The 72,089-nt window shown below is 44.2% G+C and overlaps 2 long non-coding RNA genes across 2 annotated transcripts; both read left to right on the plus strand.

The window, feature by feature from the left end:
* Positions 1-5,124: 5,124 nt before the first annotated feature.
* LOC110122225 (uncharacterized) lies at positions 5,125-7,402 on the plus strand. Its single transcript, XR_002309155.2, has 3 exons — positions 5,125-5,162; positions 6,311-6,456; positions 7,272-7,402. It is a non-coding gene; the product is annotated as an uncharacterized lncRNA (long non-coding RNA).
* Positions 7,403-45,794: 38,392 nt separating this feature from the next.
* On the plus strand, positions 45,795-50,958 carry LOC110124735 (uncharacterized). The gene is made up of 3 exons (XR_002309873.2): positions 45,795-46,131; positions 50,537-50,639; positions 50,739-50,958. It is a non-coding gene; the product is annotated as an uncharacterized lncRNA (long non-coding RNA).
* The last annotated feature ends 21,131 nt before the right edge of the window (positions 50,959-72,089 follow it).

A 72,089-nucleotide genomic window follows, 5' to 3' on the forward strand; every position in this document is an offset into this window, starting at 1 on the left:
GGGGTGAGGGGTCTCTGAAGCTCTGTTGAGCAAAAGGGGGACAGTGTCAGAGCTCTTTGCTCAGGATGCTGGTGGCAGTGTTAGCTGGGCTGGAGAAAATATGGTTTAAGCCATTTTGTAATCAGATTGATAATATTCTTTGCAGCCAAAGATGGACAAACTCTATACAGTCAGCAAAAACAAGACCGGGAGCTGACTGTGACTCAGATCATGAACACTTATTGCCAAATTCAGACTTAAATTGAAGAAAGTAGGGAAGACCACTAGACCATTCAGGTATGACCTAAATCAAATCCCTTACGATTATACAGTGGAAGTGAGAAATAGATTCAAGGGATTAGATCTGATAGACCGAGTGCCTGAAGAACTATGGACAGAGGTTTGTGACACTGCACAGGAGGCAGTGATCAAGACCACCCCCAAGAAAAAGAAATGCAGAAAGGCAAAATGGTTGTCTGAGGAGGCTTTACAAATAGCTGAGAAGCCAAAGGCAGAGGTGAAAAGGAGAGATATGCCCATTTGAATGCAGAGTTCCAAAGAATAGCGAGGAGAGATAAGAAAGCCTTCCTCAGTGATCAGTGCAAAGAAATAGAGGAAAACAATAGAATGGGAAATACTAGATATCTCTTCAGGAAAATTAAAGATACCACGGGAACATTTCATGCAAAGATGGGCACAATAAAGGACAGAAATGGTATGGACCTAATAGAAGCAGAAGATATTAAGAAGAGGTGGCAAGAATACATAGAAGAATTACACAAAAAAGATCTTTGTGACCCAAATAACTACGATGGTGTGATCACTCACCTAGAGCCAGACATCCTGGAATGTGAAGTCAAGTGGGCTTTAGGAAGCATCACTACGAGCAAAGTTCGTGGAGGTAATGGAATTCCAGCTGAGCTGTTTAAAATCCTAAAAGATGATGCTGTGAAAGTGCTGCACTCAATATGCCAGCAAATTTGGAAAACTCAGCAGTGGCCACAGGACTGGAAAAGGTCAGTTTTCATTCCAATCTCAAAGAAAGGCAATCCCAAAGAATGTTCAAACTATTGCACAATTGCACTCATCTCACACGCTAGTAAAGTAATGCTCAAAATTCTCCAAGCCAGGCTTCAACAGTACATGAACTGTGAATTTCCAGATGTTCAAGCTGGATTTAGAAAAGGCAGAGGAACCAAATATCAAATTGCCAACGTATGTTGAATCATCAAAAAAGCAAGAGAGTTCCAGAAAAACATCTATTTCCACTTTATTGACTATGCCAAAGCCTTCTAACTGTGTGGATCACAGCAAACTGTGGAATATTCTTCAAGAGATGGGAATACCAGCCCACCTGATCTGCCTCCTGAGAAATCTGTATGCTGGTCAAGAAGCAACAGTTGGAACTGAACATGGAACAACAGACTGGTTCCAAATAGGGAAAGGAGTATGTCAAGGCTGTACACTGTCACCCTGCTTATTTAACTTACATGCAGAGTACATCATGAGAAATGCTGGTCTGGATAAAGCACAAGCTGGAATCAGGATTGCCAGGAGAAATATCAATAACCTCAGATATGCTGATGACACTACACTTATGGCAGAAAACAAAGAAGAACTAAAGGGCCTCTTGATGAAAGTGAAAGAGAAGAGTCAAAAAGTTGGCTTAAAATTCAACATTCAGAAAACTAAGATCATGGCATCTGGTCCCATCACTTCATGACAAAAAGATGGGGAAACAGTGGAAACAGTGTCAGACTTAATTTTTGGGGGCTCTAAAATCACTGCAGATGGTGATTGCAGTCATGAAATTAAGACTCTTGCTCCTTGGAAGAAAAGTTATGACCAAACTAGACATCATATTAAAAAACAGAGACATTACTTTGCCAACAAAGGTCTGTCTAGTCAAAACTGTGGTTTTTCCAGTAGTCATGTATGGATGTGAGAGTTGGACTATAAAGAAAACTGAGCACCGAGGAATTGATGCTTTTGAAGTGTGGTGTTGGAGGAGACTCTTAAGAGTCTGTTGGACAGCAAGGAGTTCCAAGCAGTCCATCCTAAAGGAAATCAGTCATGAATATTCATTGGAAGAACTGATGCTGAAGTTGAAACTCCAATGCTTTGGCCACCTGATAGGAAGAACTGACTCATTGGAAAAGACCCTGATGATGGGAAAGATTGTAGGTGGGAGGAGAAGGGGACGAAAGAGGATGAGATGGTTGGATGGCATCACTGACACAGTGGATGTGGGTTTGGGTGGACTCCAGGAGTTGGTGATGGACAGGAAGGTCTGGCGTGCTGCAGTCCATGGGGTCACAAAGAGTCAGACAGAACTGAGCCACTGACTGAAATGTACTGAAGCCATTTTGTCCTTGCTGAAGAAATGTGCTAATTTGTGTCTAAAGAAAAGTTTGTGATATGACTTTTTCTAGATGTCTATAGGATACAGTGAGCCCAGGGCAGCTGAGAACAAGGTTGCATTTACAGAATGCTCTATCAAATGACTGTGCTGAGCATATTACAGACATTAGCTCAATGAATAATCATAACAACCTGAAGCTTGATTGACTTCGTTCTCAGAAAGGAAAACTAAGCATTAGAGAAATGCATTCGCCTGTTCAAGTTCAGAGTTCGTTTTCAATCTTCAAATTCAGGGTGTGTGCATACTCAGTTTCTAAGTCATGTATGATCCTTTGGGACCCCATGGAATGTAGCCCTCCAGGCTCCTGTGTCCATGGAATTCTCCAGCGAGAATACTGGAGTGGGTTGCCATTTCCTTCTCCAGGGGATCTTCCCAACCCAGGGACTGAACCCACAGCTCTTGTGTCTCCTGCACTTTCAGGCAGATTCTTTACCACTGTGCCACCTGGGAAGCCCTCTTTAATCCAGGGTACAGCCTTCAAATTTAGGGTTATCTGTTCCCATTAGTTTGCACTGTTGTCTCTTCTTCTCTTTGCCTAAAAAGTCAAGCAGTTTTAATTTTAAAAATGTGTGTGTGCTCAGTCATGTCTGACTCTTTGCAACACCATGGACTATAGACCACCAGTCTCCTCTGTCCAAGGAATTTTCCAGGCAAGAATACTGGAGCAGGTTGCCATTTCATCCCTTCTGGGTAGGGGATCTGCCCGACCTAGGGATTGAACCCTGATCTCCGGCATCTCCTGCATTGGCAGGTGGATTCTTTAGAACTGAGACACCTGGGAAGCCATTTAAAAAGTAGCTACCTTCCTATCTGCCACCTGAGAAGGTGGCTTCCTCCTGGATCACAGTGGTGGTCCCCTCCTCCTACTAATCCTTGCCTGTAACCAGGCCTCCCTCCTCCTCTTTGTCTTAGTTCACTCCTAAGTGTTTCTCGTGTCATCTTTACACTCATCCTAATGCACACAAATCACTTTTACAGACAGTGTCACAAGGATGACGAGAGCAATCCATCAGTGGTGACATTTCCTTGATGAAGCGTGGTTTGTCTCTCTGGGGCCTGAGAGGGGAGGGAGGGATTATGGTTGGTGAGAGGCTTTCAAGCCTAACCAACATATTATTGGGGGGGGGGGAGGGCTGCCAATTTGAAAATCTTATTTATGTCAGTGTTTTTGAGATATAAGGGATAAAGAGCATGCTGGTCAAAAATATAATAAATGGTTTGATGGCTTTGTCATCTCCTTCTGTTTTTTACTCCTTGATAATTGTCCTAATATCTGGTTTGTACTACCATCTCAAAGTGTATAATCAGTTTGATGTTTGTACAGAGTGATTACTATGTATGAAGTGTTGCCTTGGTGTCCTAACTAGTGCAAAGAGCCATTATCTTGAAGATTTAAAGACAGTGATGACTATGTGAGTGAATGAGATTTGGATTATCTTGCTTCCTGTTGGTTTTTTTTTTTTTTTAATATTTATTTGGCTGCACTGGGTCTTAGTTGTGGCATGTAGGATCTAGTTTCCTGACCCGGGAGTGAACCCAGGTCCCTGGCATTGGGAGTACAGAGTCTTAGCCCCTGGACCGCCAGGAAGTCCCGTCTCCTGTGTTCCTCACATACGTGCTGGCTCCTTGAGATGACATGCACTGCAGTCCTCGTGTTAAGCTGGAGAAGAGCCAAATGGTAAAGAAGAGTGAGAGTGAAAGTGTTAGTCATGTCCAGCTGTTTGGGACCCCGTGGATTATAGCCCTTCAGGTTCTTCTGTCCATGGGATTCTCCAGGCAAGAATACTGGAGTGGGTTGCCATTCCCTTCTCCCGGGGATCATCCCGACCCAGGGATCGAACTCGCGTCACCTGCATTGGCAGGCAGATTCTTTACCATCTGAGCTCCCAGGGAGGCCCACAACTATGGTAGGTCCTTGGCAATTCATAGCACTGCTTACTGCTGATACTAGTGGTGCAATGGGTTCATCATGAACACCTAGAATCCCGTTTTATTATGGTCCAATTAAAGTGTATGCCGTAGAGCTTGGATATCAGACAGTTGTTAAGGGCCCATGGATGGGCCAGCACTGGATAGCATGCCTTATGGTGACTGATATCCAGACATTTCTAGAAATAACCCTTCTTTTGGCTGATCTTGGAAAGAGTATGGGGAGAAAAATTATATTGTTATTAAAGGAGCCATCTTTCCTCACTCTTGCCAAGTTCCTTTTTTGGCTGGCTCTAGTGATTAGGGAGAAGTTGAAAACAGTGATTTCCTAATCCATTCTTTAGGGTTGAAACAGCATAACTATTATTATAAATTTACATTAGGAAAATTAAACAAAATACGTACTGTACAGAAAATTAAGCTTAATGAAATTTCTTCATCTGAAAGGAATGGACTGAGGGTTTTCTTTATTTGGCTTTGGTGACTGGAGCTGGTATACAGTTCTTTTTCCCATCCTAGGGCTATGTCAGTTTGTGGGGCCTTGAATTTTTATGTTTCTCTTGAAGGCCATGGTTTTAGGACTTCCCTGGTGGTGCAGTGGATAAGAATCTGCCTGCCAGTGCAGAGGACACAGGTTTGATCCCTGGTTCAAGAAGATTCCCTCAAACTTATTTTGAACTACAGGAAGAAATACTGTTACAACACAAGCTAGCTCCCATGTATCCAGGGAAACAGAATTGTACAAAACAGTGCTTTCTCTTCCCAGAGTGAGATGCAATCTGTTCCATTCTGTTCTATAACATCGCATTCCACTCCAACAAAATCCTGTTTGGTGAGCTACTAAATTGATCTCATGACCCATTAATGGTGGTGCCGCCCACAATTCTAGATCTCAGATGATCGTGGTCTAGACTTGAATGGTGATCACTAGCTTGTCTTGGATTTGTCAGGCTGGCTGAAATGAATTGGCTTTGAAGGAATGGATGGGGAAGTTAAGGGTGTGATCAGAATACTACTTTACTTGATGACACTGAACTGTATTAAATGCAAGTTATCAATATTTACTGACATCTTTCCATACACCTAGCGTTGTGTCAGATATGAGAACCACAAAAATGAATTATTCAAGCCCACACCAGGCATTTCCTAAATTTTCTTCTATGTTGCACCATACAAATTGTATTAAATATACGTTCTTAATCACCAATTTCTTTGCCAAGGCAAATAGCTGTTTATAAGTGGACATTTAGGCCCACTTATTTACTTTTCTTATGTACTCTTAAGTATTGAAAATATGGTGTCCCACTGAAGCACCTAAACTCATGCCTTATAACTTGTTTTCAGAGGATTTCCAGGTAATTAGAGGGAAGCTGTTTTGAGATGATGCTAATCTAAATTTCTCATAATTGTGTGGACATTTTAAGCACTTTGCTGAAGAGACTACAAGTGTAGAAGCAGTGACAAAAAAAATCTGGCTTCCATTTCAAGGGAGTGACGTAAGAGAACTAAAACCCATGATTAAGAAAAATGAAATTGTATAAATTATAGCAGAAATGCCTGTCATCACCCGTATTAGCTGCTAAAATGCCTCCAGGGGGTTAGATTAGAAAAAGAAAATTACTTATCTGTAATTCTTATTCTCTTTAGGTAGCAATTATAATAGATATACACTCTTGGGTGTAAGTCATTGGTGTGAGAACCAGGAGTAGACTAGAAGTCAGCTAAAGAATTATAACCCTCAAGGAAGATGCACCCTGGGACGTCAAGGGCAGGATGTATATAGAATGTCATTGCCCCCAAATGTCATTCCTATCTGACCATCGGAAAGAACTGGCGAATTTAGTCCCTTGGAAGAAAAGAACGACTGAGCAGATCTATTATTATTATGATCATATATTAAATGTATAAAGGTCTAGCCCGAGGCAGAATTTGTGAATTGGGTCTACTCATTTTCTCTCTGTGACTCTCTGCCTATTTCAGGAATCCAATACCTTCTTGCCATCTCTCTCACTCCGCTCTTAGGAAATACCTCATTCAACGTATTTATACTGAAGTTGAAACGTTCATTTGGGAGGGAATGAGGAACCATGGGTTTGGTGCTGGCTTGGTTACCAGATTATTCTCTGGTAGGTATCAGGGGAACCCTGTCACCTCTTTGGGCTCCAACATCCTCCTTAATACAATAAACGGGTTGAACTAGGATGTGTAATTTCTAGGAACACTTTCATTTTCATGATTCTTGGTGAAATAGACAGGCTAAATGTTAGGCTAATTTTAGGCTAAAGTGTTAGGCAAAAAAAGTTGCTGGTGAATGTGGCATTGAAACATGAGTAGAACAGGACTTCCCGGGTGGTCCAGTGGTTAAGAATCCGCTTTGAAATATAGGAGACGCAGGTTTGGTCCCTGGTTGGGGACCAAAGATCCCACATGCCGAGCAACTAAGTCTTCCTGCTTCCGATGAAATGTGTCCACAAATACTTGGGGACATCATTCTGCCATACTTCAGATTCCACTCTGAACTCCTTTACTCAGTTCTTCCTTGAAAAGAAAGAGCTTTTTTTCTGGGAAGGTTTCTGGTAAAAGTCTAGTACAGGATGGCAGGAGCTGTATCGTGTCCATTTCCACTTCTCTAGTCCTGTTCATGGCACTCAAGTAGTGCTTGCTTATTGAAGAGCTCAGAGCTCATAGCTTCCTGGTAATAAGGACTTCGATGAGGTGCTCAAACTTGATCCCAATTCGAGAAAGCTCGCAAGAAACAACTATTAGCAGTGATGGTCTATCCTTCTTTAGTTAAAAAATAAAAGTCTGACAGTGGTAGTCATCTTTGGCCGAGGTTTGTGATTCCACAGGAGTTTTAAAAACATAGAAGTCTCCTGGACCCCACCCATGCGGATTCTGTTTCCCTGGGTTGACATCAAGATTTTTTTTCAAATTTCTTTAGATGCTACTAATGGGCAGCCAAAGCTGAGAGTCACCAGAGAAAGAAATAGAACTGACTGTTACTATCGAGGTTGTCTGGATAAAATCCAGGACTCAGGTAAAGCTGATAGCCGATGAATAATTTTAGTAAAATTCTGTATACCAAATATTGCTTGGAGCATGCACAAGCTAAATAATTACAAGTTTTTCAGAAATTCAAATTTCACTGTGTGTCCTGTGTGTTTATTTGCTGTATCTGGCAAACCTCGTGGCTATAAAATTGTTCCTCACAGGCTAACCTTGTTAGAATCTCCATCTGCAGTGACGTCTGTGCTGCGCAGTGTCAGCCTAGCTGTGCTCGGGTCCCTCCAGCTGCTTGTGCAGGTGTGACTGTTCCCAGAAAACAACTTTCTCAGAACTGAAACACCTGATACAGGAACACGCACTGAACATCACAGGGTGTCAGCCGTAAGCAGGCAGGCCTAGGAACAAGCAACTGAAACGGACCTTGGAGAACTGCACGGAGAATGAAAGGTGGAGAGGCTGATCCACTGTATCAACAGTTTATCTACAGCTCAACCAAAGGTGAGAAGGACGAGCACCTTGTTTTACATGTTCCCCAACCAGGCCGAGTGAAGTAACTTAATTGGGTAATTCCCAGTCAGAATGTGTCACAGGTGACCAGTGTGTGCGCAGAGAAAGAACCTCTGCCCTTTGTCCCACGTCTGCAGTGCATAGACGGCGGCACTGTCCACCACGGCGGAGTTGGCCCTTCACTCCTCAGCTGGGCAGGTGGTGCTCTTGAGGCCTTGGGAAGGTTCCAGAAGGGCAAGGCCTCTCACTGGTCTGCTTCTTCTGTCCCCTTTCTGTGTTAATGAGATTTACAACCCCGCTTATTGGTCTTTGGGCTCTTGGGTTGACACTCACCCTACTGGGAAACCATGATGTTTGCAAGTTTTGGGGTGGGATTCTTGGCTGTATTGCTAGGCACTGAAGTGCTTATTTATTCTCAGCTTGGAGAGATTATACTCTCTTGGAACCAGAAGAAGTTGTATTTCTTTTCTTTCTTTTGGGTTGAACTGCGTAGCTGTTAGGATCTCAATTCCTGGACCAGGGATGTGGACTACCAGTGAAGCCCTCAAAGGTACGTTTCTGAATAAGCTGGATGATTAGAATTGAGACAGAATTCACCATAAGAATGACACTTTTCCAGCACGTTACCACTTTCTTATAGCTTTGCTTCTGATCCTAACAGTGACCCTGCCGGTTGGTCTTTTTAAAAACATACGGATTCCTAAGTCATTCTCTTGTCAACTCTAAGGCAGTGAGGTTGGGGCGGGACCCAGACTCTGTAGTTTAAAGACCAGCCTTTTAGAAAATTAGTAGAGACTATTGTATCTGAAAATTATCTTTGACATTTTAAAAAATTGAAGTATAATTGACATTATATTAGTTTCATATGTACAACATAGTGATTCAATACTTTTTATGTATTAAAAAATAATCAGCATGATAAATCATGTTACCATCTGTCGTACAAAGTTATTACAAAGTTATTGACTGTATTTCTTGTGCTGAACATGACATGCTGTGACTTATTCATTTTATAACTGGAAGTTTGTACCTTTTAATCTTCCTCACTCATTTCATCCATCTCCCCACCCTGGGATTCTTGATTAAAGTTCTAGAAACCCCAGATGCTTTGGGGAGCAGCAAGAATAAATTTAAGTGAAAAAATTTACTATCTCTTTTGAAAAGTTGTTGATATTTGCAGTTTAAAAATTATGTTGGAAACCTTTAGTAAGTATAACACAAGTTGTAAGGTGGAAATGTGAAAGTGGGTTAATTATTGGTTTCTTTACCCCTATTACTTTTGGTGTCAGTGGGGACCAATTGAGGAAGATTCTCTCTTTTAGAATTTGTTAAATTTAATCTATTTACACACTGAACTTTGGCTGAGTATCTATAACTTATCAGGCACTGTGTTAAACTCTAGAGGCATAAACTCTGAACGAGTCTTGCTCCTTGCCTCTCAGAGGCTCATAGTGTATTGGGCAGACAGAGATGTATGTGTACAGATTCTAATAAACATGATTTATGATGTAATAGGGGCTTCCCTGATGGCTCAGGAGTAAAGAATCTGCCTGCCAATCAAGGAGATTCGGGTTTGATTCCTGGGTTGGGAAGATCCCTGGAGAAGGAAATGGCATCCCGCTCCAGTATTCTTGCCTGGGAAATCCCATGGAAAGAGGAGCCTGGTGGGCTACAGTCCATGGGGTCGCAAAGAGTCAGACTTAGCGGCTTAGTGACTAAACCACCACCATGATATAATGGGGGTATGAATTACAGGGTATGGGGACACAGAAGGGGGAAGATCTGGCTCTGCTGGGTCCAGTCAGACTTCAAAAGGTGACACAGGGTCTTGGTCAGGGTTCCTGGAGGCTCGTGAGTCTCCGGCTGCGCTCGGAGTTGAGTCGACAGCTTCAGGTCCCTTTCCCGGCAGGGTGCACTTGCTCAGAATCCAAGTGAGATGGCTTGCTGCCTCCGTCTGCCAGGACCGCTATGTGTATCAGGTCCTTGAGAGAGTTTGCAAATAAAGTCAGCCTCAGCTGAACCAGAGGGGCTCTGTCTGAGCTTGCGTCTGCGCCCCCTTCCAGGAGAGGGTGGGAGGAAGGCAGTCTCAGGGTGGAAGCTGATGGATCTCACACCACACTTCTTCGGTCTTTAAAGAAGTGTGCCCGCGTCTTTGCAGCTCTTCTCCCAGGTGTGCAAATGTCAGAGCGACTGACGCCAGCGTTCAGTGACCTGTGATCACGGCTCCTTCCAGCCCTCCGTCTTTCTGCCTTGCTGAGCTCATTCCATGGACAATAACCCCACACGGAGAGTTTGGAAAGGGCACCAGGTGAACCTCACCTGCTCAGATTAACTTCGAGCTTCTCTCTGAAGCCTTCATGGCCCTCAGTCCTGTGGTTTCCTGGTGGAGTTCCCCCCTCTCTGGTTTTTATGCAATTTTAACTCTCTCCATTGATTCTACCTCTCCTCTCTCTCCCTCCTGCTTTCCTGTCCCCTCTGCGCCTCCCAAACTGCCTAAAACCGCTTGTCATCCTTTGCTTTGATGGCAGCCACGGTAAGTAAAGCCAGGGAGAAGGCAGGACCTGCAGGAGAGGGGCGAGGTCGCAGAAGCTGCCGTTTGAGCCCGGGGCTCTTCTCTGCAAGCCACAGGAATGGCCTCTTTCCTGCCCCCATGGCTGTTTGCTCTGATCCTCACCTCGGGCAAAAAAAGCAGAATGCTGAGCAGCTCTTTGAGCTCCCTGGAATGCAGAGCAGCTCTTTCAGAGGCTTGTGTCTGTCCAGCTGTGTCTGGGTCGCCTTTGTCCCAGCGTGTGGAGAGAGGAGTAGGGGAGGAAGGATGGGGGGACACCAAGGCCGGAGAGAAGTGGGTTTCTAAGGCTACAGCTCTGAGATGGGTTTCCTCTCTGAGCTCCGTGACCCCGCATCTTTGTGGTGATGGATTTGCCTGAGAATGTAACTTCCTATTTTGGAGTCGTCAATGATCAAAAACATCAAAGCTTTTAAACTCTGGGCTCCTCTAGAGGAAAAACTATCACTAATTTGTGTGACTGAATGCTGACAGTGATGCAGAACCTACCCAGCCAGGGCTGCTGGATTCTGATCTCGGATGCCCAAATAAAATGAGAAAATCAACGTGGAGAAAAAAATGAGCTGCCCTTTATGTGCCAGAATTTTACCTACTTGTCTCATTTAAATATACGCTCATGGCTCTCGGGGAGCTTTCCTGGTGGCTTAGTGGTAAAGAACCCGCCTGCCAGTGCAGGGGATGCAGGTTCAATCCCTAGATCAGGAAGATCCCGTGGAGGAGGAAATGGGCAACCCACTCCATTGTTCTTGGCTGGAGGATCCTGGACAGAGGAGCCTGGCGAGCTACGGTCCATAGGGTCGCAGAGAGTCAGCCACGACTGACCGACTGAACAACACATGGTCCTCTGAGGAGGTGTCCTTGTTCCGTGACAGAGGCCGAGGGAGGCTTCAGGGAGTTTCGGGCAGAGCACAGGGCAGAGTCGGGTTTCAATCGAGGTGTGGCCGCCCGGCCGCTGAGCTCAGAAGGGTGGCTGTCTTCCTGACCTGGGGAAGCAGGCGCACTCGGTTCTGATCGGGCAGTTTATGCGCGCTGGAATCTGACTGCAGACTTACTGGGTGTGTCTGACAGAAATGGCACCCGAAAGAGAGAGGGTTTATGCAGGAAACACAGCTGATAGAAAGACTTCCGTCTTCCCTCCCTCCCTGACCTACTGGAAAGCACAGGGAACCAAGCTCATATTTTGTAATAACCTAAAATGGAAACGGGGCTTCCCAGGGGGCTCAGTGGTGAAGAACTCACCTGCTGATGCAGGGGATGGAAGATCCCTGGAGGAAACAGTGGCAACCCACTCCAGTATTCTTGCCCGGGGAATTCCGTGGACAGAGGAGCCTGGCGGGCTGCAGCCCATGTGGTCGCGCAGAGTCGGATATGACTGAGTTCACTCACACATACACATAGAATGGAAAAGAGGATAGGCAGATAACTGAATCACTTTGCTGTAAACTTGAAACGAACACAAATTGTAAATTAACTGTATTTCAATAAGAAAAAAAAGAACATCTGCCAAATTGTAGTCATCTCTCGATATTGGTTGTGGGAGTCTAATGAGAATCTCCTTATAATTTTCTAGCACATTGTTAATTCAAAAGAATTTATATCATTAAGATCATTAAACTCTGTTTATTTGCTATTGGCTATAAAGGAGAATGCTAATAATTTAAATTTACTCTCTGATCCTGCAAAAAAAAAAAGGTTGATGTGTCCCAGTTCATTTTATTTTCATTCTTGCCTTTTTGAAAACTGGATAATTTTTTCAAGTTTTCAGTGGTTGAACTTTTCTGTGTAAAGAGATAACCATTTAATTGGGCAAAAAGGCTTTCAGGTTAAGTGAAAAAGTTTTTCAGAGCATTCATAATACTGTTTTAGTTCGGGCTGTAATTATTTAAAAGGCGATATTTATACTCCCATCCCCCTGGTCCTCTTCCCTGTGTCAGTAAGCGAAGGCAACCTTGTGAACACGGTTCACAGAAGCAAATATGTTTGGCTGTGTCAGATTCCATTGCCTTCCAGAGAGCTTCAGATGAGGAACATAAAAAAAGGTGACAGTTTCAGAAGCCACTAAAATTTTACACTTGGCTTTGTGAGTAGGATTAATGCATTTTAGCAAAACTCCATAAGAAACCCTGGCCATTCTGCTGTGTGTCTGTCACAGCTGTGAAAACTCCCAATATGTCCGCCTCCCTCATAAAGAGTAAGTATATTGTAAAACCGTTTATAGCCTTTATAAAAATATTTTGACTATTTTACCCAACTACCTGAATAGGACACCTGATACTAGTCAAGGGGGGAGAAAAAAAGATTTGCCTTTCCAGTCAAGTCTTCTAGACTCCAGAGGAGGGTTGAGAAGAGACAAGTCTCTTTTTTATTAAAGAGACACGAGGGTCACGCCTGTCTCATCAGGGCCGAGTCTCTGCGGTGGTGAGCATTCCATAGTCCAGGCAAATGTTACACTCAAATGCTGCACACCTGAACTTTATATAAAAAGTAATCTTTGGAATGTAATTTATTTTTTATTTTTTTGGCCATGCGGTGCAGTATGTGGGATCTTAGTTCCCTGACCGGGGATTGAACCTGTGCCCCCTGCATTGGAAGCTCAGAGTCTTAACCACTGGCTTGCCAGGGAAGTCCCTAAAAAATAAAACTTTAAGTCTCTGCTTCTCATGCTTTATTTCCAATAGCTTCAATAAGGGGTTCTGCTCCTGGCTCCCACTTGAGAGAAGCCAAGCATTTTGTTGAGATGGTGTCCGCATGACTCTCTATCAAAGATTGAGGTGATGTCTACACGACTGTCTCTCAAAGGAATGTAGAGGCCAACACGCTGTATAGGACACGTCCAGGGATGTCATATCCACACCCTGAACCTTGAAAAGGTGTCCTTTTCTCCAGAGGATTCAGTCCCTCGGGGTAGCAGCCTGGACCTCTGCCTGCCTCCAGCCCCGATAGCCAAACCCCCACCCATGTGAGCACCTGGCCGACCTTGACCTTGCACATGTCCGCCCTCATGCAACTCCTCCTGCACCTTTTCATCCCCAAAGCTTGTGTGTTTACCAAACAGACCTTACTCTTAGTGTCAGCCAGGAGTCCAGAAGCCAGTTCTTATTTCACGTATATGGACAGAGAGCTAATAAATACAAGTGGATGATGTCCACAGCATATAGGAAAACAGCCGCAGCAACCAGCCCATGAAACCCATCCATCATCTGCAGTAGTCAGCCCTGGCTGCCAGCCTACTCTCTCTAAGACAGGTTTATGTCAGACTACTATCTCCAATAATAATCCAGGAAGCCGAACAATAACCCCTGTGACGATCATCCTCAAATGGTCAGGACTGAATAACTGGTAGCTTCCCTAATTCTTGTCCCCACCTCCAGCTTAGAACCAAGCCGAAACAAATCAAATATGCACTCCTACCCAATCACAGGGGAGGAGGGAATGGCAGTCTACTCCAGTGTTCTTGCCTGGAGAATCCCAGGGACAGAGGAGCCTGGCGGCTACAGTCCATGGGGCTGCAAAGAGTCGGACAGGACTGAACGACTAACACACACACTTGTCCTAACTGCCACTTCATACGGTAGCTTCTTGACCAGTGGTTCTCAGGGAGCGATACGTCTTGTGTGGGAATTTGGGTTAGTAGAGTGGAGGGCTGGACAGGGAGAGAAAGGGGAGAATGATGGATGATGAGGGGAAGAAGAGAGGAGGAGGGTAAGTAAGCCTGGAACCCCAGTTCCAGTTGGTCTCTCTCTGGATCCTGCAATCGTAGGGATGGTAGGAGTCTTTAGTTTAGTTCTGGAAATGACCTGAGTCACTTCTGGTGCATACTCAATGGGAAGGTCCAGAGGAAGCTGTAAGACGTAAGGGATGGTCTGGTAGATGGAGGAGAAACATAGTTATTAGAGCAAAGAGCTACTTCTTTGGGGGGAAATCTCTGAGAAGACTTACACTGATGCCTTGTTTATTGGGATCATTTTCCCCCTCAAAAACACACAGTCAAATACCACTTGGCTACAAAAAAGAATGGAATAATGCCATTTTCGACAACATGGATGGACCTAGAGATTATTGTACTAAGTGAAATAAGTCAGAAAGACAACTACTATATGATGTCACTTACATGTGAAATCTAAAATATGACACAAGTGACCCCATCTATAAGGCAGAAACAGACTCACACACATGGAGAATAGACCTGTGGTTGCCAAAGGGGTGAGGAGTGGGGGAGGGATGGACTGGGGGTCTGCGGTTGGCGGCTGCAAACCATTACATATAGAAAGGATGGATAAGCATGTCCTACTGTTTATAGCACATGGAATTATAGTCAACATCCTGGGACAAACCATAATGGAAAGACTATAAAATAGAGTTTATATGTATATATAAAACTGAGTCACTTTGCTGTACAGCAGAGATTAATACAAAACTGTGAATAAATTATACTTCAGTTTTAAAAAAAGAACATAAAAAACCACACACATGTGTCCTTTCTCCGCATCATCTGGATGGTCATGCATCCAGACGATGCCTCATGGAATGGCCACTGATGTCTGTGAAGGTAGATGCTGCCAATAGATCCCCTTCAAGATTTGTGAGAAGGTGCTCAGATGGAAGGCTTATGGTTGGTATTTCCTTCTGCTTTTAGTTTTTCAAGATAAAATTCCCTGAAGGCTCAGATGGTAAAGAATCTTCCTGCTGTGTAAGAGACCTGGGTTCGATCCTTGGGTCAGGAAGATCCCCTGGTGAAGGAAATGGCAGCCTACTCCAGTATTCTTGCCTGGAGAATTCCATAGACAGAGGAGCCTGGCGGGCTACAGTCCATGGGGTTGCAAAGACTCGGACACATCTCAGCAACTAAAACTTAACGCTAGTTTTTCAAGATAAAATTAGAAGATAAAATTCTGACAGCCTAAAAAATCAATTTTTAGTAACTTTATGTTTAAGACCATTTGTAGATTTCCCTTCTGTGTATTTTCTTTCCTTGAGCCCATTTTTATGATCCTCTGAAGCTTGAAAAATAAAGCTTGGAATGACCAACCCCATCTTTCACTTGGCATTCTGGTGATCTTTTTGTTAGCATGGCCTCAGGCTCCAGCAATGTGGCTGTGATAGAGCAGTTTGAAAGAGAGTGAGGTTTTATTTAAATACAAGGCAGGGGACGGCTTCAAGTGTGATGGCTATTTTTCCTGACCAGTAAAGTCTGTTGGAAGGACTGATGTTGAAGCTGAAACTCTAATCCTTTGGCCAGCTGGTGCAAAGAGCTGACATTTGAAAAGACCCTGATGCTGGGAAAGATTGAAGGCTGGCGGAGAGGGGGTTGACAGTGGATGAGATGGCTGGATGGCATCACCGACTAGACGGACATGAGTGAGTAAACTCCGGGAGTTAGTGATGGACAGGGAGGCCTGACGTGCTGCAATCCATGGGGTCGCAAAGAGTCGGACGCGACTGAGCGACTGGACTGAACTGAAAGTCTGTTGGGTTTTGGTGGAAACAAGTGGTGACTGTCCTTTCCTACATGGGTTCTGAATCAGTTGAGATGAAGGGATAAAGATAAAGATAAAGATAAAAATAAAGGGATAAAGATCACCCAGTAGAAAGCCAGAAGGAAAATTTTCTGTTTTTCCTGTGTGAATTGCATGAGCTTAACTCGCCAGTTGTGTGCTAGACAGCTGGGGACCTATGGGCCTCCTGGAAGCTGCAGGCTGCTTTCTACCTGGGGAAGAAAGTGCGTGGGCTGTAGGCAAGTTAAGACTGAGAAAGTGAGCTCAGACGGAGCTGAAACGCTCAGGACCCCTCCCTAAGCTCCGCGTTTAGATGTCACTCCTTTCATGGGACTAGTGAAAGGGAACTCAGGTTCCCCTCAAATTCCAGAAGGCTAGAAGCCCCAACTTTTGGGGGCTCATCAGGAACATTTCCAAGGGAAACCCCTAACTCGAGCCTGCAGCTTGGCCCCGGTGGAGAGCTGGAAACGCGTGACAGCTGTGGTTGGTCTACCTGAGCAGGCACAAATTCAGAGCGATTGTCAATTATTCTAAATTCTGATCCTTGTGGCGAGTGAATCAAACAGGCATAGTATGGATATCATTTCAAGGTATTTTTTGGCAGTGCTTAGAACAACTTAGGGAAATGAGATTTACCAGATAAAAAGGACCAGTATTTTCTCTTGCAGTTCTATCTTGATTCCATCAGTGACATTAGCATTCACACCCAAATATACCTTGTTTTCTTTTTAAAAAGTTTTATTGAGATAAGACTCACCTATCAGACAACTCACCCATTTAAAATACATAATTTCAGGATTTTATTACGCTTAAGAAATTGTAAATTCATTGCCACATTCGGTTTTAGATCATTAAAAAAGTATGTAGCAATCTGAAATTTATTTTAATTTTTTTATGGGAGTATAATTGCTTCAAAATGTTGTGTTAGTTTCTGTTACAGAGCAAAGTGGGTCAGTAACATGTATACCTATGTCCGCTCCTCTGTCCCCCACGTCCAGGGCAGGAAGAGAGACACAGGCATAGGGAACGGACAAGTGGGCACAGAGGAGGAAGGGGGGTGGGATGCGCTGGGAGGTGAAATTGACATATAGACACCGTGCTGGGCTCACTTGCTGTCACGTTCAACTCTCTGCGACCCTGCAGACTGAAGCCCGCCAGGCTCCTCTGTCCATGGGATTTCCCCGGCAAGAATAGTGGAGTGGATTGCCATTTCAAGGGGATTTCCCCAACCCAGGGTCGAACCCAGGTCTCCCACATTGCAGGCGGATTCTTTATTGTCTTAGCCACCAGGGAAGCCCAAGAATACTGGAAAATGCAAGTCGCTCAGTGTCTGACTCTTGGCGACCCCATGGACTATGCGGCCAGGCCAGAACACTGGAGTGGGCAGCCTTTCCCTTCTCTGATTCTTTACCAGCTAAGCCACGAGGGAAGCCCAAGAGTACTGGAGTGGGTCGCCTATGCCTTCTCTTGGGGACTTTCCTGAATTGAACCAAGGTCTCCTACATTGCAGGCAGATTCTTTACCCCCTGAGCTTACCAAGAAAAAGTGAGAGTGAAAGTGAAACTTGCCCAGTCGTGTCCGACTCTTTGCCCATGAACTGTATAGTCCACAGAATTCTCCAGGCCAGAATACTGGAGTGGGTAGCCTTTCCCTTCTCCAGGGCATCTTCCCAACCCAGGGATTGAACCCAGGTCTCCCACATTCCAGGTGGATTCTTTACCAGCTGAGCCACAAGGGAAGTCCGAGCTTACTGAAGAAGCCTATAAATACAGTACCACGTGTAAAATAGATAGCTCCTGGGAACTAGCTCAACTTGGTGCTCTGTGATGACATAGAGTTTTTTGATCAGCCCAAGAAAGTGCTCCCCTCCTCTGAGTGACCTCCTCCCCAATTCCTTCCCTCTTCCTGAGTCTCAAGTTACTACCAATCTACTTTCTGTCCCTATGGCGTGCCCTCTTCTGGACATCTCATATAAGTAGAGTGATAACAGCGTTTGTCCTTTTGTGTCTGACTTCTTTCACTTTACAAAATGTTTTCAAGATTCATCCATGTTGTATCATTTATCAGAATTTAACTCCTAAAGGAAATCAACTCTGACTATACATTGGAAGGACTGATGCTGAAGCTGAAACTCCCAATACTTTGGCCACCTGATGCAAAGAACTGACTCACTAGAAAAGACACTGATGCTGGGAAAGATTGAAGGCAGAAGGAGAGGGGATAACAGAGGATGAGATGGTTGGATGGCATCACCAACTCAATGGACATGAGTTTGAGCAAGCTCTGGGAAGGACAGGGAAGGACAGGGAATACCTGGTATGTTGCAGTCCATGGGGTCACAAAGAGTTGGACTTGGTTGAGTGACTGAACTGAACTGAACTGAGCTCCTTTTCAGTGCTGAATAATATTCCGTCGTGCGTGCACATCAGGTTGTGTTTATCCATTTGTTCACGAATAGACACGAGCTATTTCTACCTTGTGACTACTGTGAATAACGCTGCTGTGAGCATGGTGTACCAGGGTCTGTTTGAGTCTTGGCTTTTGATTCTCTTGGGTAGAACCCCGGAAGTGGTATGTGTTGCTGAACCACTTGGCAACTCCATTTGGAACCATATGAGGTACTGCCGTGCTTACTTTCAAACGATGTATTTTTACCTATGATTTTCATTGTGAAAAAAAATAAGTGAACAACCTTTCAAATCTCCATTCATCCCTCTTGCTTTTCCAACTGTGCAATATTCACACGACGTTGTGAAAAGCAGACTTACTATCTGCCCTGCTACTGCTAATAGAAAGGAGGAGAAAATGTTGAATTTCTGTAGAATAAAAAGCAAAACAGGAAGGGAACTTCCTGGCCAAATTCCATTACAAATGGATGGTGTCTTTTTGAGGAATACTGAAAATCCTTCAAGTCCAGGGATATTTATGAAGCCTTGGAGCCTGGCTTGCTCCACGATGCCAATGCACAGCACAGAGGTTTACAATTTTGAAACAAAACCCCCAAGAAGCCATCATGGAACCTCCCCAGGAAGCCGGTCTTTCCTTATCTTGCTCCTTGAATCATTTATTTAAGCGGCAATAATAAAAGGTGTCAGCAATTCAGCTGTGAGCTCTGGAAGATTTCTGTGCTCATTGACCTTTAAGCATTTGCGTCTTGACAGGTGAGCTGTTGGTAACGTTTCCTGTGAGATATGGGGCGGCCAGGGGTCAGGCATGCTAATGATAAAATTACCATTTACCTTTTACCTCGGCAGGCCCGGTGCCTGACATTATAAATGTAGGTAACCTTTCACCTGAAGCTCTCTTTTTTTTTTGCTCTATGAGAGACTGCGGGGACAAACATACTTCTGGTGGCAGATGACTTATGGGGGGAAAAAGACTGAACTTAGTGCCTTTTTTCCCCTCTTGGGCTTCTTTTTGGGAATGCCTTGTCCTCCCTCAACCTGGTTAGAACATTGTCTGTCCTTGGGGGGTGGGCTTGGGGAGCAGGGAGGAGGCGTCCTTTGTCATCCTGTTCTCTTGACATTTTTGAAGCATGGCGGTGGCCCGTGTTCTTTCTCTGAAGCTGCAGGTATTAATGAGGTTTTATTGGTGGCCTGCTTTCATCTGGAACATCAACCCCTTCCTGCTGATTCCAGTAGAGTGGCATTTCACTGCTGCTGGAGACTGGACACGGTTTAGTAATTAGGGACTTGGTGGCAATTTACAGAGACCCGTGCTCCTAGCTGGTGCAAAAGAAAAGTAAAACACGGAGGAATGCTGGTAACACAAGGAACCGATGGCAGCTCAGCTGAATCATAGAAAGTTAAAGGAAAATGATGTTAATGCCGATTTCCCAGGCTGGCAATGTGATGCGGGAGAAGCTGTATTTTCACATATTTATTAGTCTTTAAGGAGTCTTGGGATGATCTAATTCTCCATAAGTAAGTCTTAGCTACATCTTTCAAGACTTCCGGACTGGGCTGAAATTGAAATCGAAATCCTTTATTATCAGATAGTAAGATTCATTTTTTTGGGTATCATTTTAAAATTAACCTTCATTGGAGTATATTGGATTTACAATGTTGTGTTAGTTTCTGCTGTATAGCAAAGTGAATCAGTCACACATAGAAGTGTATCCACTGGTTTTTAGATTTTGTCCCCATCTAAGTCATTACAGAGTATGGAGGGAAGTTCCCTGTACTGCACGGTGGGTCCTTATTAGTTACCTGTTTTATATGTGATAGTGTGTGGATGTCTGTCCCAATCTCCCAATTTATCCTTTCCTTCCCATTCCACTTTGGTAGCCATAAGATTGTTTTCTACATCTGTGATTCTGTTTTATAAATAAGTTGATTTGTATATATATTTTTAGATCCCACATATAAGTGGTATTATATGACATTTGTCTTTGTCTGACTTACTTCACTTAATATGATTATCTTTAGGTCCATCCATGTTGATGTTCGACACTATTTCGTTCTTTTTTGTGACTAATATTCCATTATACATACATTTATATATATATATATATACATGTACAAGATTCATTGTTGAATGTTTACTCTCCAGTGTGTTGAGAGTTGGAGGGCAGAAGAGGGAGAGAAATAGTGAAAGAAAGGAAAAAAAAAGGAAGAGAGAGGAATTGAAAAGAAGAAGGGAGATATGAAAGGAGGGAAGAGGAAGGAAAGGAAGGAAAGATCTTATTGGTTAGATTTCATCTGAAGCCTGTTCATAGCAGGAAACTCAGGTCATTGCATCATAATGAGAGAAAGTGCTTCCTGGCCCTGTGAGGGGCCTGGGAGGATGCCTGGGGCTCCCCTAGTTCTCACCTTGGGAGAGAAGGATGGTCAATGAAGAGCCAGAATTCCTGGCCTCTGCAAATGTGTCCACCTCTTAGATAGTCTCTCTAACACTGCCCACATGACTTCAGTGACATTACCCTGGGGTTTATCGGAAGACTTTGTAAATAAATAATGACAGATACAAACCTGAGTATGCCTGGTTGCTTAATGTGTTCATCTAGCTCAAAATTGGGTGCCTTGGAATTGTCCTATGGAATAAACCCTCAGCCACAAAAATCTCATTATGGATAGGTTCCAGGAAGGAAATACACATTTTGGGGACCATTTGTAGCATATTCAACTGAAAGCTTGTGCTAATGAAATTATTCTCATGTAATTAGATCTATTAAGTAATGTCCCAGGTTGTTTCCATGACATGGTTGGACTGCTAATTTTCATTCTTTCCAGGCACGGAGAGAATTCTCACTGAAGAGCTGTGCCCCAAATAGCCTCAGAAGCTCGCTGACTGGGGAATCCTTGCTGCGTGGAAGGAAGGGCCACGGTGTCATCTTCAAGAAGAGTCAGTCTTCCCATTCTTCCTCTCTGAGCTGGGGAGCGTGACTGAGTGCACAGGGAAAGCTTTTTGTTGCAACCCTGAGATCAGACCCAGCGTGTTGACCGTGGTTGGCAGGGTCCCGAAGGAGCCTCCCTGAGGCTGAGGGAACTTAGTCATTTCTCAGCTTATCACATGGCGTCGCCTGGTCTTGCTTTATTTTTCGAGTCCACTCTGACTCAAGAGACCAGAATCCCAACATTGTCCCATCGGTATGAGACAAAGGCCTTCCACCGTCCATCCTTATCCTTCCCTGGGCCAAGAGTGACATGTAGCAAGATAGGGCTCAGTGTCAGGTGTGACTCAAGGCAGGACATCCTGGCCACGGGGCAGGGGGATTGAGCACGTGGAAGGCGGGGTTTGGTGGGGGTGGGAGCCAAGAGTACTTGGCCTTGGTGGGGAGTTCTTTTATTTCCCTTTGTACAGTTGAACCTTGGTTCCAAATTATTTCATTCATTTCACTTAGAAGGGAGCCCTCATCTTGCAAAGACCTGAAGTCAAGACTTTCTCCTTGATGGCGATACTACATAACGTTGTGGGAGAAAGAGGATTCCAGAGAACCTGAATCTCGTCCATGTCTGCGGCTCTGACAGCTCCCTGCCTCCCTGGACTCGTGTGTGTTGGCCACAGTTGGGTTGGTCTGTAGCAGCTGTGTTTGTGGACATCTTTCCCCAGTGGAAGGGGGCAGAGGTGTCACACTATACAGCCTCAGTAGAAAAGAGGGTTTTTCTCAAGCTGATGCAATGATGTCTGGCAGAACAAGGTAGGTTTCTAAACACTTGGAGATGATGCTGTTTATTCCCAAGAATCTTATATTCCAGAGAGAGAGAGAGAGAGAGAGAGAGAGGAAGGGTGCAGGGGGTGGGGGGGTAGGAGAGAGAGAGAGAGAGAAAATTTTTTTTAATAAAGAGGTTTTCTAAAATATATTTATTTTTGGCTGCGCTGGGTCTTCGCTGCTCTGCGGGCTTTTCGGTAGTTGGGGCGAGCGGGGGCTGCTCCCTAGCTGCGGCGCACGGGCTTCTGATTGTGCTGGCTTCTTTGGTTCAGGAGCGCAGGCTCTAGAGTGCTAGGGCTTCAGTAGTTAAGGCCCATGGGCTCAGTAGTTGCGGATCTCAGGCTCTGGAACACAGGCTCAGTCGATCCGTGCTTTGTGGGATCTTCCCGGCTCAGGGGTCGAACTGGAGTCTCCTGTGTCGGCAGGCGGATTCTTTACCGCTCAGCCACCCGGAAGCCCTCAGCTTCGTTCTTTTATGAAGCATTCTAAGCAGAAGCTCCGAAGGGTCTGCTCCCTCCTGCGTCTAACTTGGGCCATTCAGGGGTGTTCGTAAACCAGAGTGAGTGTGGTTAGTCCTCCCAGCCGCCCGGGAGACTATTTGGTGTCCTCCTAGGACTTTCACTCTGAAAAGAAGAAATAAATCTAGGCAAAATTCCTGATTCTTATCCAGCAGCCAAGACTGACCCTTCCACTCCAAAGGGTAATGTATTTTGTAGATTGAGTGGGAAACTAAATAGGCACCCCTCTTTGGGGATGTAGATATCTCTGCTTCAGAAAATGTTTATTGATTCTGTAGCTTTTTCAGAACATTAATCATGCAAAAAGGCAACGGCATGAGACTGGGAATCCCGGCGGCAGGAGGCAGGGGAGCTGACTTTCTTTTTACAGTCAGACTTATGTCAACACATTTCTGAAACTTAATCAATAGTCAAACAATGCAAGTGACAGGTTGATCATTCTGGTAGAGACCAAAGCCTATAAGATGCTGTACAATTAAAACAGAAACAACACATAAGAGGTTTTATTTGACATTAACTTGGATTTCTACTAATTCTATTACAATTCATCTTAGTCCATCAGCCTGCAGACATAGGAAGATAGAAGTTACAGGAAAACGAAGTTTAGCCATTGTATTAGAAATACAAACTCAAGGGACTTCTCTGGAGGTCTAATGGTTAAGACTCCATGCTTCCACTGCAGGGGGTGTGGGTTTGAACCCCTGTCAGGAAACTAAGATCTCACATGCTGTGTGGTGGGCCAAAAAAAAAAAACCAAAAGAAGAAAAATATAAACTTGAAGAGTTGTTACCACTATTTCATCTCCAGTTTGTTAACAAAAAATAAAATTATAAATTCCATATCAGTTTCAAATAGACTGAATAATACATTACGTTCCTAATGTCTTGATAATACTTTTATTTTTAACATTGTTTCCATTAGAACCTGGTTTTCTTTTAGCTGTTTTTTCTTAATAAATTTTTATATTAAGCTTTATATATTAAAAAAGCTTTATATATGTTATATATATATATTTTTTATATATAATTATAAATATTTTTTTTTTCGGGGGGGGGTTCTCCCTCGTAGCTCAGTTGGTAAAGAATCTGCCTGCAATGCAGGAGACCTGGGTTCGATTTCTGGGTTGGGAAGATCCCCTGGAGAAGGAAATGGCAACCCACTCCAGTATTCTTGCCTGGAGAATCCCATGGACAGAGGAGCCTGGCGGGCTACAGTCCGTGGGGTTGCGACTGAGTGACCGAGAACACACGTATATAATTTTTATACTAAGTGTTTAATACTAAGTTTTAGCCTCGTGGTTTTCCTTTTGTAAAATGTGTTTAATACTAAGTTTTAGCCTCGTGGTTTTCCTTTTGTAAAATGGGCTACTTTCCCACTTGTTTTTCAACAGTGTTTCTTTTTTCCTTTGTTGAGCTCTTGGTAAGTTGAACCTGCGGGAAGCTCCGGAGCCTTCAGTGAAAGAGCTTAGGGGTAAACAGACAAGTAGGTCAGGGTTCAAATTCCTGTCTCTGCCTTTTACAGGCTGCCTGACCTGGGCAGGCTTCCTGGCCTCTTGAAATCTCTATTCAAGTGTGAAAGGGGGACCTGGGGGAGTCTGTTAGGGTGGGTGTGGGGAGAAAGTGAAGGATGAGCTGGGCCTCCTGTCACCACGTGCTGTTCCTTATTATTCCTGTTATTACTCTACTGGACAAGCTCTCTGTTATTCAGAATTGTTCATCTGTAAATGTTTGCCACAGAAAAATGATGCATCTCCCTAAAATAAGTGACATTCAAAACGATCACAATGTGTTGGAAAATTCTGAACTATGTTGAATTCTGTTTTTTTTTGTTTTGTGTTGGCCACACCATGTGGCTTGTGGGATCTTAGTTCCCTGACCAGGGATCGAACCTGTGCTCTTTGCAGTGGAAGTGTGGACTTCTAACCACTGGACTGCCCAGGATTCAATCTTGAATTCTTACAGGAAAATTATATTAGGGATTGTATGATTATTTGTGGTGGTTGTTGTTTAGTTGCTAAGTTATGTTTGACTCTTTGCGACCCCTGTAGACTGTAGCCAACCAGGCTCCTCTATCCATGGGATTTCCCAAGCAAGAATACTGGAGTGGGTGGCCATTTCTTTCTCCAGGGTATCTTCCTGACCCAGGGATTGAACCAGGGTCTCCAGCATTGCAGGGAGATTCTTTAAATTCCCTGTCTGAGCGACCAGGGAAGACCTAGCCTCTGCCCTTTAAGTACTAAGCTGCTTAAAATATCATTCTGCTTATTGTAATTTGATGTGAAGATTCTGGCAGGCATTTACAATTCAGACCCCACTCCTAAGAGATTCTCATTTAGGGCCTGTTCCTGTGATTTCCTTATGGATGCCTGAGATCGTTAGGTAAAATGCATATATATGCTCAGAGATAAATGTTTGTCATCATCACCTCAATGAAGCATTTACCAGCCCTGACATGTTCCAATGTCCCGGGTGCTCCAGCAGCTCCTCCCCGCCCCCCCCCCACTTGTTCCCGGTGGTCCTCCTCCCCGTCCCTCTCCCCACATCTCAAAATTTCCAAGTATTGCCCCCATCAATCACTAGAATTTAGCTGGCAGCGGGGAAAGTGGGGGAGGAGGGGTTGACTGGGCAGCGGAATCATTATCCAAATACCTCCTTCAAACGAGAAAAGGTGGGGGCGGGAGATAATGGCCTCTTTGTGTGGAGGGGAAGGCAGAGGGAAGGGGGGCAGGAGGGAAGTGGGGGGGGCTGGCTGACACTTGGGGCTCAGGCTGTTTTCCGAGAGGCTGATGCTGCGTGGTGGCAGCTCACAGAGGGTGCGGCCTGCCTCACGAAGGAAAGAAAAGCCCCCCTTCAGGCTGGACCTCTCCACGCTTGGCTCACAGCCACTCGGTTTACTCTGCCCCCTTGCACCGGGCCCACCTTGCTCCTGCGACCCCTTGTCTGGGTCGCTCACATGAATCATGTTTCTAGGGTGAAGTCCAGCGTTCTTGGCATGACACACACGGCATCTCACCTCTGCCGCCTGCTTCACTTCCTGCTTTGATCCTCGCTCCCAGCTCCACTCAATCAGGGTATCAGCGGTGGACTCAGGAACACGCCTTTTCACAAAGCTCGCCAGGCAGCGCTGATGCATCTGAAGCTGTCCTTGCAAATGACTGTTCAGAAGCTCAACAAGATGCCATGCAGGCCTCTGTTTTTCTGTAATCAAGTCTCAGGAAAGGAGGCATTAGAAGGTGTTTCAGTTACCAAGTCCCCTTGGTTAAAGTCCAAGATGAAATCCTGTTATGGTTAATTCTGCACAAAAAGTTTTGTTTAGAGTTAAACTGCAGGATATTATTGTTGCTCATCCCTCAAAAGATTGTGTGTTGTAAGCCTGTCTGTGTGCTAAACCAGTGACATTATTCCACTGTCTCATTTCTGGAGCCTCGTACTTCCTTACGCCCACATCAAGTCTTAATCTAAGAGGAGGGGAACATGGAAATAATAGGGTGAGAAATAAGAATGAAAAGACTTCCCCACAAGATTATATGGCAAACTAGCAAAAATGGGAAATATGGATATCCAAAGCATCAGTAAATGACTATCATGTACATTTTCATATAATTTCATTTGACCATATCAAATATGAAACTTTTAAAACAAATCTTAATAACACATAAAATACTTATGATTTAATAATATAGAAAATACAATTCTATGCAAAATGTTAAAGAAAATTTTGAGATGCAAAATAGGTTTTGTAATATAACCTTGGTTGTATAAAATATGCATGGAAAAAGAAACCTTGTAATGTTAAGTTACTATTTGTTCTTTCAGGTGTTGAGATACTGACTTTTTAAATTCCATTTTCCTTATGCCCCAGTCCTTTCCCAATTTCCGAGTTAACACGTATCACTTTTGGAATTGGGGAAATTTAAGCTTACTTTTGGGGCTTCTCTGGTGGCTCAGTGGGAAAGAACTTGCCTGCCATGCAGAAGACAGATGATTCAGTCCCTGGGTCGGGAAGATCCCTGGGAGGAGGAAATGGCAACCCACTCCAGTATTCTTGTGGACAAAGGAGCCTGGTGGGCTGCAGTCCATGGGGTCACAAAGAGTCAGACACGACTGAGCAACTAAGCAACAACAACAGCCTTACTTTAATGATTGTCGTTGTTAAGGTGGAACAGCGAATGGCACGGAGGTGACAGAGAAGTTGGCAAAGGTGTAGGAGGGAGAGAGAGACAGAGGAAGAAGAAGTAGGACGAGAGGAGACAAGCGTAAGGCAGGAAGCCCAGTGCACGTGTTGCTTTAAAACCTGAGGAAACACCCATGATTTGAATTCCATCTTCCAGCTGGGACTTCTGATTTCTAAGCAGCCTAGAACTCTGGTCAGAAGATACCATGAAGAGACAGCTCTAGTACAGTTCACTGGTGTTCTTTACAAAGACACGTGGTGGAAACAACAGCTTCTTTTTACCATCAGCATTGAAAGCACCAGTGAGCTCCTGGCCGTTACTTTGAAGTCCTGGGCATGTTGATAAATGAGTCATGAGCTGGCAGAGCGCCAGCATTTCACGAATGTGTTTCCTGTATCCTTTCTGCTGCTTTCTACTGTTCAGATGCTTCCAAGTGAACCGTGAAGGCCGTGAAGCTCCGACCCTGCCACCAGTGTGTGCTCTGGTCCCCAGGGTGAGTCCAGGATCTGGCTGTTGCTATGGCCACCCGGACCTGCAGAGAGGCGCCAGACTCGGTGAGATCGGCAGTCGGATCAGACCATGAATATGCAGAAGGCAGGCGGGAGGCAATGACTACCTAACACATAATGACTGAATTACAATTTTAAAATGGAATGAGTTGGATAGTTATTATCAGTATAATTATTCATAAATGTGCCTAATTATTCATAATTATTCAGAAGTATATTACTTCCCTGATTGCCATAAGTGATCTCGGAGGCCAATCACAATGTGATTCTGGTCACAGGACTCAGGGAGCATCACCCCTTCTGTCTCGGCGCATCCACACTTGGTCTCTGGCCTGACACCGTGGGGAGCTCTTTGTGTCGCTGGGCCCTTTAAATACACACAACAAACCCAGGCTGAAACCCAGCTGATTATCAAGCCCCCATTGCCTTTCTTCCCCATTTCCGGTCCCAAGCTCCTCTTGTTTGGGTTCAGTCTGTTCCTTCGAGGGCCCTCTTTGATGCTGTTTAATTAGGGCTCTCTTGTTGTCACTCCGGCATTTGACATCTTAATAGCATTGGAGGGCACACAGTAGGAAACAGGGCAAGAAGGGAGGGACCCCCGCGTGGATACAGGCGAAGCGGAGAAGCCGGAAGCCTGGACCACTTGGCCATCCTTCAGAGGGTGAACCGTTAAGTGAGAGCTTTCAGGTTTCTCATAAATCTAGAGACCCTCTCAGGTAGGGGAAGGCAGCCACCTTAACTCACTGCTTCCCCAGACACATGGGACTTCTGGGGATCAGTTCAAAATAAGGTAGCCTAGGGGAACATTTCCAGTTTTTCCAAAGCAATCTCACATTGACCTGGATGAGGCAAAGCATCACCGTGGACGCAGGCTCTCTAACTTGCTATTTGGGCCGAGGTTCTCACGAATGCAGATTTCAGAGAAGGAGGCATGGCTGAATTTCTTCTTTTTTTTTTTCTCCCTGGAAAACATTACAGCAATTACCATATTGTGGGGCGGCATGATCAAGTGCAAATTAGCATATAGATTAGTTCTGGGGGGCAGGGAGAAGGAGAGGTGGGTTAAGATCTTGAAAATCATGTAGAGTTATGCGGCACAAAGAGGCACGTGCAGAAATCTTCCAGGTTCTGCTCTACCTAACGCTGTGTGCACGCGAACGCCTCTGACAGGGGTCAGCGGGCAGTTTCTAAGGGAACCAGGACAATTGGGTTCTGACTGTTGCCGAGATGAGACGAGGGCCTGGGCGGTGTGAGAAGTTGCAGATACGTTTGGTAGATTTTAAGACTGTTTTTTTTTTTTTAACCAGCTTTTTGCTCCTGATTTGTTTAGTAAGAACAGCTGCTAATTAATTGGAATCACCAAATTCAGTTTTTATGTTTTGTCCGAGAAATGAAAATGCTAAATTTTGACTGATGGGGTGAAAAGAGGGACACAAAAAAGAAAAGAGTATAATTTAGAACTGAGACTTCTGGGGGAAGTGTGCCGAAGGTAGCGGGCAAAAACGAGGCGGATTAAATTACTGCCTTCTAAACTAAAAATACAAAAGCAGACTGATTGGAAAACAAGCACCTATGGGACCCACCTTCTCTTTCTAGATTCTCTAACAGTACAGGAGGCCGGTTCAGAGTCAGTTACTCCGTCACCCCCACGCTCAGCGCTGGGAATGGCACCAGCTGTAGCATCTGACACCTGCTGTCGGAGTTCCTGCATTTTGAAGAAATGGTACTGGTTAGATTCTACCTGCGGCTGCCGTAGAGCGGACTTCAGAGGAGAGACAGAGCTGAGGATGGAGTGGCCAGGAATGCTTCCATGGTATTTGGGAACCACCTTGGCCACAAGGGTACGTGGAATATGAATCAGCATTTAAGAGGACACTGCAGCCAGGGTGATGGGCGGGACTCGGGGGGTGAGGAGCCACATGTGAGGAGCCTGGCCTGGCAGAACAGAGGGTCTGTGCTGATGTGGTGGGAGGTAAGGATAAAATGGGGTAATGATACCCAAGGCAGAGATCAACCTCTTTCATTCTTCGCAATCTGCTTAAAGTGAAAGTGAAAGTCGCTCAGTCGTGTCCGACTCTTTGCGACCCCATGGACTATACAGTCCATGGAATTCTCCAGGCCAGGATACTGGAGTGGGTAGCCTTTCCCTTCTCCAGGGGATCTTCCCAACCCAGGGGTCAAACCCAGGTCTCCCACATTGCAGGCGGATTCTTTACCAGCTGAGCCACAAGGGAAAGTGAAAGTGAAAGTGAAGTCGCTCAGTCGTGTCCGACTCTTTGCAGCTCCATGGGCTATAGCCTACCAGGCTCCTCCCTCTATGGGATTCTCCAGGCAAGCGTACTGGAGTGGGTTGCCATTGCCTTCTCCAGGGGATCTTCCCAACTCAGGGATCAAACCCGGGTCTCCTGAATTCCAGGCAGACGCTTTAACCTCTGAGCCACAAGGGAAGGCCCTGCTTGAAAGGAACTAGTAATAACCACTTTGAAAAATTATTATATAATAAAGAAATCAGTTTTTTCTTCCTGAATTTCTGGCACACAGTAGGCAGATAACAGTTGTTTCATTACATTAGTGAGTTAATGTAACTAATGTAAAACCAGCTCAGGATAAACAAAAAGGCCTACTGAATAGCACAGGGAATCGTGTCCAATCTCCTGGGACAAATCATAATGGAAAATAATGTGCTTACATAAAAGAATGTACACGTGTGTGTGACTGAGTCACTTTGTGCACAGCGGAGGTCGGCACAGTATTGTAAGCCGAGTACACTTCAACTAAAGTAAAACTTAAAGACTTCCCTGGTAGTCCAGGCTTTCCTCATGGCCCAGACGGTAGAGAATCTGCCTCCGAGGCAGGGGCCCCAGGTTCAGTCCCCCAGTTGGGGAGATCCCCTGGAGAAGGGAATGGCAGCCCACTCCAGCATTCCGGCCTGGAGAATCGCATGGACAGAGGAGCTGGGCGGGCTGCAGTCCGTGGGTCGGTCTCAAGGGGTCGGACGTGACTGAGTGACGTTCCGTCTAGACTCCATGGCAGGCCGGCGGTTAGGACTCTGCATGTCCACTGCAGGGGGCCTGGGCTTGATCCCTGGATGGCGTCACTGACTCAATGGACGTGAGTTTGCGCAAACTCCAGGAGATAGGGAAGGACAGGGAAACCTGGTGGGCTGCAGTCCATGGGGTCGCAAAGAGTCAGACACGCCTGAACAATTGAACAACAATAACAGTGGGAACTAACATCTTGCATGCCACGAAGCGTGGCCAAAAAAATAAAAATTATCATAATAAAAAATGTAAAAAAAAAAAAACCCTCAAAACAACAATAACATCAGAACAAAACCAGTTTACAGCCAGTGTGAAGCATGCAACTCTCCCTGTAGTAAGTCTTATCACCAAGAAACAAATCAAACATATTTTTTTTATTTTTTTCAAACATATTTTTAAAAATAAACACAGTTATTCTTAAAAATAATATCCCTCATTGGCTCTTCTGGTTGGGAGCTGGGTAAGATTGGGACATGGAAGAAACTTCCCCAGCAAAAGAGAAAAACAAAAGACGTGTGTGTGAGCCAGTGAACAGGGAAGACAAGCCAGAAGGACCGGCAGGGAGATTTCTCTTCCCCCAGAGACTCAGAAGGATAAAAACCAGAAGAATGTGCTCCAGAGCCTGACCAGTCAGCGTGGCTACAAAGCAGAGCGGGTTACATGGCCTGTGATGGCTGGAGCCAGCACAACATACTTCACGGCCCATTAGAAAGATCTGACATGAGTTTGAGCAAGCTCTCGGAGTTGGTGATGGACAGGGAACCCTGGCGTGCTTCTGTCCATGGGGTTGCAGAATCAGACACGACTGAGCAACTGAACTGAACTAGGTAGATCTGAAAACTAATCTGGTCCCAAGAATGTTTTATCAGTAGTTTTCTCAAAGTACGGATTGCTTGACAAGACAAGGGGCGGGGTAGGGGCATGAGATAGCCATCTGGCCACGTGAAATTTGGCGTAACATCCTGGGTCCCAGCCCAGTGCCACATACGGGCCCTAAAGACCCCATCAATTCTGCACTTTAGGGGCCCCCAAAGACATCTGGGTGCATTCTGGAGTCTTTTTCCTACTCAGATTCTCCAAGTTCTGTGAGAAGCTAGTTAAGAAAAGTACAAGGTCTTCAGTCTTGGACAAAAGTAGCTGAGACATAGTAGGTGCTCAATAAATATAGTGAAGAAGTATTTGTTGAAAGACTCTTCCCTTTTGTTGAGTTTGAAACACCAGGTCCTGTGGCTTTTATTGCCTAGACTGTCTCTCAATATCTATTTTTCAACATTTAACACAGCTATTACATGCTTTTTAAAAACACTTTTTTTTTTTTTACAAATGAAATGCCTTGTTCTCTCAATTAGATTTCAGACTGCTGTGGGATGGAGACCTTCTGGGGGTTCCTGTCTCTCTCTCAGCATCCAGGGGAATGCTTTCTCAACACCTGTGTGTGATCACTAGTGACAGTGGAGGGAAACTGTGGTCTGATAGAACAGGCACTCCATGAGCATCAGAAAAGCAGGCTTGTTTGTAAGCTGATGGGCAGCGTGAGAGTAAGTAAGTTAGAATCTTTTGGAGCCTCAGTTTGATCATATGTAAAGTATGAATAATAATTCATGTCCTGCCTGTAAAACAGGGTCAAATAATCGGACCTGCTCTAAATAAATTTAAATAAATGAGCTTAGCCAGAGCCTGTCCGTCCACTTCCCACTTTCTAACGGTGGGCTCTGCTCAGCCGCTCGGTTGTGTCTGATTCTTTGTGACTCCGTGGCCTGAAGCCCGCTGGGCTCTTCCGTCCATGGACTCTTCCAGGCAAGAATACTGGAGTGGGTGCCGTTTCCTATTCTGGGGGATCTTCCTGACCCAAGGGTTGAACCCACGTCTCTTGCTTTGGCAGGCGGATTCTTTACCGCTCTGCCACCTGGGAAGGCCCAAATAATTGGATTTGTAAGGATCAAATAAATTACTGTCTGCTGAAGTGTTCCAGCTACTTCTTAAAATTTAGCTCTGATGGCACTCTTTGTACACGGACATTTATGTACTCCAGGAATTCCCACTCTAAGGAAAGTGGGGGTTTCAGAAATGACAGAAGTGACTAGCCCATCACCAACTGGTAATTGGCTGCTGATCCTTAGTGCTGGACCGGGGACCCGCTGGTCAGACTTACCATGAGAGGAACAAGACCGTGCTAATAAACATTGGAAAATCCGCCCAGTGGCTAACTGAGCAAACTCTTCATTTCACCCTCTTCCTGCCCATCATACTTTATGCTACCAACAAATTCAAGAAACCCCTTGAGACTTTCTAATTTTAGAAAGTTATAATTTTTCTAGTTATAGCCTTTTCTGTTTAAAGAAGTCCCTTTAACATTCTTGTAAGGCCTGCTTAGTGGTGATGAGCTCCTTTAGCTTTCTTTTGTCTGGGAAACTTTATCTCTTCTCAAATTCTAAACGATAATCTTACTGGATTGAGCATTCTTGGTTGTACATTTTTTTCCTTTCAGCACTTTGACTATATTGGGCCAGTCTTTCTGATTTGTGGTATTTCTTTTTTAAAATCATTTTTTATTGGACTAGAATTGATTAATTGACCTCTAGTCTTACCAAAGTCATCATACATTTATTTATATTTACCTTTAATAAAGGCTTCCCTGGTAGATCAACTGGTAAAGAATCCGCCTGCAATACAGAAGACCCTGGTTCAATCCCCGGGTCGGGAAGATCCCCTGGAGAAGGGATAGGTTACCCACTCCAGTATTCTTGAACTTCTGGTGACTCAGACAATGAAAGTGAGAAAATCTACTAATTCTTTGAGTTGCAAGAAGCCTTATTTTCCCATCCTAGTCCTTTTGATGACATCTTTTTTTTTTCTCTTTCTTAAACTTTTTTATTTTAGACATTTTCAAACGTACACAGAAGTAGACAGAATGGTCTATTCTGTTCCTATTTTCTAATTATCCAGCGTCAGCAGTCATCAGCCTTCACCTTGTGTTCATCCGGTGTCCTGTCTCATCTTCCCCCTTCACCTTCCAGCCTTCCATCTCTGAGACCAGCGTACCCGTACGAGTCTTACAGTTCCTTTTCGGACTCTTCCTAATTATTTCATAGTCGTTGCCAACAACCTTCGCTCATCCCTGATGGAAGAGGCAGGCTCCAATTCTGTCTCTGGTTTGCGAGGCTTCCTGCTAAACCTAAACCCTTAAGCTATGTTCTTGCAGTCTGGGACATTAGCAAGATCTCTCGATTGAATTACAGAATCGCTTTCCACCAAGGAATCAGTTTTGTAGAGTACTTAACATTGAACTACAAGAGGAGGCACAGGAGTAACGGGTCGTCCCAGTAATGTCATCTTTTTTTTTTCCCTTCTGTAATCAAAGGCGGTATTACAAGACCTTCAGCTTTGTGGCGTGAGTGGAGGTAGAAATTTACAGGAGCTGGAAATAGCCCTTCAGATGATAGCATTTTTGTTCTCTTGCAGGTTTATTCTTTTTACCTGTAGTTAATATGAATCATTGGAGGATCTGAGATTTTTCTGTGATTTGAAACTTTATTTTCTGGGACACAGATTCAAGAGTTTCAAGGGACCTACAGGCTGAAGCAGCATAAATGACCTCACTCCATTCTGCCTTCTGCCAGTGACCTCTCTGGGGGCTCTCTGACGCTGTCCATATTCAGCAGGGGGCCCTGCCCTCCAGCTTGAGGATCGGCGTTGACAGGTGGGCTCTGAGACAGCTTGCCCTCTCTTCTGGGCTGACTCTGGCAGTGCAACAAAAGGAACACTGATTGGTGAGAAGCTCAATCCTCAGGAAGGTCCCTGGGCGACACGCAGCAGGCCAACTTGTCCGGGGGAGCTCAAGGCAGGAACTTGTGCTCGCTTCCCATCTGGGGTTCGATGACCTCCCTCCTTTCATCACGGGGGTTCTGAACCTCAAAGTATCAATCCTCTGCTGCCTCTTGTTACGTCTAGAAGAGTGTGAATTTTCTGAACATTTTCTCAAAGCAGTGCTTAACTGCATTTTACTTTTATTAAATATCAAACTCTTATAAGATTGCCTGTCAATGTGGGAGCAAAGAGAGGAACTATAGAAAAGGGGAAAAAATGAAAACATTGTGTAAATTTGGGAACTGAAATCTTATGTCTCCTTGGGGGGAGAGGGGGGTGATGAAACCATTCTAAGTCCTGATTGTGGCACTGTTTAGACACATCTATTCATATATTAAAATTCAAAGTTCATCTATTCATGTATCAAAATTGAAAGACTTGTACGTCAAAAGAAAAAAAGGTCAATTTTACTGTGCTATAATTTAAAAAATAAAATAGTTAACCAGGGGAAAAATAAAAATTCTAGGCTTGTTCAAGTTTGAAAGTGAAGAAGCCAATGGGTAAATACCAAAGATTCAGAAAAGAAAGTGGGGAGGAGACAGCACCTTGGTATTGTCAAGCATTTTTCGTACTGTTTAAAATTTTTTTAAAAGATTTAAAAATTCTTACTTATTACACAAATGATGTTGTAATGACAGAGATTATAAAAAGTTACCAAGAGTCTTCTACCTATGATAAACCCCCTGGTTTGCATTTAAAAAATCCTTTAGGGACTTCCCTTGGTGAAAGTGAAGTCGCTCAGTTGTGTCTGACTCTTTGTGACCCCATGGACTGCAGCCTACCATGCTCCTCCGTTCATGGGATTCTCCAGGCAAGAGTACTGGAGTGGGTTGCCATTTCCTTCTCCAGGGGATCTTCCTGACCCAGGGATCAAACCCGGGTCTCCCGCATTGTAGGCAGACGCTTTACCATCTGAACCACCAGGGAAGAGGACACGAGTTTGGTCCTTGGTTGGGGAACTAAGATCCCGCATGTCTAAAGGTGTGGCAAAAGAGAGAGAAAGAAAGAAAAAGAGAGAAAGACAGAGAGAAGGAAAGAGAGAAAGAGAGAGAAAGACAGAGAGAGAAAGAGAAAGAGACAGAGAAAGAGAAAGAGAAAGAGAGGGAAAGAGAAAGAGAGAAAGAGAGAGAAGGAAAGGGAGAAAGACGGAGAGAGAAAGAGAGAGTCCTTTCAGCTCAGGCAAGCTGCGCTCCTCCCTCCCTTCACTGGACAAAGGCCAATCCGGCTCCAAGCTTCCTGCAGAGGAGAGGGTCTCCCACTAGTCCTGAGAACCTGAGGACCACCACTGTCTGCCCCATTCCAGACCTGCTGAATCAGAAGCTGCCTTATAGCAAGACAGCCCTGGGTGACTCCCATGGAGTCCACTTTGGAGTTTGAGAATCCCTGGTTGGAAACCCCTGGATGCCATGGAGATTGCTATCGAGGCTTCAATAAAATCCTTCCTCTGAGGGTGCCCAGCAGCACACGCCCCACCCCTGCTCCAGCAGCTACGAGTCGGGGCGTGTTCCCCAGGATTCCTCCCAGCAACATGAGACCAGTGTACCAGAGGTGCCCAAAGAGGCTTATCTTGATTCCATTCACAGCATCACAGGCATAGTCCAGGATAACTCTCCCTGTTATCCTAGGCCATCTGCTTTTCCTCTTAAATTTATCCGTCTCCACCAGGTTGAGGGGAGCAGGCTGAGGTGTGTGGGGCTGGGTAGAATGTGGGAAAACGTGGCATTTAACTGTAAGTTGAAGAAGGTGCAGCTTAGCAAGGGAGGTGCCTGGGGCAGAAAGAGATCCCTTGTTGGGAGGGGATAGACTGAAGATAGATTGAGAGTTCGGGGTGAGCAGATGCAAACTTGTATACAGGATGGATAACTAACAAGGTCCTACTATATAGCACTGGGAACTTCATTCAATATCCTGTGATAAAATCATAATGGAAAAGAATGTATATGTGTCTGTATAACTAAGGCACTTTGCTGTATAGCGGAAATGAACACCACACTGTGTGGAATATTACTCAGCCGTTAAGAAGAAGGAAATAATGCCACTTGCAGCAACATGAATGAACCTAGAGACTGTCACACTGAGTGGAGTAAGGCAGAAAGAGAAGGATAGATATCATATGACATCCCTTATGTGTGAAATCTAAAAAGAAATGATGCAGATGAACTTACACAACAAAAAGAGACTCAGACTTAGAGAACAAATTTATGGTTGCCGGGGGTGGGGGGGAGTACGGGGGGAAGGGATAGTTAGGGAGTATATGGGGTCAACATGTACACACTGCTATATTTAAAATGGATCACCAACAAGGACCTCCTGTCTAGCACAGGGAAATCTGCTCCATACCGTGTGGCAGCCTGGATGGGAGGGGAGGTTGGAGGAGAATGGATCCATGTGTATGTATGATTGAGTCCCTTTGCTATTCACCTGCAGCTATCACCACATTGTTTGGTAATCCTCTATACCCCAATACAAAATAAAAAAAAACACATTATAAATCAACTATACTTCAGTAAAATAAAAAAAAATAGTTCAGCTATTAAAAAGTAGAGTTTCTCTGATCTCACTTGCTTGGTGGGGACAGAATTGTTCCGTGCAGAACTGGGTGGGGGGGTGGTTCTACACCCCTCTGTGGGAAGCTCTGCCATGAATGTGTTATCCTGAGCACGTTTTCTGACCGCTAACGTCCAAATGAGATTTCCCCTCTGGGTCCCGAATGTCGGTGCAGAGACTCTCCAGACCTGCTGGTGAAAGAGAAGCAAAATGAGTGTTTCCCTGCAGGTGACAGAACTGGGCCATGTGCCTTTAACTTTATGCAGAAAAAAATTTCAGTGGAGAAAATATGAGTGAGCACCCACTGAGATCGCTCACATCATATATTTTTCTGTTTAATTAATATTTCATGACCAGTTAACCAGCAGTCTGTTATCCTTCTAATAAAGAAAAAGGTGCTATAACCAATAAAATATATTTATTGCCCTCATTTTAAAGTCTTAATTAAGGACCCATCCCTCGTGAAAATCTTTCTTAAAATACCATAGGAAGTACACGAACAAGAAGGAAGGAAGCTGCGGCATTCTGAAAAAGAAACGTGTCCTCCCACGGTTAGCCCACGACGTGTGTGTCTTGGACCAGTTTGTAAATCCATGCAGTATTAGCTTGTTTTGGAAGACAGAGTTCTGTAAGTAAAAATATGAATGTTATTTGCTCTGTGGATTTTATGTGTAGAATGCGAATGCTATAGAATTTGAGGAATTCAGAGATCTTTGCTCTTGTAAACTCCATATAAAAAGATAATGCTGCTCTGAGTTCAGAGAGTAACTCATGTGTTAGGCAGGAGTTCCTGAGTTAAGCAGGAACTCGTGATAAGAAAAGGAGTTTCACGTTCCCAGGATGGTCTTCGGTGGGCGTAATACACTGTTGTAGAACCACGGCTGTCATTCTTGCTGGACTCTTTAAGCTATAGGTTCCAAGCATTGGAATCTGTGAAGCTGATTTAGCTACTGGGGTCTGTGCAAGACAGCCACACTAGAGAAAGACCTCTGTGCACACACTCTGAGGTGGCTGAGTGTTAATTAGACCAGACGAAGGGAACATGTTCTACACCAAAGGGCTTCTCTTCCTTTGTGCACCTGGAGCTCTGGGTTCTACTCGTCAGAGAAGATGGAGAAGATGGGGGACAATCCGCACACTCTTACCTTCAGAAGGGTTCCTTCTTGTGCTAGAATCTTCCTTAGCTTCTCCTGTTCCCCCGCTTACCTTGAGACATCTTATGCTACGCAATAGATTCAAAAGTAGATAAAATCATAGGTTTACAAGTAAAATGGAGCCTTAAAATATTTTACTTAAAACTTCTTAGAAAAAGAAGGTGTAGGCTGTTTAAATGAGAGACTCCCGTGGTGGTCCAGTGGTCAAGACTTCTGTCAGTGCAAAGGGTGCAGGTTCTATCCCTGGTCGGGGAGCTAAAATCCCCGTGACCAAAAAAAACAAAATATAAAACTGAAGCAATTCTGTAAAAAATTCATGAAAGACTTTAAAAATGGTCCACATCAAAATAACCCCCCCCCCCCAAAAGGAGTTTAAGTGACTTGCTCAAGGCAGCATAGCTAGCAACTCAGCAACTGGGGCTGGAGTTCACCTCATTCTGCCTTGTGATCATTTTGGATCTGAATGAAGCAAAAGTCTCATTTGTGTGGCCATTTGATCAAAGAACATTAAAAGTTCTGTGTAAACTGCTATTTAACTGACTACTAGTTCTTCATCAACTAGGTTAAACCCTGAATCTCTTTGTTATACTCCAGGAAACAAAAAGGGTAGCTTTTTCAATAAAGTTAAAAGCATATTTCCTTTTAGGCAGGAAGGATTATGTCTAAGGTATGATGACAGTCTCTGTCTCTGAATCTGAATTAGTATAAATGGACAGTTCTGTAAAAATATTTTTAAAATTGGAGTGGCTTTGATGATTTTGGCAATTAAGTCATTTCATAAACATTGGAAAAAATCTGCTGAAATCTTTACAGTGTTCAGAATACTAACTTGATTGTACATCTCTTGTTCTAGCGTATATTCACCTTTCTGAGTAGTTGTTACAAATGTATCATAAGATGTGTGTGTGTGCAGCTGTTCAGTCGTGTCCGACTCTTTGCGATCCCATGGGCTGTAGCCCGCCAGGCTTCTCTGTCCATGGGATTTCCCAGGCAAGAATACTGGAGTGGGTTGCTGTTTCCTTCTCCACGGGATCTTCTCAACTCAGGGATTCAATTCGCAGCTCCTGCAGCTCCTGCATTGCAGGTGGATTCTCTACCTCTGAAACACAAGTGTTGACTATTAAATACCAGTCATCCTTGTTTGAGTATCCTGAAAGGTAAAACAATTTCTCCAGTTGCTTCTGTTTCCATGTAAAGATTAATCAATGGGCTTATTTTTGTTGGTATTTCTGCTCGTTGATGTGTTCATATTTTGTTGGCTCAAAGCTTAATAAAAAAGCAAAGCAAAGTAACTTGCACTGATAGTGATGACAATCTTAAAGCTGAGAAAGCACTTGTAGATTCATATATATGTATGATGCTAAGTTGGTTTTGGTGAGTATTTAGCATAAAAAACTAAACCCAACATCTTCCAGAGGTGGTTTCTTTTTTTCTGCCCTTGGATGGTGGAAAGAAGGCAGAAGTGTGCCACCTGGTGGTTGAGGATGGATTGGCATGGTAGGCTCCCCAAATCCTATTTTAACAGAATTTAAAGCGTACCAACATTTCCTTAATGACCAATTCTTTCCTCCTCAAACAAACTTATTTTTTTCTTCATATCAAGAGTACTTAGCAGTAACTATTATCTTGTTTGATGTTCAAAAATACTTTCTAAAATTAAAATAAGTAATCACTCTACTGTGCTTCTCATAGCATGTGTATCCATGAACATTTGCAGTTCGAGTCATATGAAGAAATGATATTTAGTTAAATTCAGATACAACCAAGGACTCAGATATGCAGCAAAGAAGAACTAAAGAGCCTCTTGATGAAAGTGAAAGAGGAGAGTCAAAAAGCTGGCTTAAAACTCAACGTTCAAAAAACAAAGATCATGGCATCTGGTCCCATCACTTCATGGCAAATAAATGGGGAAACAATGGAAAGGTAAAAAGACTATTTTTTTAGGCTCCAGAATCACTGCAGATGGCGCCTGTAGCCATGAAATTAAAAGACGCTTGCTCCCTGGAAGAAAAGCTATGACCAACCTAGACAGCATATCAAAGAGCAGAGACATTACTTTGCTGACAAAGGTCCATCTAGTCAAAGCTATGGTTTTCCCAATAGTCATGTATGGACTACATGACTATGGTTTTCTTGTCAAAGCTATGGTTTTCCCAGTAGTCATGAGAATTGGACCACAAAGAAAGCTGAGCACCAAAGAATTGATGCTTTTGAACTGTGGTGTTGGAGAAGACTCTTGAGAGTCCCTTGGACAGCAAGGCGATCCAACCAGTCAATCCTAAAGGAAATCAGTCCTAAATAGTCACTGGAAGGACTGATGCTGAAGCTCCAATACTTTGGCCATATGCTATGTATAGCATATATATGTATATATATATATATATATATACACACACACACACACACACATATATATATGTAACTATATGCTTTATATATATATATAAAATGTAATACTTGGCTCTAGCTATTCAGAGGCCTTTGGTTGAAAACAGTTAACACTTTCATTTAACCTGTCCTACCCCTTAGGATCTTTGAGGTTATGAAGGCTTTTAAATAGGTTATAATCCCAGAAGTTACTGCATACATTTACATTCTATTTAAGTAGAAAATGAAGCAAAAAGACACTGTTAGGTAAAGGATAAAGTGCATTAGCCTGACTGCTGAAAAATATTAATTTTGAATAATGAGTCTCTTTTGCGTAGGAATGTAAAGTAGAAAATAAGATTCGTTTCTGGCTTTGAGACTTTGATATTCTTTGTTCTGAGGTCGCTTCATCTTCTTCAGTCAGAGACAATATCTTGTTAATCTATCTCCATTTCTAACATAATGGCATTAATGAAATGTCACATCAAGGGCATAATTCATTATTATATTATAGTAAGTCCTTCCTGCCATTTTTTTTGAGCGAAGCAGGATGATTAAACATCGCTAGTGAGGGGCACCCACAGTTTTTGGTGCAGTCTTTGGAAGCAGGTATCACCCCTTGACCAGCCAAGCAGAAGCCGTTGTCCAAAGTCATTGTGGATCAGAGAAGCCATCTCCTGGTTTCTCTGTCATCAGTTCAGTTCAGTCGCTCAGTCGTGTCCGACTCTTTGTGACCCTATGAACCGCAGCACGCCAGGCCTCCCTGTCCACCACCAACTCCCGGAGTCATCTTCATATTCTGAATGTTGATCTCTGTCATAGTCCTGGTCATTTCTATGGACTGAGCGATTCTCTGGACTGAGCGATTCTCTCTGGGACATTCTCGGCGGGGCGAAAGCAGAGAGCTGCACGTCCTTTTTCCCTTCTGTCTCAATGAGATTTATTTCCGAGTACATTTACATATGTTAAGTGAGTTTTGTGACTAACTAGCTGTAAGACATTTTGCAAATTGTTTGACATAGTTGGCCTCAGTCTCCTTATTTGTTGAATAAGAGAGAGTAGAACTATACGCTTTCAGAGGTCCCTTCCAGCTCTAAATGTCTGTCATCCTATGAAATGCTTCTTAAAGGAACATTTAAAAAAGTCTAGCTTATCAAAGCATTAGAAAGTACTTAGCTATTTTTATGGTTTGGATCAAAAATATGAGCTGTCACTTCTTGGAAAGCTTTATTACCCCCACTTCTTGGCAAAGGCTGAAGTTTAATATCATTATGGTACCCTTTAATGAGGATTCCCTAATTTAGGAAGGCATTCGTGATAATGATCACTTAAAAAGATCACTGATTTGAGAAATGGTTCAGGTCGTAACGGGTGCTGAGAATGAAGGCTGAGCGATTACTTCTTTACTGGGCTGTGCTAGTGTTGATATTTGTTTTGCTAATTGAACTTAATTTACTGTGAAGTTTTTTTCAGAGGTTTCTGTCACTGTGAGCAATGGTGCTACTGGGGTGGGGCACTGAACTTAGAGCCCTTATTCCTTGACTATCACATAAATTGGTCCATCCTAAAGGAAATCCCCATGAAAATTCACTGGAAGGACTGATGCTGAAGCTGAAGCTCCAGTACTCTGGCCACCTGATGGGAAGAGCTAACTCATTAGAAAAGACCCTGATGGTGGGAAAGATTGAAGGCAGGAGGAGAAGGGGGTGAGAGAGGATGAGATCATTGGATGGCATCATTGACTCAATGGACATGAGTTTAAGCAAACTCTGGAAGATGGTGAAGGACAGGGAAGCCTGGCATGCTGCAGTCCATGGGGTCAAAAAGAGTTGGACACTACTGAGCAAGTGAACAAAGACAATTTTTTAGAGGGAGTGACCTGGAGGTATCCTAGGAGTCTTACAACTTCCTCCACACTGCTTCTTAGACACATCAGCAGTTCACCCATCAGTTTATGAAAACCCAAGAGTTGAAAATGTTGCCAGTGGTTCTTGAAAAAAAGACCAGATAGATCACTATTCCTCTAAGATGGGCGTTTCACACTGGGATGCAGAGGGAAATTGGGAGGGAGAGAAAGTGAAGGTTGAGAATGAAGGGAAAAGAAAGAAAATCATCCAGATGAAAAAGTCACAAGAAGTCTTTACTCTTATAGAAAGCTTGGCAGAGTGCTGGGTTCCCTCCAGGACTCTGCACCTGGGCTCAGGGAAGAGGACTGACCTTGGGTCTCTCTCTTTTTTTTAATGAGTATTTTTTTTATGGCTTCCCAGTTAGCTCAGCTGGTAAAGAATCCACCTGCAATGTGGGAGACTGGATTTGATCCTTAAGTCAGGAAGATCCCCTGGAGAAGGGATAGGCTACCCACTCCAGTATTCTTGGGTTGGGAAGATCCCCTGGAGGAGGACATGGCAACCCACTCCAGTATTCTTGCCTGGAGAACCCCATGGACAGAGGAGCCTGGTGGGTTACAGTCCTTGGGGTCAGAGTTGGACACTGCTGAAGTGACTTAGCATGCACACACGCATAGACAGTTAACAAACAATGCTGCGACGGTTTCAGCTGAACAGTGCAGGGACTCAGCCATTACATACATAGACCCATTCTCCCCCAGACTCCCCTCCCATGCGGGCTGCCTCAAAACATTGATCAGAGTTCCTTGTGCTCTACCGTTAAGTCCTTGCTGGTTATCCATTAAAATGTTTCTTGATCAGAGTAGAGCAGGTTTTGTCCTCTATTTTCTACCCACCCCCTGAGGGTACCTAAGGAATCATGAACAAGAAGCTCCATCAAATATAATTATAATCCTGGGAGTGATTGTATAGACACATTGCATTTGTGTTATCAATAGCTCCCTTGCTCTGTTAAGGCCCCTGTCCCCTTCCGTCTGGTAAGGAAAACTAAGCCACAAATCAATGGCTGGTTTCAGAATTTAGGTTGCACTTTTTCTCCAAAGACTGTGTGAGGACCGAGAAATAAAACAACTAATTTCACCGGACCCAGGCAAGTCATCTGATCTGAAAACCAGGTGTCTGGTCTTTCCACGAAGATGGATTGCCCGGTGTGTCAGCCAGCCCCGGCTGAGCATTCCTGAGTAATTAGGAGTCATTTCATTGGCAGCCGCCTACCCAGCTCACCTTGCAGAGCTCTCAAAATGTCTGAGCCAGAAACCGCCCCGCCCCAGCAGAGCTCCGCAGCTCTGACCTGGCAGGACTTGGTAACATGATGCTGTGACATACAGGCAGTCCACGGAACTGCGGCCCCCAGCCCCCAGCCCCAGGCTACCAGGAGAAGAGGGGAGTGTTCGAAGGTTAAGCTAAATAATATGCTTTTAATGAGAACGTGTGCCTGGCAGATCAAAAGCATCATGGTAAGATAAAACGTTCAAAAAGGCCTTTCCCTGAACAGTGCATTTGACCAAAGCTGCTTTCATGATCTCTCTGATAGAATTCTAAAAAGCATTTTTAAGGGTTTGATCCTAAGTGTTACACTTGAGCAGGTTTTCCCTCACCTTTTATCCCATGGAGACGTGGGCCATTTCGTGGGAGGGTGGATTATCAGCAGGGGAAAACCAGTGCTTTGTGGTCTGTAAGGATGGACTGATCTGGGTCTGGAAGCATCTGGAAATGTTATCTGGGTGCCCTGGCCATCTGACAGGGTGTTATCTCTTTAAAATGCTAGGGAAAACACAAAAGCAACACCCAGGTTGGGAGACTCTAAACTTTGCTCAAACCACATCGACTTCATGAGGCTTTCCCAGAAAACTTCTCAATTGGAGTTGAGGGGAGGCAGGAAGACATGAACATTTCTTGAGTGCCCGTTATATAACATGGGACTCCTAGGGGGCACAGTGGTAAAGAATCCACCTGTCAAAGCAGGAGACTCAGGTTTGACCCCGGGGTTGGGAAGATCCCCTGGAGATCATTTCCTGGAGAAGGAAATGTCAGCCACTCCAGTATTTCTTGCCTGGAGAATCCCATAGACAGAGGAGCCTGGTGGGTTACAGTCCACCGGGTTGCAAAGAGTTGGACACGACTGAGTAACCAAACAACAACAAATTGCATAATATGTATGTGCTGGGGACTTCAGCTGCATGATAATATTTAATCCTTAAAGTATCCTTGTGGCATGGTTATTATTAATAATCTGTTCTCCCACTGAACTTCATTCAAGATAGCAGGGCCTCATCCAAAACTACCTGATGAGAATCTCGAGTGGTACCTAGAAATCTGTGCTGTAATTCTTCTGGGCGATATCAACGTTTGCTACAGTTTAGAAACACTGATGTAACTTGTGACTGTAAGAATATACCTGTTCTGGAGTAGAGAGGGACAGATTTCTAAGCTATCACCAGTCATCTGTAGCTGAGTGAAAACGAACTGCCTGCTCTGCTGGGGGAGGTGGGGAAAGACAGGACGGGGGGAGGGCTGAGCGGAGAGGGTAAGGGTGGGCTCAGAAAGGGAAGCAGGTAACCAGGACAATCTCCATGCTATCCCAATTTGCTAGCCCTGCCTCTGCTAGCTCTTGCCTTTCTCCTAAGAAGTAAATGTCAAAACAAGTTTTCTTTGAAGGAGACACAGGTATTTAGCACCTCAAACAGCTGGAGTCCCACTAAAAAACAGGGGTTTTATGATGTGATAATTCACCTCCCTGGAGTTAGTGTGCTTTGCCTGGGTAGAATTTGACTAGCTAAATTTGAGTTTCAGAAAGGAATTCTACCAAAACAATTTTGTGCTTTTTTTGAAGGCAAATCAAATTGACTTTTAAATTTTTAATTGGAAAATTAAGTTCCTTTAGGCTCATTGCATCTCTAAAAGGATGGGCCAATTATTGGTCAATAAAACAGTGTGACCAGGGATTCCTGTGGCTTACAAACATTACACGAAACCCTCTAATCTTCCTTTTGCACAGCATAAAATGAACATGTTAATTCTCCCTGCATTTAAAAAGATTTAAATAAAAGTTCCCTTACCCTTCATTTAAAAATACTGAAGTAGTTTTCTTTGTGTGCCGGTCATGAGTTAGCCCAGCAGTAGATCGTGGGGAGTCAGGATGAACAGACAAGGTCCTTATGCCCAGGGAGCTCCTGGCCCAGTGAGAAGCTTGTGGTCATCATTAGGACCTGTGTACCCTGCGTGCTCTGGTCTCCATCAGAGATCTTTCCGCTCAAGCTCTGCTGGATGGTACATGGCTTCCCATACGGGCCAGGTCTCTTCCCCATAAAAGTGTCAAGCCCTGATATCAGATCAAGACAATAACGATCCCTTTGGGCAATTCAAATAGAGGGAATTTAACATAGGGGGTGGGTCCCACAGGTAATGACAGAGTTGAGGGTACAGACAGGCACTCGGAGATTAGCAGCAGGAAGACTGGGCTGAAAGGACTCAGAGAAAGGTGATGTTATCAGATTCTACAAGCTGGTTCTTTGGGGGTGCTTTGGGAACCACGGTGGGGGTGTTTCGGCCCCTGCCGTGGGCTCCGTCCTCATGGCTGACTCCGCACTCTCCGGCTGTGCGGGTCGCGGTGGGACCTGCTGTCCCTGCCCCGGAAGCAGACCCGCCCACGTGTAGGGCGTCTTCCGGTGGTCCCTTCCGCTCTTCAGAAATATCCCGAGCGCCCTGCTCCGGCGGCCAGCCTGCCTCCTTCTCTGGCGCCAGGAGTGGGGCTGGGAAAGCTGACTGTGTTTGCTTCTTGAGGCTGTGTTGACTGGGTGGTGATGAGCCCTCCGGGGAAGGTACTGACTGTGGTTTCCACAGGAGCCGAGCTGAGAGAGGAGAACCCGGATGGGAGTCGCGTCTAGAAGCTCAGCGTCTTAAACCAGCGTCTCCCTCTGAACCAACCTGAGGAGGAATGAGGGGACCACGGAGGTCTGGAAGCCATCCTCTGCCGGGTGGAGCAAAGCAGGGTAGGTGGGGAACGGGTCTGAGAGCTAATCTTCCAGTCAGGGGCACACCCGGCTGTCCCCCGAAGGGAATTCTGGCCGGTTGGGTCAGAATAAGAAAGGTTTTTTTTTTTTCTTTTCTTTTTTGCTGTTTTGCCTGGCGTGTGGGATCTTAGTTCCCTGGCCAGGGATGGACTTGCGCTGGAACCAGAGATTCTTAATCAGTGGGCCACCAGGGCAGTCCCAGCAAGAAGATTTCAACGAAGATCCCTCTCACTCCTGACCATTCACAGGGAGACAGAGGGGACCACAGGAGCGCCCTTCCCAGAAAGCAGCTGGGAGTCTGAGGTCAAAGCTGGGCAGAGGTGCAGACCCATCAAGACCCCTTTCAGTACCAAGCTTCCTGGATTCTCTACTAAACTTCACTCTCAGCTCAATTTTTAAAAATGTTTTCATCTTGCAACAGTGCTTAGAATCTGCCCTCTGCTCTCGGAGGGAGCAGGTCTGACAGTGAATCCTTTCAGGTATCCATGTCTGCGTCCATTGGCCTCTTAGATACTTAGAGAAGGAAGACTTAGAGTAATCAACAGCAAGCCTTGTGGCAAAAGCAAAGAGATTTTGGGCAAAACGGTCCTGCTAGAACCCTCGGTGGGCTCCTTGCCTCACCCGCTATAAAGAGCTCAGCACAGAGGTTGAATTTGGGACTGTTTTGCCAGGATGATGGCTAGCTGGGTATAATGACATCAGCTAGGGGCAGTACTGCTTAAGGGCCAGTTTTTTTTTTCCCCCCCAATCCATTGTGGATTCATACTTTTATAAAATATATTTTAAAAATTACAATAGAAAAAAACATATAAGATAGCATTTGAATATCTTTTGTTAGTTTTGACAGGCATAGAATTACACCATCCAGTTACATTGAAAGTTGCTAAACTCTTCCTGTTGGGCACCTACTGTTTATGGACAGGTTCCTGTCCCCTCTCCACACTGGCTCAGAAGACCCAGTGGAGATGGTCTTTGTGATCCTAGGAGGCTGCTCTGGGGGAGGCTCTTTCTTCCCACTCCCACCCCCTGACCCATGAGTTTCTGGAATTAGTGACAAAGGTTTAACAAAAGGCAGGCTCTGTAGATCAGCAAGAACCTGGAGGAAAACAGCTCTGAGGGGTGCACTTAGCAACAGGCGAGCATGGGGCAAATGCCTGCACCCCAGCTCGGCCGGATGGTTTGTCTCTTCTCCAGCCGCTTCATTTCATGTTCTTTGGATGCTGACAACTCAGGAAAGGCAGCAGACATTTCTAAAAATGACAGTTATCTTCAGGGAAAGGAAAATGGCAAATATGAGACAAAAAAAGTATGAAGTAAATTTTTCACCCTGAAGGGCCAGAGAAATCATTAGAGTTATCTGACAGCCTCAGTCTCCAGGCATGTGACCTGCCTTCTGGCTATCTCACTGCTATTTATATGAGCCAGGATGTCTACCTAGCGCCCGGGTTGAAATCAGGCGGGATCTACGGGAACTCAGATATGGCCCAGAGTGACAGAAGCCTGCAAACCCTTACATCTGTCTTTTGAAATTCTGGATTCCACATTATCCACCTATAATTCATAATTAGTTGCTTTTCTCCCAACACACACACCCACACAGACACACATACAGACACACAAATACACAGACACACACAAACACACAGACATGCTCAGACACACAAACACATATGTTTTTATCCTTCTCTCCCCTAAAACATCACATTGAGCAAAATGAAACTTTAGGAATTAGCTGTCATTCCTATTCCACAAGATATTATGATACTAACAGAGTGGGTATTGACAAAGTAAAGTAAAAATAGCTGCTCTTTGCCTCAATCTTCAATTAAGATATTCAAACAAATTTTGAAACAGGAAATTCAAAATTCTCTTATTTATTTTTGACACTTAAATCTACTGAATTTCTTCTTTAAAAAGCTGCCATTACTGAAATGTTATTAGGGTAATATGAGTAAAGTTAAAGCATACTGGTGGGAGGGGGGTGGAAAATCATACCGGTGGAATATACAGTCAAATGCAGTTCTGTACGGCCAAGTGTTTCTTCCCGCTTGAGAGATCAGTTTTCTCTGATGCCCTTTATTAAAGTTTAAAGCAGGTGTTGACTTGGCAGGAGGGAAAGGATTTGGGAATGAGCTTTCTTGCGGTTGACCTTTAGGGGCTGTCATGCTGCCTGCAGTATTGTCATCAAGTAAAGAAGGGTGTGGTTCCATTTGTGAAAAAATGTTAAAAACAAGAAAACCAGAAACAGAAAACCCTCACCGCCAAATCAGCCCCCATGTTCATCTCTCAAGATCACCCGTGTTTGTGATCACATACCGCTGTTTGTGTGTGTCCCTGTGTTTGGAGTGAGAGTTTGATCAATTGTTCCACTGGCAGCTAAAATCCTAAGCCATGTGTCCATGTGTTTCTCAAAGAGAAGCTTGACTGTATTCTCTTCATATCATTTCAGCAAATGATTCTCATCACCAGCACTTAAAAACCTGCTCCCACAATCTTTTGACAAGTTAAAGTTTCTCCATTTCAGCCTTTAACATGATGAAAATGAATTTGAAAACCCCTGTACCTATTAAAATTCTTACTCCTGCCAGACATCTGCTTTCCTTTTGAAGATCACATCATCTGCTTTTTGACTAGGTTGTGCATTTAAGACCTGAGAACTGTGACCCCCGTTGCCTAGCAACCAAGAAACTCTGGCCTCAGCCCTGGTGGGTGAGATGAAAAAAGGTCGGTGAATGCGGCAGGCCTGTCCTTATCAATATGCTACCATGGCAGCTACTTTCATTTCTTTCTAGTAATATATCATAATAAGTTTTGTAGGTCTTTATACTGTGGTTCTCCCTTTTGAATAAAAGCATAACTAAGACTTGAGGGGATGTCTGATATAACAGAAAATGTAACCATAAAAAAAAAAAAAAACCCAGAATAGAAATCATCTAACTGCTGAGTACCCTGCCGAGCTGCCTGAGGCAGCTACACATTTCCATTGAGTTATTTTATGATCAGGCCAGTATGTTATTGAAATATTATCTCTTTAGCCTTTCTCATTCTGATAAGAAATGACAGGCTCTCAGAACAGTAATACATACAGAGTACAGAATATGGGGCCATGGACAGAATTCAGCTGGGGTAAAGCATACTGGCTTTGGAGAATTTCCATTAATACTGATCATCCTTGGGTTGTATTTTCAAATCGGGCACAGTCCACATTCTAACGTCCGCTTTAATTGTGAGGCAAATTTGGAGCTCTGCGGATGGTTCCACCTAGACCAGTTTATTGAACAACATTAAAGAAAAAGTGTGAATGTTTTCACCCAACTCATTTACGATACAGTTTCTGTAGCAAAGATTGAAATGCTGACCTGTTTGAGATGCTTAGGTAACAGCTACAATTGGGCTTTGAAGTCATTCATGAAAGGAGAGTAAGGAGGCGTAATCGGGAAGAGAAAATTTCAAATGAAATATTCAGAAGGGGGTCTAATTTAGAGATATCGTGGAAATGGTGTGTGACCCATAAAGCTTTGTTACCTTCTAAAGCTTTCACAGGAGGAAAGATGATCTTATCACTGCTGACTTATTGATTCTTTGCTGTCGTTTAACATGTAAGCCATCCCATATAGACAGACCTAACACGTTCATATTTCAAGATGCTGCCGGCAAGGCAGGAGACCCAGGCTCAATCCTTGGGTCAGGAAGATCCCCTGGAGAAGGGAATGGCTACCAACTCCAGTATTCTTGCTTGGAGAATTCCATGGACAGAGGAACCTTGACGGCTCCAAAGAGGTTGCAAAGAGTCAGACATGGCTGTGTGACTAACATTTTCACTTTCAAGGGAGACATGAGTCTCTGTGTCTGGCTGTAGGAGTGTGTGCTGTCTGTGTGCAGTAGTTCAGTTGTGTCTGACTCTTTGTGATCCCATGGATTCTGGTCTGCCAGACTCCTCTGCCCATGGAATTTTCTAGGCAAGAAAGGAGACTTGGGGTTTATTCTCCATTCTGCTTTTATCACCTCTGCGGCCTGAGGAAGGTGGGGACTCTTAGGGACTCAGAACTGCCCCCTAGAGAAGGAGACGTTGATCGGTTAGCTTCCAGCATCCATCCATTCTTTCTGGTGTTTCTTTTACCCTCCGTCAGCTACACTTACTCTCCGTTTTCTCTTTTATCATCATGTGTGCATTCTCTGTCATCTCAGTCCTGTCTGACTCTTTGCAACCCCGTGGACTCTAGCCCACCAGGCTCCTCTGTCCGTGGGATTTCGCAGCAAGAATACTGGAGCGGGTTGCCATTTCCTCTTTCAGGGGTTCTTCAAGATACACGTAATCACATTTTTGTTACTCAAAATATGATATCTATGTAATTTTGATAATCACCCCTTTGTATATTTTCAGACTTTCTGACCTTCTGACAAATGACATTCAAGAGGAACGGAAGCTCAGGTGTTCCTAATGACTGATTCTGAGGCTGTGCAAATTGATCTGCCGTGAACCCGAAGTGAGCATTTTCCTCTGTTCAGCCCAGTCTCCATGTATGTATGGGATCCGTGACTGGTTTGCTTTCTTCTTTTTTTCTCTCTTTTTTCTTTTCTGAAAGAGCAATAATGTCGACGCAGCTGTTGCCGCCTTTCTTACAAATGCTGCACAGTGAATCATCTTAGCCTCTCTGTAAAATTTTAACTTAATGGAGTCCTGGCATTTCTGATGAGACGAGGAACTTAATTTTATAGAACAACCTATTGAACAAGCTGTTCTTGGACATTCCCATCTCAACTAAATGTTAAAAGTATTAAAATTCACATTAGCGCAAGAGGAAATTTTGCATGGGTAATCCTTTAATACAGTGTTTTATGGCTCTATTAGCTGCACAGCAGCTGGTGACATGATGAATTTAATCCATTAAAAAATTCAGGAAGAGGTTTAAAAGTCAGCTTTTTAAAACATTATCTTGCCACAATGAAAGGGAATTTCTCCTCGGGGCCAGAAGTGGGCTGACTTCACACTGAGGCAGGTGTAGAAAACACACCTGCCTAACAAACGCACACGCTCAGAGGCTGGCTCCCAGAGAGGGGCTAGTGCGATGGTGAGCCAGGGCTCGGGGCGGGGGAGCCGGAGGAGGCTGAGACAGCCGAGCATCTTTGACTCATGTCTGCCACCTTCTCCTTGCTTTCCCGAGAAGGTTTTACGTGGATAGTAATTTACATGGATAGTAAATGATGGTGTTGTTTTTAGATGGGTGTGGCATTTTTGTGTTGTGCTCCATATTTCTGTAAAATCAGAAATTCCCCGAGCCTTTACTGGTATGATTATTTATCTGACAAGGGCATAAGTAAGAAAAAAATTTTCAACCCTTGCTACAAATAAGCATCTGCCAAATCCCTTGGGTATAAAAGCTTTGGTGCAAGTGATCCAGAGTCTCACCTTGAAGAGATGCTCCTGCTTGGTACCTCTGGATGGCATTGGGAGGGAGCCTGGATGCAGTGCAGTGAAGTAGCATCTTGGATGGCTTAGTAAGTCAGGGTCCTGCCTTGGAAGTAGATGGATGGCGCTGGCGTGTCTTAACCACTAGCCTTTACATCCTTCATTTTTTTTTTTCCAAATTGTAACTTGTTTTCCTCAAAGGAAAAAAAAAAAGACATTCCCCCCCGCCCCCGTAGGTTTTTCAAGTTCATAGGTAGGATTAATTGTTCTCAACGTCAGGAGAATTTCTTTGCAACAATAGGTATTTCTGAGCAGAGACAGTAACAGGTCACCTTGGATCCAATTGCCTGATATTTGTAAATGAGTTTGTTATTGTATTCAACCCTCATGAACTGAAAAATTGGGAGTTTTGCCTAAAGAACTCATTTATACAATTCCCAAGTTCATGTAACTTCCTTCATGTTATCTCCTCACTCAGCAGAGCTCGATATGGGAGGGGAATTGCTATTCTTGCAGTGTAGCTATTACGGATCATAAGAGCAAAGCCAAATCCACTTCATCTGCCTTGCAGGAAATCTCTAATGGTTCCTACAGTTTCAACAAACCACCAGGTTGAAAACAGCGACTGTAGCCATTGTATTCTTGAGTATAAAAATTGGTTTGTTTTTCTTCTGACACTAAAGGCTTTACCTTTCTCGAAGTGCATGGGTTACTTGGGTGAGAAAGCCCTTCCTTCTGTTCTGTGGACAGAGACAAGAACATTCTAAAATTCTTATTTTCCAATTCTTAATTCCTCCCTACCCAATCTCCAACCCCCCCCCCCCCAATCCTGCCTAGAGTTGACTTTCTCATGGCAAGTTTAATGTATTTAGAAAACAGTTGAACTTCAGAGCTGCTGGCTGTTAGCATGGGTGACATTGGTCTGATGGTATCTAACCCTGTGTTTGAGGCTGACTGATTGAGATGCTGCAGCCTCTGGACCGCACCCCCTCCAGACCACCCCGCCTTGGACCCCCTCCCCGGACCAACCCCTCCCGCCCGGAGCCCCCACTTCCAACACTTTTGCAAAGATGCCTTTCACGGGTGTGTGGTAATGTGTTTCATTTTCCAATCTATGTGGTTCCTGGTGACTGAGCCTGTTGTGAGAAGGGTTATGCAGTCTGAGAGCTCGACTAATGACACTGCCTTTTTTTTTTCTACATAAAACACAAACCCCACTAGAGTGATTTCCATATTGAAAAAAAATGCATAACCAAAACCCAGCCAGTAGGGCCATTGTTGCCGTGCACATTTCCTTGTCTATACTGTCTGCAGAAGCAGGAGAGACTCAGGCTCACACATCAGACGCTACAGTCAAGGATAAAGCAAACACAGAAGACTCAGAAGGGGCGGGGCATCGGCATGTTGATGGAATTTGGTGTGTTCCTGCCATTTCCAAAGAATTTAAAAATGGGAACAGTTTGTGTTTCTTGATGATTTGATGGATTCCCTGATGGCTTGGATGGTAAAGAATCTGCCGGTAATGCAGGAGACGTGGGTTCAGTCCCTGGGTTGGGAAGAAGGGTATGGCAACCCACTCCAGTATTCTTGTCTGGAGAGTTCCTTGGACAGAGGAGCTTGGTGGGCTGCAGTCCATGGGGTCACAAGGATCGGACACGACTGAGTGACTAAATGACTACTGCCAGTGACCCTTGAATCATTGCGTAGGGTGGTCCAGGTGAGCCCAGCTGGCGTGGTCGGGTGTAATTGGCCAACTCTGGCTTCTGAGAAACGCCACTCAGCCACTTCCACCTGCTCTGCTTCCTCCACTTCACAGGGGATGCTCTGCAGTTAGACTGCCTCCTTGCCTGGTGTGAATGAGCCCTAGATGGCCTCTGTGTATTGACCCTTACATTATTTCTTTTCGGTAGGCTGGGGCCTGTTAGCTCGAAAGACAATCAATACCAAACTCAAATTTTTACATGCCAGTTATTTAAAAAAATCACCTGGAATGGTTTTAGAGTCTTTATTGAATTTTTAAAATAATTGTCAAAGATGATAATTGTACAATATTGAGAAGTATAGAGCAAAATACAGTGATTAGAAGACAGTTGTTCTCCAGTATTGCTTTAAAGTCTTTATTGAATTTGTTACAATGTTGCTTCTGTTGTTTATGTTCTGGTGTTTTGGCCAGGAGACCAGGGATCCTAGCTCCCTGATCAGGGGTCACCTGTACACCCTGCATTAGAGGTGGGATCCTAGCCACTGACCCAGCAGGGACGCCCCATGAACTAGCAGAATTTTAGCCACGTAGAGACCACCTGCTCTGCCTACCTTGGGAAACCTCACCCAACAGCTGGTACCTACTGCAGTGATATGACCCTAATAGGTGATGCCCTCTGAGCTCTCGGACCCAGACTCACCCTGTGCAGCTGGGTGCCATCACCCAGACACCGAGGCCCTCTTCTTTCCGGGGGGTCCCTCGTTGTCTTCCCCTTCTGAGCCTTGCCCACATGTCATGTGGGCCTCCCCCACCTGCAGCCCCGTCCCGGGGCCCCCTGACAAAGCCTCGGTGCTACAGCGGGTCCCAGGGTCGTTTGTTTTCCCTTGGGCTCCCCCGCTGGCTCGGTGGGAAAGCGCCTGCTGGCAGTGCAGGAAACACAGGAGGCTCGGGTTCAAGCCCTGGATCCGGAAGATCGCCTGGAGAGGGAAGCCCCAGATTCCTCAGCCTCCCGACCTCCAGCTCCTCCCATTCCTCCCTCCTCCTCCTTCACAATAAACAGAGCAGTCTTAGTGCCTCTGGGCTGAGAGCAGGTGTAGAAGGGTCCAGAGATTAAGGAAGGCTGCCAGAGTGTCCGTGACCTAGAGTGAGTGGATGAGCAGCTGACCACAGGTCCCCCACGGGACCAGCTGCCGTAGGAGCTCCCACCCGCGGGAGTTCAGGTCTGGTCCCCAGTAAGCTTGTCTCGCTGGGTGGACGGCACAGCTACACACGGCGAGGAGCCGATGCGGGCCACTCGCCCCGCCCATGTTCTCCTAATTCGGAAGCTGGCTTCCTCCTCGGTTCCCTTTCTGCTGACGTTCGCTTATTTATTCTTCGCTCCTGCAGGTTTTGGCTGACTCCCTGTTGTATGACCGGCCCACCAGGATACAGCGGAGAGGGAAGCAAAGTTAGGAGTCAGACGGTGGTGTGGGGGCATTCCAGCCAGGGCGGGAGGGAGGAGAAACCCCACTTTCTCAAGCCCCAGTGGACTGTGGGGGGAGGAAGAATTAGAGGAACACGGGGCGGTTGCAGGCAGGCACCCCTCTTGCCACCACTCTGGTCTGTGGTTCTCAGAGCCATCAAGTTCTCTTTGGTTTTTAAGGAACTTTAAAATTTTTTATTAAAAGTTTTATTCATTTTATTAAATTAAAATTAAATTAGTTTTTAAATTTAAAAACTTTTAAATTAAAAATTTATTTATTTAAGTTTTTTTTTACAATGCCATGTTTGTTTCAGGTGCAAAGCACAGTAATTCAGTTATACATATGTGTATATAAATAATTATGTATTTTCCTATTCAGTTTCTTTTCTCTTATAGGTTGTTACACAATATTGACTATAGCTCCCAGTACTATACAGTAGGCCTCTGTTGGTTATCTCTTTCCATCAGGTTCTCTTGCGAGAAGCCTGAGGAAGGTGGGCCGGTGACCTGTTTCTTTAAACCTGACAAGAGGCTACAGTTCCCTGAGCATGAGTTCTGACAATCCCAAAATGAATTCCCAGGAATCCCAGGAAGTGATCAGGGTTACAATAGGGCTCTGTGGACGGCTTTGGTTGTGAAACACTGCACGGTCTCACGAGTCAGTGCTCCTCCGAGTTTCTTTGCACAGGGGTAACCTGGGCATCCTGAGAAGATGCAGGTACTAAAGCCGCCATGGGACCCAGGATTCTGCATCTCTAACCAGTGCCTGACAGATGCGGTTCTGCTGATCCAGGAACCACATTTTGAGGAACAGAGCTTGTGAGATTCTTTCTGCCTCTTTGTCTATGAAAGGTGCTAAGAAGTCCCCCTCTAATTTGCTGAGTTTTATTTGTCTAACAGTCACCCACCAGACTGTGCAGGGTTGGAAAAGCGATGAGCGCTTTTGGAAGAGCATTTAGGAAACATTCCATGAAAAGCCTCACAGCGCTAGCTGCATCATGAATCCTGTTTACTCTGTGTGAGCCTGGGCACTTTGTGTGTGAGTGTGTGTCTAATTGTGCCACGCAAGTCGAGGGCAGGTGGCAGTTTGCACAGGTATCTACAAGACCATTTCCCACCCTGCATGGAAACCTCTCAGAACCTTGTCGACTCCTGATCAAGAAGTGCAGTCTGTTTCCTCCTTTCCACCTGAACCTGTGCCTAGGCGACCGTCTCCCCGGGTGGAGGAGGCAGGAGTGTGACTGATGAGGTTCTCAAAGGCAGGCGTCCCCACCCTCTAGGATCGGATGCCCAATGGCCCGAGGTGGAGCCGCTGCAGTAATAATAATAGAAATAAAATGCACAATAAATGTGATGCGTTTGAATCATCCTGAAACCATACCTCTCACCCCACTCTGTGGGAAAACTGTCTTTCACGAAACTGGTCCCTGGTGCCAAAAAGCTTGGGGACCGCTGCTCAGAGGTGATCCTCTTCTCACCTGCTCTGTCTCTGAGCCATCATCAGTCTCCAGGTGAGATGAGAGGGAAAGTGGGGAAGGAAGGAGGGATGTGGAGGTAGGAGGGAGGTAAGGGAGAGGAAGTGGGGGAGGAGAGGTGCCTGAGGAGCCCAGCTGTTCCAGCACCCAGCAGTTTGACTCTCCCCAGTTCAGGCATTCAGCTTGAGTCAAAAGCTTTCGCGATGACTTCAGTCAGATCTCAGCTCCAGTCACAGATGGGCTGCAAGCGTATGAGAGACCGCCGGTGAGAAGGGCCTAGCTGCCCAGTTGGCCCCAGATTTATAAGCCAAATAAATGATGTTTCTTGTCTTAAATCACTGCGGTGCGGTGATTTTATGCAGCAATAGATGTCTGGAGGAGTCCAGATAATAGAGATCGGATTGAGGGCTTGCTTTTTTTGTATTTCCTTAGGGCCAGAGAAAGACTGGGTACACTCTCTGAGCTGAGATAGAAAATGAGTTACTCTGAGCATTTTCCTGTGGCTGGAGTTCTCCTCCAAAGCCTGGGCAGCCTCTCTGCTCAACCCCTTCCAAGGATGAGCACGTGTTCTGTGGTGCCAGATGACATCAGATAAACAAGCAGACGCCCATTAAAATGAATGAGTGTCAAAACTTTTTCATGCTTATTTGTTATTAATGACAGAGAATGTGAAGGTGCAGTTTGAATAGTTTGTTATTCTTTTACGTTTGTGGCAATATATTACAATTTATGCCTTGGCTTAGAAGTTGATTACAAGTTTTATGAGACTGAGTGCCTGTTATTGGCAATCTTGATGTTTTCTATTCTCCTGTAACATGTCACAGACAATTGATTTATATGCAGTCAATGATTTTTGTTTTATATCATTTCAATAAAAAAAATTAAAGAAGAAAGTGTGTAGTGGGGAGCAAGAAGGGGATAATGAAGGTTACATTCGTCATATGGGAGGATTTAAAGTATATTAATAATACGTGTTCTCTCTGGCATCCATTCTCCGAGCACTTTATATTCTTTGCGAGAGACAAAACAACAAGGCATCAGGGACTTTTTATAAACACAGGTGGTGCTTATTAAACTGAGAAATAAAAATTTTACACTCCTGATGATTAGCCTAGACAAGTTTTCATGAGCTCCTGCACTTTCGGAAAATGGTGCTTATTTTCTTTCCTACTTTCCCCCTCAATTCTGATGACTTTCATTCTCCATGAACAGCTTGAGTTAGTGGTGCAGTGATACCTAAAATATCTCTGACAGATTTTTGAGGCAAGGTATTAACAATCTATTTTACAACGATTGTCGTAATAAAATACCGCACTCTACAAATTTTAACAGACATGGCCATGAACCTCAATGCAAATAAAGACTTCATATGTGAAGAGAGAATTAAGGTTTACATCGACAAATGATTGACTAAAAAAAGGAAAATCCAACTTACCTCTTCATTGTCTTAGTCATTGCTGCATATCGCTTGTGTGACTTTTTTCTTAAAGTAGCCTGAATTGATTATTTTATGATTGTTTCAATACATGTGGAGGGCAAACCCCCAAAAACACAAAACCAAATTTTAGTGGATTCTGTGAAATGTTGGGGACAAAGCATGCAAAATTATTGTGCAACATTTTCATTTAAAGAAAGCCTTACATATTACAACTGAGAATACATATTTAAATGTGCAATGAGTATTTGTAGTAATGTCTAAAAGCATAGGGATACGCATTAAAAAAATTAAGATCCAACAAAAATTAAGATTTCCCCAACAAGGGGGAAAACATTTGTAAACAAAATGGAAACACGTCTCTAATTACACATGGTAGCAGCTACCACATGTGCTTATCCTTAGCCCTCAGTCCTTTCCAAGGTTCACTTGCAACGGAAGCACACAGTATCCACGAACAGGGATAGCTCCTTATCTTCAACTGCTGTGGCTTTATGTTTTTCTGCTTGAAGGATTTCTCCAGTGTCTTAGTTCACAGGCATGGCGGCCTGAGGATTTAATACCCCTAGGAGAGTCTGTGGATACAGGCCCTCAGTGGGACATTTCTAAGGCATGTTATACAATATCTTCTCAGAGATGGAGCTCTACTTTCTCTAGTAGCCTTAAATCACTAATGAATTCATCCTTAATTTTTTTTTCTCCTGCCCAATATTGCTATCTTCACTTTCTCATGTATGCTTCTAGCACCACATTTTAGATAACTTTTTTTTTTAATGTGGACCATTTTTAAAGTCTTTATTGAATTTGTTACAATACTGCTTCTGTTTTGTGTTTTGGGCCTTGAGGCATGTGGGTGCTCAGCTAACCAACTAGGGATTGAACCCACAGCCCCTCCATTGGAAGGTGAGGCCCTAACCACTGGGCAACCAGGGCAGTCCCTCAGATAGCCTTCCATACCAAATACTTGTTGAGGGCTTGCGTTCAGGAAAGCCCAAACTACAACACACATTGTCTTAAAGTAATATAAAGAAGACCAGTGTGTCTCAAAACTTACCAGATGTGACTAACACACTCTGAATAAAATGTGTAGCATGATACATTTTCTTTATTAAAAAAGAAGAAATATAAGAATTAAGTGATTCATTAAAAAGGTAAGAAAATATCTCACAACCATACCTAGGAAACATAGAGATAAGAAAATTATACTGATAAATACACATGCAAAGTAAATTTATTAGAAAGCAAATTCAAAATAAAATTAATTATAAGTCCAAGAATTTGTCTTTTGGAAAAAACAAAATCTGACAAATATGTGGAATATCTGGTGAACAGTAACAACAAAACAAAAATGAGGACAGACAAGTAATGTAAGAAAGGGGTTATTGCATCAGCTATTGAGAAAAAATAATAATTTAAAGAAGAAGCTACACATGTTTAAGGTAAGAGCTTGAAAACCATGGCAAGATAATTTTTAAGGAGAATATGAGTGATCATCATTAACTCATGAAATAAATACCTGAATAAAATCATGAAAGAAGTTAAAAATATTTTCCAAGAATTACTTTAAAAATACTCTAGGGCTGGATTGTTTTAAACAACTTTTTTCAGAATTTCAAATCCTTGCTTATTTATATGCTACACAAGCCATTTCTAAGCATAGGTGAGGTTTTCAATTTCTTTTATAAAAATAGTGTAAATTTGATGCCAAAATGTAAAAAAAGATAAAAAGGGGAAAACCCACTGAACAGTTTTTCTTCTGAATACGCTTAAGATAATGAGAAATACCTACAATCAAAAGGCAATACTTTACTAGGTAGTAAGGTGCTAGAGGCATTGCCATTAAAATTAAGAACAAAACATGGGTGTATGCTATTGCCACTATCCATTTGTGTTGTCCTGAAAGTTCTAGCTATTAAAAATAAGACAAAAAAGTATAAAAGAGGAAATCTGTTTGTTACTGAGGGGAAAAAAAAACCAACAAAACATTATTGTTTGTAGATGGCATGGTTGTCTTTGTAGAAATTGCAAGAGATCCACTGAAAAGCTTTTAACACCAAAAATGTTAGTTAATGGATTAATTAGATTGATGGCTCTTGTAACAGAGACTCCAAATATCATAGATTAAATAAGACAAATTTCTTTTCACGTCTTAAAACAGTCCAGGGCTTATTGGTCAAGAGTAGCAGACCTGGGAATTCCCTGCTGGTCCAGAGGTTTCGGGGCTTCCCAAGTAGCTCTAGAGGAAAAGAACCCGCCTGCCAATGCTGGAAACATAAGAGACGCAGGTTCCATCCCTGGGTCGGGAAGATCCCCTGGAGGCGGGCACGGCAACCCACTCCAGTATTCTTGCCTGGAGAATGCCACGGAGAGAGGAGCGTGGCCGGCTACAGTCCATTGTGTCGCAGAGAGTCGGACGTGTCTGAAGAGACGGAGCACAATGCCAGCGGTTAGGACTCTGCGCTTCCACTGCGGGGGGCTTGGATTTGATCCATGGCGGGAGGGCTGAGCTCACATGCCAGCGATGTGGCCAGAAAAATAAAACAGGAGTAGCAGAGCTGCTTCGCTCCTGTGACTGAGAGACCAAGAGTCCTTCTATCTTGGCACGTTAGTCCTCCAAGAACAGACATTGGTGAACGTTCTCTGAAGTGGGCCAGAAGTGAGTGCGTCAGGTTTTGAGGGCCTGCATAGTCTCTGTCATGTTTTTTTCCTTCTTTCCTTCTCTTCCTCCCCTCCCTCCGCCTACTCCTCTCTTTTCTTTCTTTCTTTTAAAAACGTGTTCATTTATTTTTATCTATTTGGCTGCGTCAAGTCTTGCAGCTTGTGGGATCTAGTTCTGTGACCAGGGATTGAACCCGGGCCCCTTGCATTGGGATCATCCAGTCTCAGCCACTGGACTACCAGGGAAGTCCCTTCTCTTTCTTTCTTTTTACAACAATTTAAAAGTTCAAAGCCATTCTTAACTCACAGACTACATGAAAATCAGGCCACAAGTCAGATTTGGTCCACAAGCCATAGTTTGCTAACTTCTCTTTGATAAATAATATTGTTTACTTCTTCCTGGTTAAAGATGACTCATCGAGTTTGTGTTCCAGGATGAAAATATGAAGCTTTTTTCCTGGAGATGACCTGGAAGGTGCACATACACTTCATTCATATGACCAGATGTAGTCACCAGCATACGTTCAGCTCCCTGGGAGGTTGGCAAATCTGAGAAGACATGTGACCAAGAAGAAGGGAAGAACACACTTGGGTGGGACGACTATAAATTTGACTTACTGGTTTGTGTTAAGAGGTAAAAAAAAAAACCCAATGCATTCCTGAATATAAGTAATTACCCTTTAGAAAATATAATAAAAAAAAATCTCTTACAGTAGCAAAATATCTTTAATTATCTGGCAAATTTTGAGCCAGAAATGTTTAGGATCTACCTAAGGAGAATTAAAATTTATGTATCAAGCTAAATCACTTTAGTCGTGTCTACCTCTTTGCAGCCCTATGGACTGACTATAGCCCGCCAGGCTCCTCTGTTCCTAGGCTTCTCTAGGCAAGAATACTGGAGAGGGTTGCCATGCCCTCCTCCAGGGGATCTTTTTGGCCTAGGGATTGAACCTGCATCTCTTGCATCTCCTGCATTGCAGGCAGCTTCTTTACCACTAGTGCCACCTGGAAAGCCCCCCAAATTTATATGTCACGCACGCTAAGTCTCTCCATCGGTGTCTGATACTTTGCAACCCCATGAACTCTAGCCACCAGGCTCCTCTGTCTGTTGGATTCTCCAGGCAAGAATACTGGAGTGGGTTGCCATTTTCTCTTCCAGGGGATCTTTCCAGCCCAGGGATTGAAGCCACATCTCATTATGTCTCCTGCACTGGCAGGTTTGTTCTTTACCACTATCACCTCGTAAACCCAACTTATACATCAGTGAAAGTCAAATTTGACCAACTAAAGGAAAAATAAATACAATTACTAAAGGGAGAGACTTATTTAAAATATGTGTGTTAGTTTTCTCAAATTAAGTGGTAGGTTTAATGCAATACTCATAAAAATTCCAAGATTAACTCTGTGTGTTTGACAAGATGATTCTGAAATGTATGATGATTCAGAAAAATAAATGGGAAAGAATTCCCAGGAATAAAACAGAAAATAAGTGAAATGAGGAGAACTTGATCGACTTGATATTTAATTGTCCATCAAACAGGAATTCAGAAGAGAAAGTGCAGTTGGAACCATGCCAGCTGGAATATAGTTGAACCATGCCCTCTAAATGTTTTTAGGTCACAGAATTTGGGAAACAGGAAGGTCCTGATTCAACCCCTTTCTATGTGACCTTAAGTACGTGATGTAATCAATCTGAGTATTGATTTTGTCTTAAAAGTAAGCCAACAATACATATTTTGTAGGGTTTGTTAAGGATTAGAATTTGTTCTGTGCTGCTTCCCTACCATCCGGCAACGTTGGAGTGAGAGACCCCACCCAGTGGGTTACCGTGCCCTCCTCCAGGGGATCTTCCTGCCCCAGGGACTGGCCTGTGCCTCTTGTGTCCTCTGGATTACAGGCAGGTTCTTTACCAGTAGCGCCACCTGAAGAGCCCCCCTTTAACTAAAGTTACATTGAAGGCTGTATTCCTGGCATCGGCGTCAACTCAGACTGTAACACACGATGCTGATGGTTACTGATGCTGAGGAGGAGAACTGGGAAGTCGCCATGACCTTCTCCTGGCTGGCTATGGAATTGCATATACTGTTTACTTAAGGAATGATGGTCGGTTTGGGGAAAGAAGCTGTCCTGAATTTTAGTTCTGTTTCCAGCTGCACGATATTGGCGACTTGGCTTAGTTTCTCTGTGCCTCTATTTCCTTGTAAGTCATAATTCAGATGCAAATGACAATAACATAGCTACAACAAGCAACTTACTGGTCCTTTGCTCTGTACCAGACACATGGTGCTTATTTTTTAAAAGTTGTAGTTCTTTTCTTTTTTAAAAAACTCTTTGTTTTGTGTTGACCTATAGCTGATTAACAGTGTTGCGATAGTTGCAGGTGAACAAGCAAGGGACTCGACTCTGCATATCCATGGACCCATTCTCCCCCCAACTCCCTCCTACCCAGGCTGTCACATAACATTGAGCAGAGCTCCCTGAAGCACCGTGTGCTTAAGACACGTTAAATCACTTAATGCTTCACACTCATCTTAGGAAGAGGGCATGACAACCCACTCCAGTACTCTTGCCTGGAGAATCCTATGGGCAGAGGGGCCTGGTGGGCTACAGTCTAGGATGGCCGAGAGTCAAACACGACTGAAGTGACTCAGCATGCACCACCATCATCATGGTTATTATTTGCACTTTGCAGAGAAGCAAACAGAGATAAAAAGATTTCTGTGACTTGCCAAAAGTCACACCGCTATTTAATGTGGCCAGTGCAGATGCCACTATTGGTGTATGGTATAGTCCTCAATGAACAATTATTGAATCTGGGTTTGAAGAGATGAATGAGAATATGGGGCTTACATTATATAGAGGGGATAAATGGGAAGATGGACACTGTCTGTCTTTGTTGAACAATCTTTATTGAAACAAAGGCTCAATGCATCCTTGAGGTCAGGGACTATGTCACTATTATCACTAAAGCATCTAGTAGGTGCCTAACTCTTTATCAGCTACTCACTGAATATCGACTAGCTGCATTCTTTAATAAGACCTTTGCTCTTCAAATGTCTTTAATGATCCTGGGTTTTCCTAGAGTTAAAATTTTAAGATGTGACAGATACTCCACAGTGAAAAGGCTTGTAGCCATAAACCAGTGTTTGTCTGTTTTACAACCTTTCCTATTTAAATTTGACTTAGAATTCATGAGATTGTAAGGGAATGGTAACAACCTGAAATAAAGATCATGAAACTCCAACTCTGAATCAGCAAATATGGCTTGAATGTTTAGGAGTAGTAGCTGATTATTTTGCAGAATTCTGGTTCACATGTTTTATTACAGATATGCATTGTTACTAGCTTCACACAGTTGAGTGAAATTTTAAATTTCAGCAAAAATTATAGATTTCAAAGCAAATGTATACTTTTCTTGCAGTATTTTCTCTATGATGGTTTTCAATTGTAATTCAAATGTTTGAGTTATGACAATGAAGATACCAATTTTGTGTTAAAATGTTTTATATGTTCACTAAGTCCTGGGTGTTCATTGGAAGGACTGATGCTGAAGCTGAAACTCCAATACTTTGGCCACCTCATGCGAAGAGTTGACTCATTGGAAAAGACCCTGATGCTGGGAGGGATTAGGGGCAGGAAAAGGGGACGACAGAGGATGAGATGGCTGGATGGCATCACCGACTCGATCGTCGTGAGTTTGAGTAAGCTCCGGGAGTTGGTGATGAACAGGGAGGCCTGGTGTGCTGTGATTCATGGGGTCGCAAAGAATCAGACAGACTGAGCGACTGAACTGAACTGAACTGAAAGTTAATTTATTTTAATCTTCTCTGAAGATTTTGAATTTTGGCTAGAAACTGCTTTATGATTATAAAGGTTACCAAGTAGAAATGTCCTGGAAAAAGTTTTCTCGGGTAGAGAAAATGATTTTAAGGGCAAAAATAAAGCCACTGAAGGCAACAAATATTTAAAAATGATCTTTTATTGCAGAGGTTTGTTTGCTAGTGTAGATGGCGACTCTACTGGGACTGGTTTCCAGTATTTGGTTGTGCCATTTTAGACTGTCTTATCTGTAACTATGTATGGTTTACTCAACATTTGTAAATGGGGTGTCCACATGAGGTCAAGCTACTTTATCAATGCTTGTAGAGGCAAAAGCTTCAAGATGAGAAGAGCCACTTATGTTTCATAAAGTCAGCCATCTAGAATAGATCATGCCTATCCCTGAGTTAGAAAATCTTTTGCAAAATCTTGCTATAATAAAATCTATCTCATTTTACCAATTCACAGTGTTGTTCTGAAAATGAACAAGTATAACTTTTTGTGCCCCATCCAACTGAATCATGCTTCTTTGGTAAAATAGCTTTCCTCTTTTACTGTTTGTATACATTTTTTTGGATTGTCTGATAACACTTACACATGGGAGTGTAAATTAAAAAAAAAAAAAAGAGCAGAATACTACTGGAGAGAGAGTGTGGCTAGGAAATAATTCCTGTACTTTCTACATGAGCTTCTAGAATCATCCCCAGAGAGTTGTTTGCGAGCCTACTTTTTTGAACCTAATGGAGACGGGAGATGAAAGGGTGAGGCTGCTGCTGCTGCTAACGTGTGGCTTTGCCGATGTCATGGCTTGGCTGACTCGCTTCCAGGAGGACGGAGGTGAGAAGCAGAGGGAGAAGGGTGTGAGCAGCCATTCAGCCCCTCACCTGCGAGCTAACTGGGAGCGGTTTCTGATGATTGCCCCTGCCTCCGTCAAGGGCGTTTCTTCCATTTAATGAGCACGCAGGGAGGCAGGCATGGCTCAAGAACAAGGGTTCAGTTTGCAGTCAGCCACAAATCACATTTCATTTATCAGGCCCTACAGATGACAGGATATCATTGAATCCCTGGAGAGCCATATTCATTAAAAAGAAATCTTAAGTAATTACAACAATTAATTGACTTGAAACGGTTTCTGGTGGATAAGGTTTACATAATTCATTTGCCAGACAAAACAAGCCTGATCAAGCCCGGAAAAAGCTATTTCCAAACCTTCCTCTATCTGACACTCTGTGGTCCCGGAAAGGGGGTTTATCTCTTAGAGCTCTCTCTCCCCCTCTTTTTGGGGGACAGGCAACAGTAGTTTGTAAAGTGAGAAATGAGAATCTGAAAGAATTTGACCAACTCAGTTTGGGGTCCTTGAGATGTCTCTGTAGCACTTTTTTTACTTACCGCTGTTCCTAAAACTGATGAATGAAAATAAATATGGGTTGGATCAATCATGAAATCTCTGAGTTCGTGGTTTTGAGGAGGCAGACATGGATCTAAGATGAGGCTTTCCAGAAACCTAAGAGATGACTTAGGACAAGGTCAAGGCTCATTCCAAGGGCACTAACATCCCCGAAGTAACGCACAAACAACTGCTCTTGTCAAAGTAATACTTTGTCAACATTTTCAGCAATTCATAAATTGCATAAATTCTTTAGCTCTACGTTTTTAAAATGTGGGAATGAATTTGGAAAAAGATCAAAGAAGAGCTACAGCAAGCAATTTCTTTTGTGCGTGGTAACATATAATTTTCTAACCACCTGGCAACACTGGCAACATGGTACAACCATGGTGTCAGGCTTCTGCTGTATCAGCACCTATTTTTGGAGAAATGACTCAGAGGGTTCAGATAGCAAGAAAACATCTTCTAATACAGTCCAAGGTCATGGTTGGGGCTTAGGAGAGGGGATGCTGGTAACTCTCTGGAAAATAAGAAAAGAAAAAAAAAGCACAAAGCTATAGAGGGTTTCAGATGGCTGCATTTTATTGCACGGCCCCAGATAGAGTTGCTAAGGCTGGAAAGACTCTCAGGAGCAGGCACTCAACTCCCAAGAGTCTCTGAAGTTTACTTCTCTTCAGTCAAGCCATAGAGTGGCTGCCTCCATATCCTCGTAGAAGCTTGTTGAGGTGAATATCTGCTGGGGTGGGGAGGGGGCTTCCGTGTGGCTGGAAGCTCCAGAATTTCTCAGCCAGGGGAAGAAAGATAGGTCTCCTGACCTGTTCTCAAGAAGAACATCTTGGGACTTCCATGGTGGCCCAGGGGTTAAGACTTCACCTTTCAATGCAGGGGGCGCAGGTCCAATCCTTGGTCAGGGAGCTAAGATTCCCACATGCCTGGGGGCCAAAAAACAAAACAAAAAACAGGAATAATATTGTAACAAATTCAATGAAGACTTTAAAAAGGGTCCACATTAAAAAAAAAAAAAAAGGCAGAGCATCTCTCTTGGGGGCTCCAGATCCAAACAGTGCTGGTTTGCCTTCTGTTGTCAGATGGGCCTTCTGGTCATCCCAGTGGAGGGATGAGCCAACCGACCTGCCTTCTCTTACTAGCTTGGGGGTCGCCTTCTCCCGTTGGTGGGGGGACTTGAGACACCCCATCCTTATGTTGTCCCTCTGGCCCTGGGGCTCCAAACCAGGTGGCTTTTATATCACTCTCCTTTCAGAGTTCTCTTCTGCTTGCTTTTTGTGTTATTTATGGGTTTACAGTTGTGTTTCCTGGGGATGAGCAGGTAGAAATGGGTCTATGCTATGTATAGACTTGAAGAAAAATTTCCATGCTGCTTCCTGGGATTGTGACTCTGGAAGTAATAAGGCAAAGATGCAGCGGCTGAGCCCTGATCACCTTGGGAGCATTAGACATGGAACATGAGAGGAGAGTGTGAGGCTGCCAGGGCTAACACCATGACAGGCAGCCCGGACCTAAGTTTAGATTTCCCCTGAAATGGTAAGATTCCCTACCCCTATCAGGCCACCTAGAGCCAGCCAATCAACATGCGCCCAGTAAGAAAAAGGGACTCTATCAGGGGAAAGCTGAAAAGCCCGTGAACGCCTAAGTTTGAAAAAAGGCCTGCGAAAGTTTGGACCAATAAAATTGCTTTGTAAACATGTAAACAATCCGCTTAAGCCAGCTACCAACTGCTTATGCTCACCCTATAAATTTGTGTAACAGCTTGGGCTCGGGGCTCTCTGACCCCGCACCACTGCGTTGGATGCGGCAGGAGCCCTGACTCGAGTCAGCAATAAACTTCCCTTTTTGCAAGTTGCATTGTCTTGGAAGCCTTCTCTCTTCCCACTCGGGGATTCGGACATCGGGCATAACAGAAAGCTTGTATGAGGCTTCTAGATGGGGCTCCTGGGGAAAGCAGGGTTCTGTACATAGGGATGAGACTGGCAAGGATTACCTTTGCCTGTTTCGTGGTTTTGAATTTTGGTCCAAATTACCCTGTTATGAGCTTTATAAGCTTTTCATGAAGCAGAACAGGTTTCATGAGGGAAAGGAGAGTTCAAGTCTTCCAGTTTGTAAAGGAGTTTGAGTTATTCAGTATTCTACAAGAACTCTACAAGCCTAGTAATTCAGCAAATAAATGTCACAATTTGTCAACCTTGAGAGGCTAAAAAAATTTTCCCGGAGAAAATCCCATGGATAGATTTTTAATAATAATTTCAAGCCAAAGTTTTTCTCTTTTTAAGGGTCCAATATTATTTTAGACAATATTCTATGCCATTTAAATGAAATAAGATGGATAAATAAATTCATGTTTGCCTAATATTTCTATTTGAAATCATGCATCAAAAATGCCACAGGGTCCTAAGTTCGATGATCTGGAGACATGAAACCAAAAACACTGTTTTCAAAAGTGGAGAGGCCTGGGAACACACAGCAAGGTGGCCTCTGCAAGCCAAGAAGAGTCCTCACCAGATATCAGCCCCTTGACCTTGAACCTGCCAACTTTCAGAACTGTAAGAAGTAAACATCTTTTAAAAAAAAAAATGTCATTTTCTGTTTCTGGTTGTATGTCAAGCAATATAGATAGCACCTCTCAGTTAGCACTTTGTCATCCTTAAATGGACAATTAATTATTTGAGACGCAGGCCGTTTTCAGAGTTCAAAGTCAAACATGTTACGGAAGGTCTAGGTCAGAGGTGCAGTGGGCGGCTGATGGATTCGCTGAGAAGATATGAGAAAAGCCCAGCCTCCAACTCTTGAGTCAGTTGGTGAGGCCCCTGAAGATATGCATTTTGCCCAAGCAATTACGTTGATTGGCCGCATCTGCTGATCACAGCTTAACTGAGACACTGGTACCTTCCTTAGAAGTGATAGAATCGAGAAAAAAGAAAAAAGAGGCCCTTACCCAGGATAACACTTTTTTCAGGGACAGCCAGAAGGACAATGGGAATATGAACTTTGGAGTGAGGGCCAGCGCTGCAAAGAGAGAGAGTGAAAACCCAGAAACCGTGGGTGAGCATGTGAGGATTATGGACATCATGAGATGACTAGTGTGTGAGATGATGCCCGAAACATCGTTGGGCTATCTGCCTTGGTGAAGATGCTCCTTGGAGAGGACAAGACGGTTCCCTTCAAACATTGAAAAGACTATTTTGAAGAGGAGTTGGGCTTACACTGCTTTGGATGAGGAGTCTGCGTCTTCAGCAAACTTGCCATGTGATTCTGGGGGAGATGGTCCAAGGACCTGGCTGGGAGAAGCAAGCCGCTGGAGCTCTCCTGGTTATGGGAGAGGTTTGGGTGCTTGAGGATGAATAGAGCTGCTGGGAGGACTTCAGTAAGGAACCAAATGAGTGAAAAAGGAAGGGATGGAGGGAAGGAAGGAGGGAAGGAGGAAGACAGGAGCAAAGAAAAGAGAAGGAAGGAAGAAAGGAAATAGGGATGCAGGAAGGGGAGAGGCAGGGTCACTGAGTTCTCAGAGTGGCTTCTGACTCAGGGATGGTTGTCTGACTCTCTGCACTAAAGCTCAGTCATCTGGAAACAAAGCTGAGCAAATGAAACAACATTAACTTGAAACCGGAAAAGAGAAAGGCAGGTAGAGTGAGAGGTGAAGGGCTAGAGGGAAGTTTGGCTGTTAGCGGGAGCAGGTTAAAATGCAGGGCTTTGGCAAAGGGATTCTAGATTTGGAATAGTTCCCACTTTTCACGGCCTGTGGGCTGAGGAGGGGAAACTCCGCCCCCCTCAGCCTCCGGAGCCAGTTGTCCGACATTTGCATAGGATGATGGCTTCAAACCGTTGAATGGAGTGTCAGAACCAGCAGGAGGGCCTGTTAAAACACAAGTGCTGGACCCATCTCTGGTGGCTCAGTGATTAGGAATCCACCTACAGTGCAGGAGATCTGGGTTCGATCCCTGGGTTGGGAAGATTCCCTGGAGAAGGTGATGGCAGCCCACCCCAGTATTCTTGCCTGGAGAATCCCATGGACAGAGGAGCCTGGCGGGCTATAGTCCATGGGGTGGCAGGGAGTCCGACATGACTAAAGTGACTTAGCACTCAAGCATCCTTGGAGAAACAGCGACCCAGGAAAAGCCAGGCTTCCATTAAATTAACAGTCTTGGAGAGAATGAAGACGAGAAACACATCCACCAGAGAGGCTTCTAAAGTGCAGAGCAGATGAGGCTGGGTTACAGTGAGCTGCCCCGGGGCGAGATTCCGGGCATCCTTACAGGGCTGGGTGTCAGGAAGCATTTAACAGGAGGCTTCCTGTGTGCTGTTTTGGATCTGTTGTGAATCCTCTGTTCCTTATTAATTCCTGAATATTCAGGAATTAAGAGGAGAGTCAAGCCTCTCCGGGACTGAAGAATTCATGCATTTCCTTCATTAGTTTTTCTATACGGTGAAAAGTAACTATTTATGACCCTCTTTTTTTTTTTTAACATTGTAATAAATTTTATATATATATATAAACAATAAGAGGAGAAAGGGAGTAACTCATAATTCTTCAGGTTTGAATTTAGCAGCCAAATACTTATTTCAATATAGTTGTTGCATTCTAGATTCTCATGCTCATCAGCAGTGCTTGGCAATTTGGATAGAAGACCGGAACTATTTACTTCCCTGAGGTCAAGTGTTAGATAAGAGCACTTATCTAACTTTATCTAACTTTACTTTTCTGTCACAGGTATTCTTCAAAACAAGCTCAAGTGTCACTGGAATATGCAAGTGAATGGCGCATTGATCTAATTGTTAGTAGCTTTTACTCATTCAGTAAACATTTAGTGCATGCCTGTCGCACACCCTCACTGAAAGAAAACACCTGACACCAGTATTTCCTGAGCCGGAGGAATCAAACCATGCCATTGTGGCTGCAGCTTTGTTATTCAATAAAATGCAATTTTATTAAGTATTCTGAACAATCTGTCCAGGTAAGTGTTACGACCCTGATGTTAAACACCAGAGAGCGGGCTCAGAGAGCTGAGCCTTACATGGTTTATCTGTCTCAAGCTGGTAGCGATAGAGCCGGGGTTGGCCCCACTTGGCCTAAACCCAGGTTTGAATCTGGAATCCCTTTAGTCTCTGACAAGTTCTCCTTCAAAAGAACACTGAGAATGAAATAAAGGTAAGACGGTTGAAACTGGGGAAGTCAAGGCAAGTGTATGACCCTCTTTTGACATGGGTCACTTCTTGGCCTCATGGCCTCTATTGCTGCTTGCTTCTTTGGTAAACTTATAAAGTCTGGTCTCTTGATCTTTATCTAAAGAAGCTACTGGTATATGTACTCTTACAGAATTCAATAAAGCACCCTTGTTCCATCAGAGCTTGGGTCCCCGTGTCTTTCTTTCTCTCTATCTCTCTATTTCTGGCTGTTTCCCTGGAATGCGAAGGCCGGCTGCGCAACCCAGGGAATATTAGCCTCTTTCCTTCTTTCACTTTCTCATTGTCGACTCCGGACCACCAGGTTCCGGTCCATTAAAGGACCCCAACAGCTGGGGTGAGTCAGGTGGAGTCTAGGGTTTTTCCAGCAGCTGTCAAAGTCTGTATGGGCAGATCACACTTATCCATCACTAGTTATTTACACTTGGCTTCCTCCTGTACACATCTGGGCAGAATATGTAGTTTATTTCCCAGGGCAGTTCATTTCTCTGTGACTGAGAGGGGCTTCAGGTCAGGTCTGTATTGAGTGGGATTGGTGTCTTCAGAAAGAACGAACAGTTGGCAGCAGAAGCCTTTGCGAAACCTGATGGTGTGAGAATGGTATGGTTTTTCTTAAAGCCTCTTGACTTCCCATCGCTTGTAGGGAAGGACCTAGAATCTGTAACATCATGTGCAGAGGCTTTCACAAGGTGGAGCATCTCCTCCAAGAAGAAATCTCTCCTCTTCTTGACTTTGCTCACAGAGGATGGCTTCTGTTTCCTCACCGGCACCACACTTCCTCCAGCATCGAGGCTGCGCACGTGTTAGATCGTTTTTTCCTCTTGCTTTTTCTTTTGGCATGTGAGATCTTAGTTCCCCAACCAGGAACTGAAGCTGCACTCCCTGTATTGGAAGCGCTGAGTCCTCCCCGTTGGACCTTCATCAGTGGTTTCCTCTTGCTTTTTGAGCTAACTTCAGCCGATTCTTCTACTATCACTTCAGTGTCTGTTTGAGGAAAACTCCCCTCACCATAAACTAGAGCACCGTCCCCTTCCTCTCTGACAGCGTGCCTCACAGTTCTGATTCCACCTTTACTGGAACTTTCCACGTTTTGACTACAACTCTGGAATGGTGGAAGGGTGACCCACTCATCTGGGTTGTTCCAGGACTCCCCTGGTTTTACAGTTCCACGCCCTGTATCCTGGGGTACCCTCAGCCCCAGGAAAACCAGGCTGGATGATCACCCTTGTTCACACCATCCCCCAGATCTAGGGCTTAGCTCTGTGATGGGAAACTATGCCTTCCTCAAAATATTTGCATTAAACAGAATTGAATGATGCTTAAAGTGAGTAAAAAGGGAGTCATCTTTTACTCTCAATAACCTTATGACCTCAACAAAGTATTGCTTTGAGAA

The sequence above is a fragment of the Odocoileus virginianus genome, chromosome 27, assembly GCF_023699985.2.
Source record: "Odocoileus virginianus isolate 20LAN1187 ecotype Illinois chromosome 27, Ovbor_1.2, whole genome shotgun sequence".
Taxonomy (NCBI): Eukaryota; Metazoa; Chordata; class Mammalia; order Artiodactyla; family Cervidae; genus Odocoileus; species Odocoileus virginianus.